Here is a 69,792-nt window from a genome sequence, read left to right on the forward strand (position 1 = left end):
TTCTCCCTCCTCTTTTATGAATATAGGAGTATGGAATATTAGGGTCTTTCTCACCCCATTAAACAAGCGCAAGTTAAAAACTTTATTAGCTCCAACAAAATTTATTGTGTGGGTATAGTGGAAACGAGAGTTCCTGAATCCCGGTTCGCTTCCATCTCCTCGGGGCTTGCTGTGGGATGGAATTGGCTGGCTAACTATGATTCTTCTCATCGTGGGAGAATCTGGATTGGGTGGAATCCCCGCTTAGTGGAGTTTGTTGGGTCTTCCTCCTTCGCCCAAGCGATCCATGGCAAGCTTAAGTCCTTGGATTCTGGGGTTGAATTTAATTTCTCTTTAGTGTATGCTGAACACACGTTTGTTTTGCGGCGGCCTCTCTGGGACGACCTTTCTCGCCTCGGCAATAGCCTTTTGGACTGTCCTTGGCTGGTGGCTGGTGATTTCAATGCCATTCGGGACCCATCGGATAGGGTTGGGGGCTCAGATGCTTGGCTTCCATCTTTTGATGAGTTTGGACAGTGTCTAGATCGAGCGGAACTAGATGACTTGAGATATGTTGGGTATCGATTCACTTGGTCGGCCTCCTTGGGCTCTAACCGCAAAATGAGGAAGATCAACGAGTCTTGGTAAATCCTAAGTGGTGTTTGGAGTTTTCCTTCTCGAAGCTTCCTTTTTGGCTCCAGGTATCTCTAACCACTCCCCAATGGTTATTAGAGTTTTGCCTGCTTCCACTCTTAAAAAGCCATTCAAGTTTTTCAACTATTGGATGAAGCACCCAGATTTCCACAGCATTGTCTCACAGGTGTGGGATAGGCCGGTTACTAGTTTCCCTTTGTTTAGGCTCACTTGTAAGTTGAAGGCTCTTAAGTTTGGCCTCAAGCAGCTTAATAGAGAGGAGTTCTCAGATATCTCGGTTAGGACAGTCAATGCTCGGAATGCTCTATTGTGCACTCAAGACGCTCTTCAGCATGACCTTGGAAATATCCAGCTTGTGGCTTTAGAGAGGGAGCAGCTTTTGACCTTCTCGGACCTTCGACTCCAGGAGGAGTCTTTTTACCGGCAAAAATCTCGGATTAGGTGGCTTAAGGAAGGGGATCAAAACACTAAATTCTTCCACCACACTGTTAATAGAAGAAATCTGACCAATAGAATTCTTTCGGTTGAGGATTCTCAGGGTTCCTTAGTTTCTGACCCGGTTGAGGTGCAGCGGGCTTTTGTTTCTCATTTCCAAGATCTACTTTCACCAAGGGACCCCCCTTCGCGGCCTGAGGTGCAGGAGATCCGTGCGGTGTTGCAGCAAACCCTTGATCCCGACCAGGTCAGTAGTCTTGCTTGTCCGATCTCTGACTTGGAAATTCATGACTCTTTATTCTCTCTTGTGGGGGGAAAGGCTCTTGGTCCTGATAGATTCAATGCTGAATTTTTCAAATGTAATTGGAATGTGGTTGGGTCGTTGGTTACGGAAGCTGTAAGAGATTTCTTTAACTCTGGAAACTTATTGCGTGAGATTAACAACACAATCTTAGTCTTGGTGCCTAAAGTTCCAAATGCTACTTCGGTAAATGATTATAGACCGATTGCTTGTTGTAACACGATTTACAAGTGCATCACGAAGATTATTGCCAATCGCTTAGCGGTTGTGCTGCCCTCCATTATTAGTCTTCCCCAGAATGCTTTTGTGAAGGGCCGGAGAATCAGTGATAATATCTTGTTAGCCCAGGAGTTATTTAGTGGCTTTCATGTTGACCCATATTTGCCGAAATGTGCTATTAAGGTTGATTTTCAAAAGGCTTATGATACTCTTGATTGTGGCTTCTTGGAATTAACTCTTCTTGCATTTGGTTTTCCTAACCACTTGATTGGGCTTATTATGTCCTGTGTCCGATCCCCGAAGTTCTCTATCTCTATCAACGGAGCACTTCATGGTTTCTTTTCTAGTGGTAGGGGGCTTCGCCAAGGCGATCCTATGTCCCCTTATCTCTTTACACTTGCTATGGAGGTGTTTTCCGGAATTCTCCTCCTTAAGTCCAAGCAACCAGGTTTTAAATTCTTTTGGAGATGCAAGCCGACCTCCCTATCGCACCTCTTTTTTGCGGATGATGTGTTCCTTTTTTGTGAAGGCAACATGCTCTCTGTTGCCCTTCTTAAAGAAGGGTTGGACTTATTCTCTTCGTGGAGTGGCCTCTGTCCCAATTTGAGGAAAAGTGAAGTATTCCTAGCTGGTGGGACGGAGGACTTGCGGGCGGAAATCACCCAGACTCTTGGGTTTCAGGAAGGTGTGCTACCTGTCCGTTATCTTGGAGTTCCGATCATTTCATCCCGCCTTGGCAAGGCCGATTGCAATACACTCGTTAATCTTATCACGGCAAGAGTTCAGTCATGGGCTCAACGGTTCCTTTCCTTTGCAGGACGTCTCCAACTTATTAGGTCGGTTCTCCACTCCATCCAAGTTTTTTGGGCTGGTATATTTATGCTCCCTAGAACGGTCCTGGATCGTATTGAGCAAATATTCAGGCAATTCCTATGGAAAGGCCCGGTTCTGGGGAGAGGGGGAGCAAAAGTTGCGTGGGATGAAGTTTGCCTCCCTAAGAAAGAGGGAGGACTTGGAATTCGATCCCTTAGGGTTAGCAACACTGCCTCTATGCTGAAACATATTTGGATTCTATTTACTGATAGGGAATCCCTTTGGTGTAAATGGGTCCATTCTATCTACCTAAAGAGGAAGAACTTCTGGGTTGTGCCGAAGCATACGGTTTGCTCTTGGGCGTGGAGGAAACTCCTTGCTCTGAGGAAGGACTTTCAGCGATTCTTTCTATGGCGTATAGGGGATGGCAAAGCGGTTTCTCTCTGGTTTGATCCTTGGTTACCACAAGGCCCCCTCAACTTGGTCTTCTCTGACATGTACATTTACCGATCGGGTCTGTCTAGGCAAGCTTCGGTTGCTGATTTATACTCCGCTTTAGGCCTGGCGATTAAGCGTATTATTGAAGAGTGGGGTCACACGCTGCCTGTGTTGTCCTAGTCCTCGGATCGGTTTTCGTGGCTTGAGACTACCTCAGGCATTTTTTCTACTGCCTCGGCGTGGGAGGCTATTCGTGCGAAGCGTAATGTGGTTCCTTGGCATTCCTTTGTGTGGAGTAAATCTATTACCCCGAGGCACCAATTCCATTTGTGGCTCATCACAAGGAACCGTCTTCCCACTCAAGTCTTTCTTCTTTCCTTTGGTAGGATTCCTGATGGTACTTGTGCTTTTTGTAACTCTAGACCAGATTCCATTAATCATCTCTTCTTTGGGTGCCCAATTACTGCTGACTTGGCTTCGTTTTGGGCTTCTAAATGCAACCTTATATGGCATGGTACCAAACCATGGCAAGATACTATCTCTTGGGCCCTTAAAGCTCTCTCAGGCGATGACTACTCTCAGGCGATTGCTAGATTTTCCTTCGCTGCGCTTTGCCATCTTATTTGGAAAACTAGGAATGGCATTCTCTTTCGGGGCAAGACTCTCATTGTGCCTATCATGAAGAACCACCTACTTAAAGTTGTGAGTGTTAGGGAAATCCCTTATGATGTTTTGAAGATGACAAAATAAATCAAAGGCTACTAACATGTTTGATGGTTGAGTAATAGACCATGCAGATAATAGAACATGTAGAGGATATTATCAAAGTCGAAGACTGCGACTCGAGACTCAAAGTCTCAAGACCGGGTCGACTCAAGACTCAAAGTCCGAAGACGAGACTCTATCTTTGAAGCCGAACCGGTACGACTCAGTTGTAAAGTCTACATGACTCGGATTGTAAAGTCTAAAGACCCGAGGTTGTAAAGTCTCAAGACTCATATCGTAAAGTCTCAAGACTCGAGACTTTACATCCAGTTCGATGAATCGTAACTCAAGCCCAATCATACAACGGCTAGTGATCTGGTTTGGATTCCACATCAAGATTGATTTGATTGAAGACAAGATCTTTCTATACGAAGAAGCTTTACTTATGGAAACCAAGATTTCGTTTGTATGGGCGATCGGAATCAATTTGGGATTTTACCTTTGTCACTCAACGGCTACCAAATCTTCTAAGATACGAGCTGTCCAATGGGTATATTGGAAGACGATTCTCCGGGATGCTGTCCAACGGTAGTTTGGAAGTGGAGGAGTATTTAAGAAGATCATGGACCGATGAGCAAGTAAGAGACGGAGCGTAGAATTTATAATTCCAAAGTCTAAGCGACTTTAGATCATATACTTGTCTCTTGAGAGCTTAAACGTTTGTAATCGTGAGAGAAATACCAAGAGAGTGACTTAGTGAGATAGTGTGATCTACTACTAAGTGTTTGCACTCGGAGTTGTAATCTCTTGTTGATTGCATAGTGGAATCCAGCCAAGAAGGCTGTTATCGTGGGAGAGTGGACGTAGGCTTGGATTAAGCCGAACCACTATAAATTTCTGTGTTCTTATTCTCTTCCCTAACTCCTTTATTTTGTTCATACTAGCACTCTCAATTGGTATCAGAGCCAAGTGCTCGGTTTATAAAAGTGTTTTTACTTTTGAGCTAAAGATTCTTTATGGCTAGTATGTTGGCACCAGGTCTTATGGAAGGGCAAAGCAACACAAGGCCACCATATTTCGATGGAAGAAAATACAAGCAGAATGGCCAGAAAAGAACAAAAAAGAAGAAGATGATGAGCAAGAAAATTTATGCTTGATGGAACATTCAGAATCTGAGTCTCACTCGAGACAGAGACTCAGAATCGAGTCGATTCGGAACCGGACTCGAATTCGATGAGGAAATCCAGGGGAGAAATCAAATCCAAGAAAAGGAAAAGAATCGTGATCACCTCAAAAAGGCAACAAATTGAGGGGGAGCTTTGATCAATTATGGAAAAATCTTTTTGATTGATCGTGATCTTATTATGGATGGAAGGAAAGGTAATTGTGTCAGAATTTATTCTACAAAATCCGGTTAGTGCATCTCTTATTACCTTTTGTCATTAACAAATCTCATATTGATATTATCATTTTATTATGACAAAAATGGTACGTGAATTTTATGATGCATCCGTGATTTTTATTGGATATTTACTGATATAATCGAAGTGAGCTATATTGCATATCTTTAATATTCGATAAAAGCTGATTTTTCAAATTGTGATTCATGCAAGATATTGTTATCATTCTCTACGTGAATCCATTATCGCTTTTTGATTATGACAAAAAGGGGGAGAAGATATGAATATGCATATGTGCTAATTGGTTGATATTATCTATGGCATAATATTGAGCTGTAATTATTTTCTAAATATTATTATGCTCAATCTATTTGTTATCTTCTGATATCCTTTGATTTAAATTTTTAAATCTGCATATTCAGAGATTGTTTTGTCATCATCAAAAAGGGGGAGATTGTTAGGGAAATCCCTTATGATGTTTTGAAGATGACAAAATAAATCAAAGGCTACTAACATGTTTGATGGTTGAGTAATAGACCATGCAGATAATAGAACATGTAGAGGATATTATCAAAGTCTGAAGACTGCCAGACTCGAGACTCAAAGTCTGAAGACTGTCAGACTCAAGACTCAAAGTCTGAAGACAGACTCTCTATCGAAGCCGAACCGGGTGGGACTCAGATTGTAAAGTCTACAGACTCAGTTGTAAAGTCTAAAGACCCAGGTTGTAAAGTCTCAAGACTCATATCGTAAAGTCTCAAGACTCGGACTTTACATCCAGATTCGATGAATCGTAACTCAAGCCCAATCATACAACGGCTAGTGATCCGGTTTGGATTCCACATCAAGATTGATTTGATTGAAGACAAGATCTTTCTATACGAAGAAGCTTTACTTATGGAAACCAAGATTTCGTTTGTATGGGCGATCGGAATCAATTTGGGATTTTACCTTTGTCACTCAACGGCTACCAAATCTTCTAAGATACAGAGCTGTCCAATGGGTATATTGGAAGACGATTCTCCGGGATGCTGTCCAACGGTAGTTTGGAAGTGGAGGAGTATTTAAGAAGATCATGGACCGATGAGCAAGTAAGAGACGGAGCGTAGAATTTATAATTCCAAAGTCTAAGCGACTTTAGATCATATACTTGTCTCTTGAGAGCTTAAACGTTTGTAATCGTGAGAGAAATACCAAGAGAGTGACTTAGTGAGATAGTGTGATCTACTACTAAGTGTTTGCACTCGGAGTTGTAATCTCTTGTTGATTGCATAGTGGAATCCAGCCAAGAAGGCTGTTATCGTGGGAGAGTGGACGTAGGCTTGGATTAAGCCGAACCACTATAAATTTCTGTGTTCTTATTCTCTTCCCTAACTCCTTTATTTTGTTCATACTAGCACTCTCAGTGAGGGACAAAGCCATCTCCTTTAGCCAAGTGACAGACACTCCGAGAAATAGAAGAACTCAACGAATTTGGGGTATTGACCCGGCTATCTTTGCCGACTAAGTGCTTTGGTCTTTGCTGTTTCATCGCCTACTAGCGTGTCAAGGTCTCATTGCCTTTTCTTTCGGAGGGTTGGTGTTGTTCTTGTCCGTTGGCTCCTTTTGACTGTTTTCGCCTGTCTGGTTGTATTTTCTTGTAGCTTTTCTTTCTTTTTGGCTCTTTCGTGGATGCCGTTTGGCCTCCTGTTGCTACCTTGGTAGCTTTTGGCTTCTTTTTCCTGGCTTCCTTCCACTCAACCTGGCTTATTACCTCGTTGAGTGTAAGTTTTGATGCCGCTTCCGTGTTGTTTGTTTGGTTTAAATCAATATATTCTTACCTTACCAAAAAAAAAAAAAAAAAAAAAAAAAAAAAGTTGCAAGGATACTTGCACAATAAATTTTCGTCGAATTCGGTGTGAGTATTAAAGCAAGCATTGTTATAAAAGCCAAGCCAAATGAGGTCCTAGATTTTAGGTAAAGTCCTTGTCTACCAAATTCAAGACCCATCAGTTGGTATTTACTCCGTCAAGATCTTTTTGGACAACCACCGCTTTTGTGCTGAAGTTCCCATTACCTAAGTAAATTTTCACTTTAACCCACGTCTTTGATAGCTTACTTGACAATGCACTCCGATGGCCATCTTGAGGTCGATAGGTGACTTTAGTCAATTAAAATCTCAGAAAATTCGAGTGATTATTTGAGTTCAAACATTCGAGTTACTATCATGCAAAATTCCACTCGAGTCGATCACCAATTTGGTTTTCAACCGGGGAGGGAGGTACTTCCACTACTCTTCTCGTAGCTTGAACATTTGTTCTACCATTGCCGGTTGGAAGACCCGAATTGGTTTGAATAAAACAGCACGTGATCAAATTAACTAATCATAGTTTATTTCAAGGATCAAATTGAATAATGACTTAAGAATTCGACGACCGTATCGATGATATTGCCAAATATAAGATTTAAAAAAAGAAAAAAAGGAAAGGAAAAGACGTATTTATATCTCTCGAGTGGAACTGACGGCTCCGGGGAAACACAGGTTCCTCAATATCGAAAGCAAACGCGTCCGCCAGATGGCAAGCTAGCTATCCATCGAGCAAGCAAGCTCGCGAATCGAAGAGAGATTGAAGCGGCAAGTCTCCGCGCGACCAAAATTCGATTCGAGAGCTCGGGTCGAGCTTCGCATTCGATTCTGAATCTCGAGGGATCGCGGAGTAGATGACGATGAGGATTTCGGGAAGTGGGCTGGTGCCTTGGTTGCCCAGCAAGGTCGCCGATCCCCTTCTCCATATCCTCCGCAAGTACTCCCTCCCTCCCTCTCTCTTTCTCGAGTGACTGCGCTGCTTCTCTGTACTTGCGTGTGGTTACTCGACGCGATTTCCTTTTCGTCCGTCCGTCTTAGAGACCGAATATTTGGTGTTGTTCTGTTTCGTTCACTGCGTCGAAGCCAGCACGCGAATTGTTGGTTTTAATTTTTAACGTGGGTTGGAATCTATGGGAGTTCCTGTGTCGATTGAAACATGAGATTTAGATCTCCATTGTCGCTGCGACGCTTTGATTGCCGAGTTCGAATGTCTAGGACATGCTGTCCCGATCCTGGGCCCTTTTTTGTGTTGCGTTTGTTGCGTATGAAGACATTCTTCTAAGGGAGAATGATTACCGGAATCGAGGGTGACAAAGGATTGACGTTTCTTCTGAAATTTTGTGCTCTCAGCGGTGCAGAACCAAAGCAGCTAGCATTTTCTGCGGCTCTCGCCATTACCCTCGGCGCGTTTCCAATTAATTTCATGGCTACTCCTTTAGCATTGAGGTAAGCAATTTAGGCGCAGCGCCATGCTTCTTGCCCTGAATAATTGAAAAAGGACAGGACTATATCATCAGTATATCGAGAAGCTGCTGACTTCTGTTGGTAGTCCTCGTTTAGTTTTAGTCGATAATTGGATGTCCAGTGGACTAAAAAGCATAGGGCTCTAAAAAGTGACTTTTTGGCCGACGTGAACATAAGGTACGTAAGAATAAAAGCTTCCAAATATGCTAACCAGCTGAAACTGATAGTGCTTTAGGTGCCACGAAAAGAATTTGTTAGGCCGACACTTGACATTTGAAATCCTTTTTTGCTACGATCTAGAATAATGGGGAATAGGTCTCTGAAGAGTCTATTTCGATTAAGAGGTTGCCATTAGAGATATGCATTTTTAGAAAATAATTTGCATAGGTTTGGCACCCAATTATTGTCATCGTCTCCGCTAACAATGTCGTCACCTGCCTTGCCATTGTCGAGAGAACGATGTTGCCACCATGTCTTGCCGGTGATATCTCTCAGTCTATAATTACTAAAAAGTATTGCTGTATCTAAACACAACATCTTATTGTATTTTGTGTATATCTTTTCAAATTCAACATGCAATGTGCATCCAGGATGCCTCTGTAAATTAGCTTTTAATAAGCGTACAGAAACATTTAAAAAGAAAAGAAGAAGAAGAAGGTTATTTCTAATGAAAAATCAGAGATATGAGCAAGTTTGTGTGAAAATCCTACTTGAGTGAGTAACCAGATCAATTCTCCGCGGCCCTTCTCCATTATCTCTTCGTCAGACGCATCGATATTCCAACTCATTCCGCGAGTTGAGAGCCTTTGGAATTATTATTTGGATTGAATTCTGAGCTTAAGCAATAGACTCTCTTCAGTGGGTTGGGGACGCAAAAGAAGCAGAACATAATTTTCCATCCACCATGCGCACCAACTTTAATTTTTCATTCTGTTACCTTACACTTCATTTGCTCGAGTAGGAAAAAAATGTCATGAGACGGGACATATTATGCAGCGCCTTTCGTTCTCTACATTAAGCTATAAGTACGATTGATAATCAAAGAACCGTCTTGATCGATCACTCTTTATTCTTTTCTAATCTTTCCATAATGAGTTTGGAAAGTAGACACCGGGCATTTTTATTTATTTATTACATCCTACGTTTCACTTCAAATGAATAAGAAACTCTTATGTTATAATCAGTTTAAGACCCATCTCTAAATGTTGTATTCCTTTCGGGTTATTAGGGCTTGAGGCAATGGTAGGAGCTGGGAGCATCAGAAAAACAGATATTAAAAACACATGCAAAACAATTTAAAAACCTTTGATATATGTTTTCCTCTATTTTGGTTTCCTTCAATTTTTTCCTGATGCACCTTTGTTTTGCAGAATACGGGCTCAGTGTATACAAAAATGGAACAAACAGGGTGTCACCTTGCTTTGTTGATTGAATTTGGTTTGTAGGTCTACCAGGAAAAACAATGATGAATATCATGTACTAAAAACTTTCGATACATCTTGTAGAGGCTTTATGTCAAGGTCTATCGACATCGCCTAAATTCTAAGTTGCAATAGATTTTATATGAATGTAGCGTCCCTGCAATTAACAATTCTAATTTTTGAGGTGAATTTTCAAACATCAAATTAGAGAAAAAGCTTCTTTTTTTTCCTTAGAGTCATGACCACAAGAAATGGTTTGCATCAGAGATCAATTACAAAAGCTTGAAGTTTTGGGATTTAAATGGTCATGGGTAGCCAACCGCTTATTGCTGCTTAGTTTTGATGTCCATGAGCTAGTCAGTCCATTAAGCAGAGGCCACCGCAACTTCACTGGTCGACATCACAACCAAAAGAATTCGAATTAATTCTTCTACTTGCAAGGTCGACTATTTACAGAAAGGCAAGATTTTGAATGAAATCCATGGCGTTAGTAAATAACTAGCCAAATCACTAGACATTTTCGGTTATTCTAGTCACATATGGTTTATAAGGTTAATCATGTGGAAAGAATGGGCGAAGGAGGAGCAATAGTTTATGCAGCCTTCTTCTTGAGGGGCGTAGTGACCTTGTTATGTTTCCAAGGTATCCGGCTCAATATGTGACTAGAACGATGATAGCAGCCCAAAGTACTTCAGCCTCCACTGCGGTTATGGCAACCGGGAGGAATGTTAATAGTCACTTTTGAGTTCTGCATATACCTTGAAGCCCGTTGTATTTATGGATTTTTTATTTTTTTATTTTTATATTCTTGACATTGTATTCGATTCTTTGTTGTATTGATGATCTTAAGCATGTGCCTTTTTTCAGAGTCTGGAGTGACTAAGATTGTTTTATATTATACCACACAATCTATAAGGAGATCGATAAAGTCATGCTTAAAATGTCACAAGTTTAGCTCATCGAGTGAAATTGAGTGGCTTTTGGCATGGGAAATGAGACAATGCATAGAGAAGTTGCCGATTGCCGTTTGATGGCTCATTTGATAGAAGTTATGCTTTGAATCTTCAGGGAAAAACTTCATCAGATGCTTTTGTTGATGTTTCGTCAAAATTGAATCGACGATGAAATACCTTTTAATGTATCCAAAAAGATGTTGCACCATAAATGAATCGATGATGAAATACCTTTTGAATATATATAGATCAATGTGTGAATCAACAAAGTTGTGTAAGGTCATTTGTTGATTATGGATAGAAAAGTAGATGGCAAGGTATTTCAAGGAATGTAGACCGAAGGCAATTGCGAATAGCCATTTAGGGCGCGTTTGTTTGTATTTCTGTTCAAAAATGTTCTAAAGAACAGAAATAGAAAAACTATTTCTGTTCCGGAGAATAATTTTTGACCAGAAAAACACGTTTGGTAAACTTGTTCCGAGAATAAAAAAGAACCAAAACACGTTTGATCAATTTGTGTTCTTTTTTGTTTCTTTTAATTTTTAAATATTTTTATTTTATTTTTTTCTTTATTTTTCTTTTTTTCTTCTTTTGGCGCCGCCGGCCTCGCCCACGGCCGGCAACCGGCTAACAAGGGTCGGCGGCCTTGCCCAGCCACGGCGAGGCTCACCGGCCCCCGGCAAGGCCGAGCTTGCGCAGCCACCGGTCGCCCGCGGTGGCCCGACGAGGCCGAGCCTCGCCCGGGGTCGAACGCTCCGACGAGGTTACCGGCCCTCGATGGTGTCGCCGGCCCTCAACGGCCGGTCACCGGTCATGGCCGAGACCGGCGACCGGCCAAAGAAAAAAGAAGAAGAAAAGAAAGAAGAGAGAAATTTTGTTTCTCCAAATTGTTCTAGAAACGAGAAACGAGTTTTTTTTTTTTTTGTTTCTTGTTTCTATTCCAAATTTGTTTCCGGAAATAAAAATAGATTTTGAACAAAAACGCAAACAAACGCATTTCTGTTTTTTTTTTTGTTCCCCGAAACAAAAAAAACAAGAATTCTGTTCATGAACAAAAATAAGAACACAAACAAACACTACCTTAAATTACGGGAAAGTAAATACAAATACAAGTTTGTGAAGAAAATTACGTTATGTTATCGATTGTGGTGATTTACAAAGTTTACGATGTGGTTATTTATAATCCACGATCATGGTTACAGACGGTTATTGAATTTGAAAAATAGATTCCTAATCCTATCATCATAACAAATAACTTTTTTAGTTCTATATGAGGTTACCGAAAGTTACAACAACACTAATCCACACGAAGCTACAAATCCGAAACTATCCACATTGACTTGGCTATGAATAAGGATGTTGTAGGTTTGATGGGTTGCAAATCAGAGTATAGAAACTTTGAAGGGGCTACCTCATCCAATTTTAAGGTGTTGCAACTTAAAAAGTATATATCACCGAGCAGAAGTTACAATGCACTTCACAGCACAGTCAAGCACAACATTGTTACAGTTAAACAACTTCGACACCAAACGGACTCATTGAAGATGGAATCACATGATTGTTGTTCCATGAGTACATATTTACACTTGTGATTTCACTTTCAATCCAAGACCTCACATGGAACAATAATTCACCACACAAGATCAAAAGAAAATTAACCCGAGTCTCAAGATGATCGCACCCCGGATGTGAGCATATCATAAGCACTTCCTCCGTATGCCTCGAACCATTCCTTCAAAAACCTATGACCCAGTGCGCCGCAAATGTGGGCACAGTGCACTCGCAATCACTATGAAGAGCATAGGCTACACCTTCTGACATAACTACAAATGAATACAACTTATGATGATCGGTTTTTGTCTTAATGCTCCTCCTCCTTCTTTTGTAACTTAAATAAAGCATCAAACAAGTTTGAAATGATTTGTGATCATTAAAATCATTCTCTCCATAATTTCTCACGCTCATAGAGGTGGGGGTGGTAATTCAATACCAGACCAAACTTGAATAAGTTAAGAGGTTTATTGAGAAAAATCGTACACAACGCAAGAGTGCTTATTCGAAGGCAATACAAATTGACATACTATCACTAATATTCAATTGAAAAAAAGCTTTTCGCAATCACCGGGAAATAACGGAAATAGCCAATACTAGATTTGATGTTCCGCTGAATAAGGACGTGAAGTCCGTTTTCTCCGTTTTCCGCGGAAATACGACTTATGTTCAAATTCGCTGTGGGAACATGGAAAATAATGTGCGCGGAGCTTGTGAACAAAAGGTAGAACAAATTAGACATGGAAAAGTGGTATGAACATGGAAAATAATGAGAATGTGCCGTCAATTGCGGGGTCTTTTCCTCAAACAGCAGGGATGACTCACTGGGAAAGAGGTATAAATGCATACCAGAAAGAAGTCTTCAAGGTCTACCCACTTCTAGAAAGCATGGAAGGGATTTTGGGCTAGGTTCAAGGTATACCAAAGCTTCGTCAATTGATTGATCCAATATCACAGAAAAAAAAAAGATTCATAATTAGAATTGCTATTAAAGGAAAGGAACAAAAGGAACTAGGGAAAGAATCCTCAACAAGACAATTTTCCCAGTGAAAGCGCAAGGCGGGGCAATTCACAGTTTTGAGTGGGTTGGTGTACTGTATACCCTTTAATAATTTGTTACACACTTAATAGAAAATAAAACAAAATAAAAGGTATATGTCATTAAGTGAATACGAACACATTAACATTTTCACCAAAAAAAAAAAAAATACATTAACATAAATAAAAAATAAATAGAGATAATTCCATGAGATTGTAATTCTTTTAATAGTATACAATATAAATAGTTTAAAACAGAAAAAAATATAGAAAAAATAAATCTTTTAATAACTCAAAAATAATACGAAAATTTTAACGATTATATACTAAAATTCAAAAAAAAAAAAATTAACAAATTTTTTTCCCTCGCTGGAGGTGGTGCACCGTCCCGTGAGGACGGGCCTCGCCCGGCCCATACGGGACACGACGTGGTGGCAGGGCAAAGCTCCGCCTCATGGGAAGGGGACGGGAGTCCATCCCTAGCCATAGACAAGTTCCACCACGCAATGATTCCTCCGGCAGCTGCCACTCATAGTCTTCTTTAATCCACCACTGGCAACAGATGTTAGCTAGCGACGACTTGCCCTTCGTGGAAGAAGGAGAAGGGGAAAACAAAGAGAAATGAAAAGAAAAATTATGACAAAAACTTTTCAACCATTGTACCTAAAGATATTATTATGTTTCTCCTTAAATGAAACAATTTTTCAATGTAATTTTACCTTTCAAATTTAAAGAATCTCTGCCACGATGGCTACATTCCTCTACCAACTGATGAGAGATGATGGGACATGATAAATTTGTGTTGAAATGATTTTGCGCTCGCCAAAATCATTCTCTCCATTAATGGTCTCGCTCATTGAGGTGTTGGAAGCAAACCATTACAAGACCAAACTTGAATAAATTAGAGACTTATCAAGAAAAACCGTACACGATACGAGAGAGTTAATTCAAAGACGGCACAAATTTACACACCTTCATTAATATTCAATTGAAAAAGAAGCTCTTGCAATCATCGGGAAATGACACAAATAATTAACAATAGATGTTCATTTATTTCACGGAAAATTAATTAAATGAAAATTTTCCTAGAAAATATCACTTGTATCACATAAAAATGATATAAAAATTATTTTCACTGTTGAAGAATATATTGAAGGTTGACTAATTATTGCAATTGATACACACAATCATTTTTAGCAAGTCATCTGTTTTTGCATAATAAACAGAACCTAAATTTTGACGATGCTCTAAATAAATCCCATTTCCGCATAAATATGACTCGGTTTCAAATTCGCTGTTGGAACATGGAAAATAACTTGTGTGGAGTCATGGTACTAAACTTCGTAATACTTGCGAACAAAAGGTAGACCAAATCAGACATGGAAAAGAGGCGCAAACATGAGAAATAATGTCTATGTGGGTCAAAAAATGCGGGGTCTTTTCCTGAAACAGCAGGTATGCCAAAGGTAAGTGAGCTGATCGATTCAATATCACCAAAAAAATAAGCAACTAGAATTAGAATTAGAATTGCAATTAAAGAAGAGGAAAAATAGAAAGAATTTGCGTCGTTCGGTGCCCCCATCTTGACCAAGCCAACTTTCCTTGTGAAAGCGTAAGGCGGGGCAATTTACAGGACCGGGGGTTGGTATATCTTACACCCTATCAAATGAGGATTTGATTATTATATCATACACCCTATTATAATTTGTTGCACATTTAATTGTAAAATAAAAAACAAAAACGTATACCCTATTGAGTGATTACAAACATATTAATACAAAAAAGTAGAGTGAAGCCCATGAGATTGTGATTCTTTTAATAATTATAGAATAAAGATAAGTTTAAAACACACAAAAATTATAGAAAAATAATTCTTCAAATAATTCATGACCATTATGAAAAATTTTAATAATTATATGCTAACATTTTTTTAAAAAATTACTGAAACTTTTTTCCTTGCTGGGCGTAGTGCACCGTCCCCGTGAGGATTATGATCATAATCCATTATCCAATCATGCTATGTTACAAAGAAGAAGGGAATGATTTCAATCATCAACTATGCTATGAAACAAAGAAGAAGGGAATGATTTCAACCATCAATTCAAGATGGAATCACACCATTATCGATCCATTTGTATGCATTTCTACTTGTGATTTCATTTTCAATCGAAGGCTCACATAGAACAATAATCCATCACGCTAGAGATCAAAAGAAAACTAAGCTGAGTCTTGGGAGGATTGCACCCCGGACGTGAGCATATCCTAAGCACTTTCTCCCTAATCCATATGCGTTGACCCTCGGATCATTCCTTCAAAAACTTATGACCCAGTCCACCTCAGATGCGGGCACAATGCACTGGAAATCACTATGAACAGCATAGGTTACCACTTCTGGCATAACTACAAATTAGTACAACTTATGAGGATCAGCTTTTGTCTTAATCCTCCTCCTCCTCCTCCTCCTCCCCTTCTTTTCTGACTTACATAAAGCATTAAACATTTTAAAATGACTTTGCGATCATCAAAATCATTCTCTCCGTCACGCTCATAAAGATGGAGGTGGCAATTCATTACAGGACCGAACTTGAATCAGTCAAAGATTTATCGAGAATATCCTACACGACACGAGATTGCTAATTCAAAGACAGTACAAATAAACACACTTTCACTAGTATTCAATCGAAAAAAAAAAAAGCTTTTCGCAATCATCGGGAAATAATAGAAATAGTCAATACTAGATTTGATGTTCCGCCAAATAAGGATGTAAAGTCCCTTCTCCACGGAAATATGACTTGGGTTCAAATTTGCCCTGGGAACACGGAAAATAATGTGCGCGGATTCACGGTACCGGACCTTCATAAGATTTGTCAACAAAAAGGTAGAACAAATAGACATGGAAAAATGGCATGAACATGGGAAATAATGTGTCTGTTGTCAATTGCGGGATCTTTTCCTCAAACGGTGGGGATGACTTGCTGGGAAAGAGGCATGAATGCGTACCAGAAAGAAATCTTTAGGGTCTACCCACTTCTAGAAGAATTGAAGGGACCTTGGGCTAGGTTCAAGGTATGCCAAAGGTTCGTCAATTGATTGATTCAATACCACAAAATATATATATATATATATATATATATATATATGTATATATTTATAAGTAAAATTGCTATTAAAGGAAAAAAAAAAAAACAAAAGGAACCAGGAAAGAATCTTGAACGATACAAATTTCCCGTGAAAGCGCAAGGCGGGGCAATTCACAAGGCTGAACGGGTTGGTATATCATACACCCTATTATAATTTGTTACACACTTAGTAATAAATTTAAAAAAAAAAATATATTTTGTCAAGTGAATACAAACAAATTAACATAAATGAGTAGATTTAAGTTATGAGAGTGTAATTCTTTTAATAGTATAGAATATAGATAGTTTAAAACAGGAAAAAAATATAGAAACAATAAATATTTTAATAATTCATATACAAAAATAGTTCTTCCAATAATTCATCACCATTATGAAAATTTTAATAATTATATACTAATTTTTTTTTTAAATTAATGAAACATTTTTCCTCGCTGGGCCTAGCGCACCGTCCCCGTGAGGATGGACCTCACCCCGCCCCACACGGGGCATGGGATGGTGACAGTCCATCCCTAGCCGGTGGACAAGTTCCCACAGGCAGTGATTCCTTCGGCAGCTGTCGACGAGTTGCCCCTCGTGGAAGAAGGAGAAGGGGAAAACAAAAAGAAATGAACGAAAAAAAAAAAGGAAAAAAACTGGTCAACCATTAAAATATAAGATTCTAGAAAAATATTAATTACAAGTGATCTTTTAAAATTTAATCATCCTATCATATAACCCTCTACAATTTATTCCACGACTAATAGTAAAATAAAAAATATATATGTTGTTAGGTGAATAATACAAACAAAATAATATAAATAAGTAGAGTCAAGATTATGACTATAGTTACATGCATTTACCAACGAATGAAAGATGATGGGATATAATAGTTAAAATTTCACTTACCCAAATGCTATTATGTACCAATGTTTGATGAATTGAAAATAAATAACGACTAATGACATCCCGAACTACTATTCATAATAAAAGTTAGGGTTAATACCCTAAAAAACCCCAAACTGGTACACATGTGATAAATTTATCACAAACTATTTTTTTGATCATAAAATATCCCAAACTAGTATATCTGTGACAAATTTATCCCAACTGACCATAAAAAAATCATAAATTGGTAGGTTTATGACAAATTTACCAAAAAAAAACCTCAAACTAGTAAATTTGTAACAAATATACCATTCGCTAAATTGGATTAATATCACAAAAATATCACAAAAATTGTAAACTGTAACAAACGGACCATAAAACCTCAAATTGGTATACCTATCAACGGTCACGTGTCATTTAACTTAATAATTTGACAGTAAAATTTAACGAAAACTACCATAGGGTAAATTTGTCACAAATGTACTGGTTTAAGGTAAATTTGTCAAAGGTATACCAGTTTGAAGTTTTTGTGGTAAAAAAAAATAGTTTAGGATAAATTTGTCACGGGTGTACCTGTTTGGGGTTTTTAAGGGTATTAGCCCTAAAGTTAAATAAGTAACATGTTTGGCTTTTAAGAGGTTGTTTGGCATAATATTTCCACGGTAGATTAGCTATGAATAAGGCTGCTGTTGGTAGGATTTTGGGATCATCAAAATCATTATCTCCCCAAATTGTCTCACAAACAGAGGTAGGAGTGGCAATTTATAACAAGGATGGACTTGAGCAAGCTAGACATTTATCAAGAAAACTCCTACACGACACACTAGAGCTAATTCAAAGATGACACAAATCAATACATTTTTACTCATATTTAATCGAAAATAGAATTCGCAATCATCTTGAAATGACATAGATAATCAATATTAGATTTGATGTCACGAATTGTCAATCCTAACTAGAACTAGAACGTGAAAAAGTTAATTTTTTATTAGGGATGTTTCGTAAAGTATATACGTCAAGATCCCCTTCCACATAAGTATGACTCGGGTTCAAATTCACCGTGGGAACGTGGAAAATAATGTGTGGAGTCTCCAACGATTAGTAGTTTCGTGGTCTTTTCCTCGAGAAGGAGTTTCCGTGGGAGGTCATTCAATGGTCGCAACTGACTCTCGTCACAGAATTGGTTTCCTTCGTCTCATGCTTCCCAATCCTCTTGTTGTCAGAGTTGGCAGGGCCACCACTCAGCGAATTGACTGTACAGGAGGGATTGACTTGCTGTAAGAGGTATGAATGCAGACCAGAAAGAACTTTCAGGATCTACAAAGGTTCTATAAAAATTTCTCCTCCGTGATGTTGTTCATTATATAGCTCAAGCTGCTCAATCAATAGATATCACTTTACTCATTCCTTCTTGCCCTCCCTTGGCCAATTAATGCTCATGAAATGGGACATTCGTGTCTCAATTGTCCACAACTCCATTGTCCTTGTCTTCTTTTCGCTGCCCTTCTCCTGCTGTGCTTCAATGAAGTCATTTCTGCTACAAACAATACAGATAAGCTTGCATTGCTTGCATTCAAGGCCGAAATAACTAGTGACCCATCCAGGTTGCTTAACTCATGGAATGATAGCATGGACTTATGCCGATGGTATGGGGTTAAGTGTGGTCGTCGACACCATAGAGTCAGGAAATTGGACCTCAATTCCCAAGGACTCTCGGGATCCATCTCACCTCACATTGGGAACCTCAGCTTCTTGAGAATATTGAATCTTGAAAACAATAGATTCAACCTCGAAATCCCTCCACAGATTGGTCAATTGCGTTGGCTCCAAGCCTTGCATTTATCAAATAATTCACTGAGAGGCGTGATTCCCAGGAATATATCAGGTTGCCCGAACCTTGGAATTCTACTACTTGATTACAACCAATTGGTTGGACAAATCCCCATCGAGCTAGGCTCCTTGTCAAATGTTCAAGAGCTCAGCTTTGCTAGGAACCAATTAATTGGCAGCATCCCTTCATCCATGGGCAACTTATCATCTCTATTGTGGATTTATCTTAGCGAAAATGATTTGAGTGGGATTATTCCCCAATTTCTAGATCGATTGACCAAGCTAGAAACAATCGACTTGTCAAGGAACAGGCTTTCAGGTAACTTTCCGCCTTCCATCTTCAACTTGTCTTCGCTGGTTGAAATTGACGTAGGTGATAACCACATCCATGGCAATCTTCCTGAAGATATAGGATTCACTCTCCCAAATCTTCGAACGTTGACCATTGTTCAAAATCACTTTACTGGATCAATTCCTTCCTCGATATCAAATGCCACAAATCTAAGATATCTCCAACTTGCAGCCAATGAGCTCTCTGGAAAAGTCCCTTCACTGGCAAATCTACATAACCTTCTAAAGGTTCTCTTAGACAGAAATTATCTAGGGAGTGGAAGGGTTGATGCAAATGAGTTGAGCTTCCTTTGCTCACTGACAAATGCCGCTAACTTAGAAGTGTTGTCAGTAGTTATCAATAGATTAGGTGGGATACTTCCCGTATGCATCGGTAATTTATCCACTACTCTTACAACCCTACAAGTAGGCATGAATATGATATCGGGTGAGATCCCAAGAGAGATTGGTAATCTTGTGAACCTACAAAGATTGGACATGGGAGACAACCTACTTTTCGGTCTAATCCCATCAGATTTAGGAAACCTTTCAAATCTTGCATCACTGGACTTGTCGAATGACAATCTATCTGGCATAATCCCATCCTCTTTACAAAGTTTGCAAAATTTGTTATTTTTATGGATCGATGGAAATAACTTTGAAGGGCCGATTCCTTCGTACCTAGAAAAGCACAAGAGCTTGACAATTATGGGTTTTTCTAGAAACAATTTTAGTGGTCCTGTTATATTCCCCGTGGCTGGGAGCCTCCTTATTTTGGATTTGTCTTGGAACCATCTAAATGGAGTCCTTCCGATGGAAATCGGGAACTTGAAACATTTGGACACATTGGATGTCTCGGGAAATATTCTGGACGGTGAAATCCCGAGCAGTCTAGGCAATTGTGATGCACTAGCGTTTCTAGGAGTGCGAGATAATCTCTTCCGTGGGTCCATTCCTCAATCAATGAGTTCATTAAGAAACATTGAGGAATTAGATCTTTCCAACAACAGTTTCTCCGGTGACATTCCAAAGTTCCTAGAGGCATTTCAATATTTGGTAAAGTTGAATTTATCTTATAATCATTTGGAAGGCCCGCTACCGACTCAAGGAGTTTTTAGGAATGTGAGCGCAACTTTTGTTGTCGGAAATGAAAAGCTCTGTGGAGGGATGCCTGAATTTGAGCTCCCTGAGTGTGTCTCTCGAAACTCCAAAAGCAAACAACAAGCCCATAAGTTGAAACTCACCATTGCCATCCTTTTTGGCCTTTTAGGAATAACTCTCACTATCACTTTCCTATATCTATGTTGGTTGAAACGGAAAAAAAACAAGCCGATTTCAAGCTCCTTAGATGATTCATTGCCAAACCTATCTTATGGAACTCTTCTAAAAGCGACTGATGGCTTTTCTTCGACTAATCTAATTGGGGTCGGAAGTTTTGGGTCCGTCTACAAGGGGCTACTCCAAAATAATGGAAATGTCATTGCGGTGAAGGTGCTTAATTTAACACGGCATGGTGCACTCAAGAGCTTCAAAGCTGAGTGCGAGGTTTTAAAGTGTATAAAACACAGAAATCTTCTGAAAGTCTTGACGGCATGCTCAGGCATTAATTATAAGGGTGATGAGTTTAAGGCCTTAGTTTACGAGTTCATGGTCAATGGCAGCTTAGAAGAGTGGTTGCACCCAAATCCAACTCCAAATGATGCAAATGGGCATTCCAAGAAATTGAGTCTCATCCAAAGGATAAACATTTCCATTGATGTTACTTTTGCATTAGATTATCTTCACAATCAATGCGAAAGCCCAATTATTCATTGTGATCTAAAACCAACCAATGTCCTTCTAGATGCGGACATGGTTGGACATGTTGGTGACTTTGGGTTGGCGAAGATTGTCCTCGAATCTACCTCCAACGCTAGAGCAAGTTTGAGTTCTGCTGGTTTAAGAGGAACAGGTTGGTTATGTCGCTCCTGGTAAAAACTCTCCCTCCTTTCCCCTTCCCCTCCCCCACCCCTTTTAAAATAATAATAATAATAATAATAATAATAATAATAATAATAATAATAATAATAATAATAATAATAATAATAATAATAATAATAATAATAAATAAATAAATAAATAAATAAAGCTTAGACCCTATCATTATCAGCCTATTGTTATAGAGACAGTGTTATTTGTTTTGTCATCTCTTCAAGATACTATTATATGTGAATTCAAATTCATTTTGACATTTCTAATGCCACAATGTGTGTAAATTGCAGAATATGCCAATGAAAGCCAAGTCTCAAGAGAAGGTGATGTCTATAGTTATGGTGTTCTCTTATTAGAGATGTTCACTGGATTAAGTCCCACTAGCAACATGTTTAGAGATAATCTGAATCTCCATAATTATGTTGCTGAGGCTCTACCCCAACGAGCTGTGGAGATTACTGATCCCGTGCTGCTTCACGAAGGGTACAGCCACAACAGTTCCCAAGATTCGCTTCATGAAAGAAACCGCATATTTCAAGGATGTTTGGAAACAATATATCGTATTGGACTTGCTTGCTCCGTGGAGGATCCTAGAAGACGCATGAGCATCGACAGAGTAGCAACCCAGTTGGACTCGATCAGGAAGAAACTTTTTGCAACTTCTTTACTTGAATAGATGAGACACGAATAGATGATATTGAAAGTAGCAAGTTTCTTCATTTTCAATAATGAATCTCTCCAGTGCTATATGCGAATGAAAAAAGGAATGGACGAACGTTTGACTTTCCTAATTTTCATGTGAATCTAAGAGAGTATCGTCCCGACATTCCTACTCTAAAGGATTAGCCATTAATTCACAATTTTTAGCATTTTTTGTCCGGATGACATTTCTTGACATATTAATGGGTTTAAAAAACCAAAATTATGAGCCAATTAACAATTCTGATACTTGAGGTGAATTTTCAAACATCACATTTGAGCAGAAAACTTGTTCTAGTCCTGACCACAAGCAACGGTTTGCATCAAATGTTGATTGTTAAAGCTTTAAGTTTTGGGATTAGAGTGGTATTGTTGCCAACCGCTTTTATATTGCTGTTATGTCTTCGTTTCCGTCCTTTGAAGTCCATGAGTTAGTCCATTATCCAGAGGCGGCCGAAACGTCACTCGATCACATCACAATTGAAAGCATTCAAATTAATTCTTCTACTTGCGAGGTCGACTATTACAGCGGAAAAGGCATTCTGGCTCACTATAGTCACTATTTTATGCATTAGCATTGATTAGGGGTGTCAAGACCCGAACCGAAAACCGAACCGAACCGCGAACCGAACCGAACCGAACCGAAAAATTTGACTTTTTCGGTTCGGTTCGGTTTTCGGTTCGGTTTTCATCAAAAACCGATAAGTTTTTATCGGTTCGGTTTTTATCGGTTAACCGAACCGAAAACCGAACCACAAAGGCACGAACCGATGAAATCAATCTAATTCGGTTCTCTCCCGACTCCCGTCTCTCAGTCCTCTTGTGTCTCTTCGTTTTTATCGGTTCCCGTCGAGTTCTCTCAATGGCGACGGCGACGGCGATGGCGGCTGCGACGACGACGGCGGTAGGGACGGCGATCGCGACGGCGACGGCGATGGCGATCGATTGAGGGACAAAGCCCCTTTCTTCTGCAAGTCTCTCCTTCGTCCCTCTTCCTTCTGCAACGGCGATGGCGATCGATTGAGGGACAAAGCCCCTTTCTTCTGCAAGTCTCTCCTTCGTCCCTCTTCCTTCGCAACGGCGACGGCAACGAGCATGTCCCGCGCGCACTCGCTCCGGGCGAGGGGCCGCCATCTTCACTTTGCCGGCTATACACCTCCAATTTGCGACTCATCCTCTCGTCCGACGGTTCCAGCTCTTTGATTCGCCTCACCGACTTGGCAATCTCGGTGTTCTTGGAGCGATCGGGCCCTCCGGCAGCGGGACGAGGAACGTTGTCTCGGGACGACCTCGTGCTCGGGAGCTCGAGCTGACGTGCGACGGCGGCTTCGGCGATTTGAAAGCCCATCGCCATCTTCACTTTGCCGGCTACCATCGGAGGGAGATTCGGAGCTTGGGTTTCGGACGACGGTTGTAATTACTTGGGGCATTTGAGGGAGATTAGGAATGTGGGCGGGGGTTCCGCTTTCTATCAGAATCCTAAGGCTAGGCGTGATCTGGTCCCGAAAGATGTCAAGGTGGGTCTCTTGGGTCTCTTGAATTCGTGGTTTTCTCTCTTAATGTTTGCAAATCTTAGTGTTCCACTTTCTACGGCGAGGTTAGGATTACGGGGTATGGAAGAAAGGGGTGAGTTTGCGTTTGAGGTTAGTGTAAATGTGCAGCATTTGAGATGTGAGTGTTGCTACTTGTATTAGACTCGAGTTAATTTGAGGTTGGGATTACGGGGTGTGAAAGAAAGGGGTGAATTTTTGTTTGAGGTTAGTGTAAAGGTGCGGTATTTGAGGTGCGAGTGTTCTGTGGATTAGATTCGGTTTAATCGAGGCCACTTCTAATCCTCTCTCCACCCTCTCCCTCTATCTCTCTCTCTCATGGGTAGTTCGAAACAGAATTATAAGCTAATAGCCACAGAGCATGATTTAATTGATTCTAAATGGAGCACTAGTAGCTAATGGCCTCTCAACTAGTCAACTGTATTGCAAGTTCGCTAAGCTGCGTGCAAGGTTGTATTTCTAATCGAGGAAGAACTTAATGCTAAAATCGACTCTTTCAGCCTAGTGTATTTCAATCTATTAGGGACTTTATTTTAGGAGATCTTATCGGGGTAGCTGCGGTCCCCGCTTTCGTAATTTAGAGATCATGGTGTTGTTTATATCCTTCGAGATCCTTTTACATGTTCAATCTATTAGGTGCTCGTGGTGTTTGAGCAATGCATTCTTTGGGTGAGAGGCAATGTCCACCAAGAGTTTAGATTACTAATTTCCTTGCTCCTTTTGCCGCTCATATTCCCTATAGAAATATGCTGAAATAGCTCGAACAATTTCAAATGTTCTTCGACCATGCCAGCATTAACTACATACAAAACTTTTGTAGTAAACCGACCTAGTGCAAGAAGCTTTTAGTTTAGTTGTTGTCGATGGTGTCGTTCATGAGTATAGTCCGTCTTTGTTTGGTTTCTTTCGTGGTGAATATGAACTGATATGGGTTATATTTTTTTGCAAAGTGGACCTTCCATCTTTCTATTTTGAAGACCAAAAAAATCTACACTGTTCTTGTCAGTGCGGGGTCTTAGCTTTTCTTGTTGTAAGTGCTGTTTTCATTTAAATTGTCTCATTTACGGTAGCGTGCGCATTTTTGGATTGGAAGAGTGATCGGGATATCTAATAGGAAAGATCAAGCTGTCGTTCTTATTGCATTGCTAGTCTTAAACCTTATTTTTATTTTTCGACAAATAATGCGGGCTTCTCGATTCTTTGGATCATCACATTTTATTCTACAGACTTGTCGTAGTCTCTCCTCACCGAGATCTCGAGTGTGGTCAAGTCAGTGACATTCGAAGAGGCATTTACATAGAAATCGTATGTCGTCCGGCGGAAATGCACCTCTTTATACATATTTGTGCTAGCATATGCTTCTTTGTATCTTTGTATGACCCCGGTGGTGGTTGACTTTTGATCACAATAGAACTAATATTGTGGGGAAATTATGCACAACGGATGATGATTCGATTCTCAACGGTATTTCCTCTCTCGGCCCATTCAGCTATTCCCTAGTTATCGGCGTTTACTTATCACATCCCCACGTTGTTCTTGTTCTTTTGATTGCTGTTTTATTACCAAGAATGGGATGTGTGCCTTTCCCGAGATGGGATATGTCCTGCTCCATACAAACTATGCTATGTCATGAACGAGTTTGTGACTGTATAAAAAAATTGTCATGTACTTGCATCCGCTGCTCACTTATTTGAACGTGTGTTATCCAAGACACGGTGCAGATGTAAAAACAAAACATTAGAAAGTCTAAATGGTTCCTAGTAGCTGTACTCTGATTTGTCAGTTTTTTTAGTTTTCTCAATGAATTACATTGTCAGTAGCTGGTTATCCGGTCTGCGTCTAGGCGAAGTGATTCAACTGGTATATAGTTAATCTATTTGGTCCATTTCAAATGGTTATCATTCAAGTTCTTCTTCGGGGATACGGCTTGAAAAATGGACGATACAATTAGTGCGAACAAGATATCAAAGAGTAACAACTAAGTTCTAACCTAGAACCAACAATTTGCGACGTCCCATGACTTTTAAACCCTCATTGCTATATATTGCAATATCTCGGCATCCCGATCGGCATATTATGAAGTTAACGATCTTTGACCGAATGAACAAGATTGGAATGTTCGATGTATATTGCAATATCTCAGCATCGAAATACGAGGAAAGGAGAAGGGACGATTCTTTGGTGATTGGTTTGAGTTAAAATGTTAAGTTCGATCATCTTTTGAGAAACTAGGAAGCACACTTTAAGAAAGCAACAAAAACAGATAGAAAAATGGATGCTGTTAACCATTTCTAGTAGCATTGCGACATTGTATCATTGAAGAACTTCACAATGACAAAGCAGCAATGTACCAACATTATCATTGTAACATTATTCGAAGGGGCTTTTTTTTGGGGTCAAGATTCTTTGGAGCATCGGATAAAGGGATTGATCTAATAATTTTTAAGGAACATATACAGAAGGTAAGCCGTCCGCCCGTCCTAACCAAAATTTCTGAAAGCTGAAAAAAAAAAAAAAAAAAAAAAAAAAAAAAAACCGAAAACCGAAAACCGAAAGCTAAAAACCGAAAAACCGAACCGAACCGAACCGAACCGAACCGGAATTTCGGTTCGGTTCATATTCGGTTCGATTCGGTTTCGGTTCGGTTCGGAAAATTTTTTAAACGGTTCGGTTCGGTTCGGTTTTCAAAAACCGAACCGAACCGAACCGTTTACACCCCTAGCATTGATGTCACAAAAAGCAGCAAGTTGTTTGGTTGGGCAATGGCTTCTACAATTCGACTCGATCTCCGTTTTTCATTAGTTTTCTTTCCTTTTTTTTCCTTCACTTTTTCCTGTTGTTGAAGAAACTTCCTCTTGAGCGATTTGTCCTTCCAGTTCAGTATCATATTACTAGGCTAGTTATAGTTAAAACTTAAAAGAGTATCAGATGTTCTGGCTGCTTTCTTTTCCGGTTCATTCACAAGCACCTAATTCAATCTTCAGCGCACTTCACAAGCTGTGATATTCCCTTTTTAAAGCAGAAAAACAAATGAGTCCCGCATACATAGGAATAAGGGTACTAAGAAAGTTTCTAAACAGAGGGATCTGTTACATAATTATTCATTTAAGTTGAGACGACTTACATGGAAGAACAGTAAAATCCAGAGAAAAGACTAGACGCTATAGACAAACAATCTCCTAGTTCTGGAAGATAACAGAGGTTGGAAGTAGAGTGAAACCAATCCGATTTTATGGGTGCACTCCCCAGTTAGCAGCACATTGTTCAAATATGATATTATTAACACCCATTTCAAGTTTATTTAGGAAAAAAAAATGAAAATCACAGTTTTGAAACGATTTTACCTTCAGTTTCTTGATTTGATTCTGCAGAGACTGCTGGAACTCAGTTTCCCCAACAATATCTGCTAAAAGAGCTTTTTGTTCCCTTTCCAAAGTCTTAACATCCATTGCCCTTAGCTCTTCCTACATCATACCCCGGCAAACAAAGATGCTAAGTCTTAACTACAACCAAGTACAATCAATACAAAGTCCTGGACGTGTACTTCAAGGATCCATTTTAGAACCAAGTTCAAGAGATAAGCCAAAACACATTAATAGAACTTCAAGGTACCTATATCTGTAATGATTTGGTTCATTAAAACCAAATGCAGGCATTCTAAATAGGTATTGCATGAACTACAGGTATTATGATGATTGAGTATAATGCGCACTTGACAATACCTATAGCCTTGATACTCACCTTGACTGGCTTTTCATTTGCTCAATTTGCTGCTTCATCTGCAATAATAGGAGTTGCAATAGCACCATTAGCGTTCATGAAGAAATGATGATGAGCTGCAAATTGAGGATATTAGCTCCAAATGTTTAGCTGCCCCTCGACAACTTTGCTTCCATATTTCATCATTACAATAATGGCTTCCCTCGTCAAAGTGATCACAAATTGGACATCACACTCATGCGAAAAGGTGAAATTAACAGATAAAGATGGTAGCATAAATACCAAATTAAAGCTAAAAACCCCCCTAGAGGTATTAGTTTAAGCGCTTAGGCATGTCATTTGAGCCGAGCTGCTCCATGGCAGTTTCTGCTAGATTATAAAATTGAAATGGAACATGCTTCATTCAGGACCATGAGAGCATTGTAGTGCATATTATCACATATCCAATATAGGCTTTGACAATTAGTGAAAATCATTTTAACCAGACAAGTGAAATCAACGCATTGTGAAATTTAGATGTGGACTACTTAACTGCAGAATTTTCTGCCGCCAGCTTAGCTTTTGTTTTTTTTATCTTGTCAAGTTTTACTGTCGCAGAGTGCACACTGAAGATCAGTTCCTCGCTTGCTCCCTTGTTCTGTCGGTTCAAGCACTAAATTTAAGTAACTACTCTGTTCAATGAACATAATTCTTTTGTTTTTAGTTTTTCATCTGTAAGTACCATGTTTTCAGTAAGCAGGTGACTGGAAAGTTTACCTCTTGCTGCAAAGGTATCAGCATTAGTTATCAAAAGTAAACCGCAATGGAAGTTTTTGTAACACATAACCTCATGGTGCAGAGTACGAGGAGCGAGGCTCCTAATCATATCTGCTTACTGGCGCTTACATGTAGGTGTAGGTGATAAGTTTTCCTAGTGTAGATTCTGCTTTAAGTTGAACATCAGATTACAATGACCAGATGAAGCAACGAATGGCCCAACAACACTAAGGACTAGACTAGTAATATGGCTTTCATGACCGACACAGGTGAGTTACAGACGACCTCTGCTTTACTAAGTACATTGACAATGCTCCAGCAAAAATAAGGAAAGGTTGACAGAGAATCAGCAGTTATTAAAGGGAATTGACGAACTTATCTCAATGAAATATTTGTCAAACTAAACTCATACCAATGGAAAGAAAAACAAAACTGTTCTTGTTTCAAGTGTATGGCCAAATGATGATCTATGCTAGAAATAGGTGTACGTGCTGTTAAAAAGCACAATAGATCATGAGGACATAAATATAAAAACTCTAAAGAAGATCGCATGTCAGCAATATATGCCTCCATTGGCTTATAGTTAAAACTTGAAAAAGTCAAATATCCATACGTCCAGCTGCATAGAAATAGGTGTACGTGCTGTTAAAAAGCACAATAGATCATGAGGACATAAAAATAAAAACTCTAAAGAAGATCGCATGTCAGCAATATATGCCTCCATTGGCTTATAGTTAAAACTTGAAAAAGTTAAATATCCATACGTCCAGCTGCATAGAAATAGGTGTACGTGCTGTTAAAAAGCACAATAGATCATGAGGACATAAAAATAAAAACTCTAAAGAAGATCGCATGTCAGCAATATATGCCTCCATTGGCTTATAGTTAAAACTTGAAAAAGTTAAATATCCATACGTCCAGCTGCAACCTTTTCTTCATCAAATGTTTCCTTGACCTGCCAATATTCCGGTTAGCAAAGCACTGCTATGATCTAAAAAACATATTACTAACCATTTGGCTTCTGACCAACAAAAAAAAAAAAAAAAAAAAAAAAAACATTTGGCCGCAAGGTAATAGCCAAGACAGAAAGGCATTAGAGAATTCAATGTGGTTAACAAACATTTTCTTAGAGGGGAACCATGATATAATTGATGTTCCCCCCATTAAATTCAGCCTTCAGTTCACAAAATAACAGAAGTTCAGCCTTCCAAAGACTGACATTGAGGAACTACAAGAGGTAAAAATGTGACTGAACGAATGCAAACCAAGATGTTTGTATGTGTTTGTGAGCGCGTGTACATAAAAGTAAATATATAAATTGAATCGCAGAAAAGGATGATCCTCCTCGACATGACAAATTTAAAATCTAATGGTAACAGCAAGTCCAAACGTAGAATAAACAAGAAGGAGTACCAAGTCATGCACTTCTGTATCTGGGCTTGGTATGCGACAAATAAGCCATCCCTAAAAGAACAAGATAAAAAGACCGTCAGCTTGGTGGACATTCTGATAAGAGGTCAAAACTCGAGAAATCTTACTTTTTTTTCTTTCCTTTTTTTTTTGGGGTCATAAGAGAAATGTTACTTGTGGCTGCTGGAATTTGACATCTATATCCTCAGCAACCTTGGCATAGTAAGTGCTGAAAAGTCCAAGAAATTTAGTGAAGAGTTGAAGAACGCAGCACCTTTTTGGGTTCAAGGACACAACAAGAACAGGCTACTGACCTTTTCTCAACTAGTTTGGCCGATTAGCTTACCCTTTTTTGGTGAACTAGCTCCAGAGTCTACATAGAACTCCAACAAATATTCACGGTAAGATAAAATTACCCAAGTTTCTTTATTAAGCATAATTGATCATGTGGTTTAGTCATTTAGAAGTTTAGAAAGCCTCACAGTCCAGCATATATATCATCCTCCACCATTTCAGATCCAACTCAATTTCTTTAAATATAAGTAATAAACACAAGGTTGCATATTACAGAAATCTGACACGGTTGACATTAAAAGTGTCAAATTCTAAATTTACATATGCTCTGCCAGATATACTTAGATAAACTTGAAAATCGACACAGAAATGATTGAACATCTACCTATCTTGGAACATTCAGTTGCTTCAACAACAAAGCATTAAAGAAATAGCACTTAAGCAAATGAAATTTGTTTCCACTGAAACTTTGAAAAGGCTCCAGGAAAATATATATATGAATTTCACTCACTGCCTTTACCCTTTTCAGCTCGTATCAGATAATAACCCATGGCTGGCAAATTAAAAGATTTATTTGAAACCTTTTCAACTTCCTTTATATCCACCCTTTTTGCTAGGGATCCAAATCTAAAATTCATGTTGACCTTAGAGTTCTCCTCTAAGTTCCAAGTTATGTACAAACCCTCCAAAGCAGCAACACCACAAGCTTGAAACTATTCTCTGCAGCCTTTGGTGATAAATTACTTCCTGATACAGTGTCTGACTCTTCAGAATTATTTTGAGATGCATGATAGTCTCCATTCCCACAACATATTACAGTGCTTTTATGCACGAACCTGATTATCAGAAAAGCCATTACACAACAACAATCACTGCAAACAATAGAGTTCAATGCATCTCTTCATCTGGTATCTTTCTATCTCTGAGCAAAATAAGGCATGAACCTGAACTCCAAGTCACAGATTTTCTTTAAGATATTGTGACAGTAGCAGCATCAACAGATTATTCACATTAATATAAGCGCAAGACCAATCAACCAAAAGAGAGACATAAGAATCAGCCTGTAATTTGAAAAGAAAAATATTATATGAGGAATGGAAGACGCAGCATACTATTTTTGTCGAATTGGATGCTTAGTTGAGTTTCCAACGTGATAGGATGGAGCAAAAGATTCTTCCAAGCTCTATCCATTACATTTCGGCATAGAATTTATCTCTAGAGTTAATGAGTAAGGCCAGTAGAATAGCATCTTATCATGGGATCACCGTGAAGGACAGATACCACAGTTTAGTATATCAGATATAAGGCTGCAGATCACTTCCTTCTTCACGACCCAACAGGTGATTGTGCTCTTCCTTTCCTCTCCTTTGTAAAGTTCATCTGACCCATCACTATCAATAACACATATATAAATAAGGAGGAGTTCTACCTGTGTCAGTGTGCGACAATCAGATTCCAAGGAAGCAACCTTTCTCTGCTTGTCAAATATCTGAGAGCATATTTCACCTTTCGCAGTCATCATCTGCTCTATTTCTTCTTTAAGTTTCTGATCTTCGGATTTTGCTGGACAAACAACGTATTAAGAAAAAGGAAGTTAAGTACTTCAAGAAAAGGGAAGATTGTTGGCTTTTAACAGTTCTATACAGTAGCTTACACAACAAAATTACCCGATAGCAATCATGATTGAAATACAAGGATCAAAATATTTTAGCCAAACTAACCATAACTTCCACAAATTGATTGCGTTAATACTTTCGAGGGAATATAGAAGAAGAGTAAAGCTTAAATTCAAATAGTTACTGTAATTATCACCCACGAGGTCAAGAAGAATCACGCAGCTCTCAAATCACTACAAAAAGCTGAAGAAAGTATTCTCACTAAAGATTCTTCACACCCTAGAGCAAGGTCCACAAATCCCATCAAATTAAAGGGACAAGGAGATCATCGACTAGTATTGGAAAGATGCTCGCATTGACATTGGGTCTGCTCATGCACAACTAGACCTAGCAAGCATGCGTCTCTTTGATTAAATGTCATTTGGCCACAACTCCACTGATAAAGCATCATCATGATTAAACTTAACATCATCTTCATCCTATATGGAACTTTAAAATGATAATCGACGCTAATTTGACAAAAGAGTGACTTTTAGTGCAATTAGTACTAGCTAGAAACAACTAATATCGAGAGATAAAATAATGTAAGCTCAATTAAAAATGAAGCATTCGCTCATGAAAAGCTTGGCATGAGTATTGTGGCTTGAATTTAAACACCCAACACTAATATAGCCAATGAGTACAGAGAAACCATTACATACTATACTGAACTCTTGCAGAAACTTATCGTGGTTATTAATATGTAGTCCAAAGGTAGATAAGCAAAAAGCGTATAAAGTAAGCACCAGTAAAAACAATCGTCATCTATAACCGATAGTATTATTAAGAAAGATCGCAGTCATTGGTGGATCACTAGGAAACAGATAAGATATCGTAAGTGAAGCTAACCATTCACCTCAAAGACAAACAGACGGGGACAAGCTAATGCATGTTAAGAAAGGGAGCACACAGATATGTAGATGAGGCAATACATACATTCACAGATACATCTATAATGTCCTAATCATGTGGGCCTGCACCTGCTCATATATGTAAGAGACGAAGTAGCAAATAATAGAGAGACACCAAACCAGAAGTGAGGTCGCTTTCCAGAGATTGAATGCAAGTAATCCACATTTGCTCTTCGACCGAGATCTTGGCCGCCTGATCCTCCACATCTTTCAATTCACAATTGCAATTCAGCAACATTTTTACACATAGGTGTACATGTTTTACTTCAAGAGATGACAGGTAGAGATGTCCCGTTCATTTGAGATCGCAGAGTCTTCATGTACTGCAAGTATTCCTCCATCTTCGAACTGTACATAAACATTCACATCACTTGCCACACCATGTACAGAAGCGGAAAGTCATCAAACAAAGGTGCTTTTCCCAAAAAACTTCTGTGCGGCAATACTGCGTTGTGAAACTAAAATCTAGTGAAAGCCAGAGTCTACATTCCCGATTATGAACTAGAATCTCCAACTCCTTCGTCAACAGAGCCCTGAGCTAAGGGAGACCGAGTAAGAAGTGGACATTCATCGGAACCCTCTGCATCACGCGACATTGACGATGAGAAGCCCCAGTGCAGTGATGAAGGCAACCAGTAATCACGCAACAAAATCACAGGAGCGCGTCGTTCAGCTGTAACCGCTAGATGACCGAACGAAGCGCGCTCGAGTTCTCGAAAGAGGCGGAGGTAAGTACAGAGACGCACTAGCGACGGAGTCGCAAGCTCGTGATGGCGGCGCCACGAGCTCGATGTCGCCGACGACCGCGCTGAATCGGCGCCAGCGACGGTGCCGTGAGCTCGCGATCGCGGCAATTCCTAGACGACCGAGAGCTAGAGACGCACCTGATGCTGATGAGGGAGACGACCGAGCGGCTTGGCTTCGGCGAGACGGGCGAGACGGCGACCGGAGAGAGAGAGAAAAGAGGGGTGGAGGCGAGTGGGGAGTGGAGCTGGAGCAGACGATGGGAGGATCGGACGTCAAGAACCTGATTAACATCGGGGGCCAAACGGACCGACGCCGATTTCTAGCCTAACCCGTCCCTCATGCCATTGCCCGCCTAAACGGAAAGCAGAAAAAAAAAAATTTTAATAAAATTAAGAAGGAATAAAATGACGCTGATACCCTTTAGTAAATTCACGTGCCCAACCTTTTTTTTTAACCGGTGGCTCGCAGTGTCCAATACCTTGGTGTCTCCGTGCCAACCATGTGTCTAACTAGTAGGAAGTAAACTTTCGATATTGGCTTTCATTGGTAGTTCGACAACCTAGTGCCCAGCTTGGATACATTCTCTACTTTAACGTGTTGATATCCACACGCCCTATCTCCCAATTAAAAAGAAAGTATTTCTTCCCTTATCCTCGAAATATCCCTAAATTTTACGTTTTAGAGTTCAAACGAAATAATTTTATGACATATTCAAGATCAATCATACTCAAAATATTCACTTAACTTGATCTTTGGGTCCTTTTCCTCAATAGTTAAAAAATGGTGGAAAGAAACGATCGGTATCAACCATCCCGAGTGACTATCAAAATTCTATACCTATGATAACATATTTAGTTTGAATCATGAAAACTACTCATTTTGAACAAGCCTCTTTCACCGTCGCCTTCTTATTGTAATTCTAATTAGAGTAAAGATTTTTCTTTTTCTTTTTTTGGAGGGGGGAATACAATGAAGGAGGCAAAGATCCAAAAAAATAAAGAGACAGAGATTGAGAAATTCTTATGTGTCTTAGAAAGAGGCAACTTCTAAAATTCTTGACAATTGGTCTTCCATAACTAGTAGATTTCATGGTAGAATGCGTCCTTTTCTTTTGCTCTGAGATCAACACATTGATTTGCTTGTTTGAATATGTGTTCCATCCTATATTGAGGAAAGCCTTGAATTTAAGCTTCGTAACAGATTTAGAGTTGACCACCTTTCAAAAAAATAATTGCTTTTATCATTTACAAATGTGAAAGAATGATAATTATTTTCATCATGCACAAATATGTTAAGATGTAAATTATCTTAAAACTTTCAAGATTTTCAAAGAAAACGTTGTCTTCAATGACTTTAGGGACTTATGGTGGATTCCAGTAGAATGCCCATTTAAGCTTCATTTCTTGAGTTTTGAAACCTCTTTTGTGATTCCTTATCACATGCATATTTATGGAAATGGTAATTACAAATTCTTTTGGTCATGACAGAAAATCGACAAGTATATATTCTTTTTTTCAAGCAATATGTTTGGTTTCAAAGAATATTTTGAGAACTATTCCGCTCATCTAAGAAGTGAGGATGAGGTACGTGCTTTTGCTTGAATTTCGGCATTTGAGAAAAATAGGACATATCCATCTCCACGAGGAAATGATGTCCTATAAGATAGTATTTATCCATCTCCGTGAGGAAATGATATATTATAAGATAGAATTTAAACTTCTTGATTAATTATTACAAGTCATTAATTTTTCACAAAATAAACAGGGCCTTAAGATATGAAAGTTGTAAGGACGGTTGCATAATAATTTGCGCATTAGGTTCAATGTGAGCGTGGGAGCAATATTATTATAAAAGCCAAGTTGAATGAGGTCACACGATTTCACGATTTCAGGTGAGACTGTCCATTGGTGGCTAACCTCCATTAAAATATATTTAAAAATTTTAAAAATAACTTTATAAAATGTAGTTTTTACTAAACAACATTTAAGTTCAAAGTTATTTCCCAACGTATTTTAAAATTAAAATTTATCAATCGTTATTTGCATTTCGAAAAACTCATTTAAGCCAAAGCTATTTACATTATCCCAAAAGCATTTCCCCAAATTGAACCAAATGAGGCCCTTGTTCACCAAATCCAAGACCCATTATTTGGTATTACTCCGTTAGGATCTTCCCCATTGTCTAAATTTGTTCACTTTAACCTATTGTCTTTGACAGCTTCCTTCACGTTGCGAGTCTCTTTGATGGCCATCTCGAGGTCGATGGGTGACTTTAGCGGATTAAAATATCAGGATTCAAGTGACTATTTGAGTTCGAACATTCGACTCATTACAAAGCTAAATTCCACTCGAGTAAAAGACCGCCAATTTGGTTTTCAACGGGGGAAGGAGGTAGTTCCACTGCTTCCTCTTCTCGTGTTTGAACGTTTGTTCCATCAACGCCGGTTGGAAGAACCAAATTGGTCTGAACAAAAAAGCACGTGATCAAATTAACTAATCATAATCAATTTTAAGGACCGAATTGAATAATCACCAAGAATTCGGGGAGCACGTTGAGAATATTGCCGAAGATAAGATAGCCGAAGATAAGATAAAGAATAGGCGAAGGAAAGACGTGTTTATACATATGGAGTAGAACTGGATCGAAAGCAAACGCCTTCGCAAGATAGCTAGCTAGCCAGCTATCCATCGAGCGAGCAAGCAAGCAAGCTCGCGATTCGAAGAGAGATTGCAGCGGCGAATCTTCTGCGCAACCGAAATCCGATTCGGGAGCTGGGTTCGAGCTTCACGTTCGATCCTGAATCTCGAGGGATCGGGGAGTGGATGACGATGAGGATCCCGGGAAGTGGGCTGATGCCTTGGTTGCACGGCAAGGTCGTCGAACCCCTTCTCCAGATCCTGCGCAAGTACTCTCTCTTTCTCCCTCTCGAGCTCTCTCGAGTGACCGCGCGGCTTCTCTGCACTTGCCCGTGGTTACTCGACGCGATTTCCTTTTCGTCCGTCCGTCCGTCCCGGAGACCGAATGTTTGGTGTCGTTTCGTTTCGTTCGCTGCGTCGAAGCCGGCACGCGAATTGTTGGTTTTTGACGTGGGGTTTGGATCTATGGGATTTCCCGTGTCGATTGAAACATGAGATTTAGATCTCCACTGTCATCGCGATGCTTCGGTTGCCGAGTTCGAATGTCTAGGACGTGCTGTTCCGATCCTGGGTCCTTTTCGTGTTGCATTTGTTGCGTGTGAAAACGTTCTTCTAAGGAAGAATGGTTACCGTAATCGAGGGTGACAGAGGATTGACGTTTCTTCTGAAATTTTGGACTCTCAGGGGTGCAGAACCAAGGCAGCTGGCATTTTCTGCGGCTCTTGGCATTACCCTCGGCGTGTTTCCCATTTGTGGTATGTTTTTCTTCTCACCTTTAGACAATGGACTAATACTTGCAAAACCAACATGCTGCATTTGGCACCCATTTGAGCTGGCTTGATAGTTTTCAGTCCCACTACCCAGTTCTGGATTTGTGCTTTTGGAGCTTTGAGTTCAAGATTTACCTCCTTACTTATTAATTCATCCTACTAAAAGCTTGGTGGTACTCTAATAAGAGTCTTGACAATTACTTGGTAGAAATATGTCAAGCTGCCATTGCATCATCCCAATTTAGAAGCAGGCCATACAAGTCTGGCACTAATTCTGCAGTTGAAGAAAGAGCAATGAACTCATTGTTTGTTCACTTTCATAGGCGGTTCTCCCAAAAGAGGGACTAGCTGCTTTATGATAGAACATTGTACTGCATCAAGATTTTCAAATGCAAGTTGATGGGCTCATTTTATTTTGAACAGGTGTCACAGTGTTTCTTTGTGGGGTGGCCATTGCCTTGCTTGGATCTCAATGTCATTCCCCAAGTGTGCTGCTGTTTAATTTCTTGGCTACTCCTTTAGAATTGAGGTGAGCAATTTCCCCACCAGTACCTTGCTTCTTGCCCTGGATGGTTGAAATAGGACAAGATTATATCAGTATATCTACAAGCTGCTGACTTCCGTTAATAGCCCTCATTTAGTTTTCACAGATAATCGGATGTCCAGTGGACTAAATGCATGAGGGCTCTAAAAGATGTTCTCATTATTAAATGATTGGATAACCAGGGTCCATGCTTTCGATACTTGGCTGACGTTAACATAAAGTGCAAGGGTCCATATATGCTGTCCAGCAGAAAACTGATTCTGCTTTAGGTGCCGCGAAAAGAATTTGTTAGGCTAACGCTTGAAGTCTGAAACCCTTATCTCCCCAAAGAGCCTCATGACCTTAACTGGTAAATTTAAGATTAAGGCCAAAAGAGAGCCATAGTGTGGTAATGATGCTTTCGTTGTACAGCTTTGGATGCAAGTCAGGAACGGATCTACTTCTGGAGAGTCAGAATGGCATAAAGCAGTAAATCACATCTTTAGTCACAAATAGAGCCTCCTCATAACAAAGCCATTGTCGCTACATTTTTCAGACTAAGAGCTTAGACCATGGCAAAACTGTGACTAGCCAAGTAGTGTAAGCTGAAAAAGAAAGTTGCCCCTACCTAGTAGACCATGTCATTCAATGTCATGGGCATGTGCGTTGTTGATGCTTAAAGTTGCAATTAGATTTAGATCAGTAGGTAGATACAATCCTTGAACTTAGTTTGCCAGATTCGCAATCAACTGTGAAGTCCAAAATCTGAACTTCAAGCATCATTTTTGAGGGGGAACAAGTTGTATGGCCAAGTACATAATTCATTTCCAAAATAATGGGCTCCAGCAGATGAACTACTCTTTGGACTAATCAGAAGCCACTGGTTCCTTAGAGCTTTCTCTCATGGCCATATAAATAATAAGGAACTATTCTCCCAAGAAATCTAACTCTTCCTATCCTGACCTGTGACACAGTTTTGGCACCAAGTTTTATGGATGAAATGAGTTTAATTCTGGTTATTAGAGCAGCTGTGTGGTTCTCCGGACAGACCAATCAACATAATAACACGACCCCTTACAGTAGCTTTATGGTTTGGATGTTTTGGAGTTCAGTTTCGTCCACTAAGGTACTGGATACTAGGAGAATCAAGCTGGGTTATAGGAGCTGGTCCTTAATCATAAAGACTGGACCGATCAAAGACTGAGCAGTATTGGTTTGGATATATGATTTCCTACTGTCTTTTTCATAGTTTAGAAAGAGAGACAAGTCCTGTAGCTTCCTGCTTTGGATTGTGTACCAGGAAATTGAAAAGTAGTTTTAGAGATTAGTTTATGTGCTATAAAAATGGAATCCATAATATTAAAGTTTAATTTAATATCCCTTTGAGGAGTTAACCAGGGAAGGCCTTTTTGCAAAGCCCTTACATTGTCTGTGTTTGATTGAATCTATTAAAGGCTTTGATTTCCATTGTAAGCTTAGTGCTGAACGAGAGATCGCATTCACTGTCATCGCAGTCTTTGTTTTTCAGTAGATTTAGTTTCTAAGCCTATATGCTGTCAGCACGGTACTTATTTGCGAGTTATACTTCCATATTCTGCTTGCCAGCAACTTAGTTTATTTTAATTTGTTTCTTGGAACATCTTTGTTTGGCCTTTGAAGTCTGGTGGTTCCGTTTCTGCGCTTTGGCGAGTTCATATCGGGTGGGCCTCATTTTCCACTAACATCTGATGCCTTGAAGAAGGTGTTAATGGGTCAAGCATCTCGTGACGTCTTACTGAGTATATGTCATGCGGTAAGTGTGGTCACCCTCTCTTTGTTACTGGATTGTCTTTTTTCTTCTCCCTTTTTTATCTACTATGTGGAAAGGCAAATTCACGGCATGTACTCTTTTCTTTTGGCAGAAGAAGTTCCATGTTTTTCCTGAAATTTTTCATTGTTCATGTGTAACTCCAAATTAAGACTAAATTGTACAATAAAAGCACTAACCACAACTAGGCCTAACTAAATGGGGTTGGCTATGTTAATCCTTGTACATGATCGCGCCTAAATTGTAGTCAGTCCTATGTAAGATCTATATGCTCAATACCTTGCCTCATTATCTTCTACTTCTTTTCAAGTTCTTGCGGAGCCCTTCTAGCCTGAATCCCCATCCTGTATCGACATCTCACAGCAGCATAGTGGCTTCATTACGAGCGCCGAAATCATCTCAAGCGAGTTTAGCTCATTTTTATTCTTCATTGGACCCAAATTTCCTCTGATACAATTTTTTTTTTTAATCCTTTCTCTGTTGAGGCTTGGGGTCACCTTTTAGTTGTAGGAAAGTCTTCGTTTTTACCTTCATGTGCCCTTACTGAAGTCATGGCTAGTCATACATTTCTTTTGTAGCTCATGTATTTGCAACCATGCTCTTTTCTTCTCTAGAAATCTTCCAAAGATATTCTTCTCTTATAACCTTTCTCATATGACTTATCCAAATCTATAGAGGCCATATGCACATGCTCTTGTTTATTCTTATACCTTTACACCTGTATTCTGAAGCCTTTCTTGACTCCTGTGGTATTTTATGCAATTTCTCTGAGTTTAAACATTAGGGAAGTTATAAAAGATTGTGCTCTAGATGGTCTTAGTAATTGTTCCACCAAGCAAACTGAGGCTTCCTGGCTTTACCATAGATTAGTATGCCTTGTTTATCATTCTGTTGGGCACAGGCAGTCTTGTCGTATTATTCTTTCTTTATATCTTGGATTTGTGAGAGCTAAAAATCCTTTTGCAGTTATTGGGATGGCTTGTTGCAGCGCCTTTTATTTTCGCCTTCCTCTGTGTATTATCTCTACCATGTTTCAAGCTTTTGGTAAGCAAGTTCAAATCTGCTTCATCAAGCCCTAAAAAGACCGTCCATTCGCCAAAAGATGTCAAGATAAAGGTAAGAGATGTCTGACAGCTGATAACTCTTGCAACCCTTCTGTATATAGGACCATTTTGAGCTTTGTATAATGCTCTGCCAGTCTCTTTTTTTTATCACCATGTGGGTCGGAGAGCAACCTGTGAACGTTATGATCACAGTGAGAAATGGATCGAAGTCTCTGACTGAATTTGTCATCCACTCGAATGTGCAGTGGATTCAATGTAATTTGTTCTTTCATGGTTATATGAAATGCATCCTTCCACATTGGTGTCGGCAAAGCAGCAGCTAAGATCGCTTGGTTTAGTATTTACGCTAATGTAAAAAAACAATAAACTCAAGGAGCACCAGTGTTTCCTTTCAAACATCTATTCGCTGGATGTCAGATTTCTGATTTATTTTCTTGATGATTGTACTTGAAAGCTGATGTCTGGTTTGACTCTGTCCCTTGAGATTGGTTTTTGCTTCTTCGGCAACCTACAAGACATTTTACCGTGGAAGATCATGAGAAATTCGTGGAAAGGGGGAGAGTCAAACTTGCATCGTCTTATCATTGAGACGAGTAATGACGTAAGGCATTTTCCATGTTCCTTATGATCAAGGCTTGTTGCATTTCAATTTAATAGTGATAAATTATAAAGGCACGATGTGACCAAGAAATCACCCATGGAAAGGAAAGGGGAAGTAAGGGGGCTGGGTTTTCCTTTTGTGTCAAGGCATTGATTCCATAATGGTCCGGCTCGATTTTGACTCGCGTCAAAACTTGGTATAAATGGATATATAAGTGCTAAAAACTTTTAAAAGTACGTTTAAGTATCATTTAAAAAAAATTGGGCACTTAGGCCGCGCATGACAACGCTTCGTTCTCGGAAGAGTTTTTTTTTTTTTTTTCAGAAATAGTTCTTTTTTATTTTTTCAGGGAACAATTTATGTGTAAAAGAACCCGTTTGTAACAACACAAAATTTCTACTCTTGGAATAGAAAAAAAATATAAATGTGTTTGGTAGAGCAACAATTTCTTTTTTTGTATTTATTCATTTTTTATTTTTGTCGACGGATCGCCGCCGCCGCCCGCCGCCCGTCCGGTCGCCGCCGCCGCCGCCGTGATCGGCGGTCGGCGACGGTCGACGGTGGCTCCGGGCGGTTGACGTGGTCGTGGCAAGAAAAGGAAATAAAAGAAAATCATTATTTCTAAAAATTGTTCTGAACAAGAAGCAACTTTTTTTGCTTCTCAAAACTGCTCCTGAACAAAAAAATTAGAGAAATTATTCCCCGAGAACAAATGTTTTACAAACAATTGTTTTTTTTTTTTTTCCTAACAAAAGAACAGAAATTTGGAGAAACAGAGCATTACCTTGCGCTACTTTAAGTGCCAACTTCGACGAGCTTACTAGAAATCCAATGTGGCGTTATTTTATTAATAAAATTGATTTATGTGGCTTGTCGGAATATTTACTCTACATCTTGTCCCAAAATGACATCCTTGTCCTAGGAAAATGCAAATATTTTTGAATTAAAGGTGTTTTCCAAAATGCAAACTTTGTTTGATAAATTATAGTTTGAAAGCCCTTTGTAGTACCTTCAAGTAAAATGGTGTTTGAGGGAATTACATTTATAAAGAACTTTGGTGATTAATAAAAAAAAATAAAAAGTTCGCCAACAGCCATAGGGTTGGGCAACCTTCGGCGAGGGTCGCCCAACCCAAATCTAGGTTCGCCGGAGGTCGCAGGACCTCGCGGCGACCCAAATCTAGGTTGCCGAGGTTGCGCGACCTCGCGGCGACCCAAATCTGGATCGCCGGAGGTCGCGCAACTCGATTTGGGTCGCGTCGGTCCGCGAGGTCGCGCGGCCCAGATCTGGTTGCTAGAGGTCGCGTGACCTCGCGGGCGGTCGCCGCAACTCGCGGGCAATCGCCGTGACTCGCTAGGGTCACACGACTAGCCGGTGACGGTCGCCACGACCTCACCGACCTTAGCCGTGACCTCGCCGGCCTCTCGAGCTCGTCTACGCTGCCGAAGAAGAAGATGAACAGTAGTTCATGAATAGTGGATGGACATTTCGAAAATGCTGAAAGCCCAAGGCAGCCTAGGACTTGCCTTGCTTTCAGCTGAATGCAAAGCATTCCTTCAAGGCAAGTTTCATTGGGTGTTCCCAAACACCCAATATTTGGGCAAATGGGCTTTGAACCCCAAAAGGGCTTTGCAAAGTGGTTCTCAAATGAAACCATATTGTGCCCCTAAATTTTATTTTAAATTTAAATATTAATTAAATTAATTTTATGAACTAAATTAAAACAAAAGGAATCAAATTTTGGGCCGAGGAGGCTCTTGTTGCCGCCGCCCCACCATCGTCGGAAAGGCTCGGTAACTCTCGCCCCAGCGGCGGCGACAAGGGCCTCCACTGCCCCAAATTTGATCATTCTTTTTTAGAATTTAGCTTTTTAAAATTAATTTAATTACAATTTTTATTAAAAATCAAATTGGACAAAAATGACGTTGTTTTGATCTTATATAGCCACGTCAACACTACATGAATAATTTTTTGAAAAGAATTGCCACATCAATTAATGATCTCATCAGAAAATGCCACGTTAGTAGTTTAGTCGAAAAAACGTTGTGGAAGTGGAATTGAGTGAGAATTCTCTCATGAATTTAATTTACACTAAAGGTACATTGATAATATAATAATCGATACTTCTAAAAACAAATTTTTTAAAGAAGCATTATCAATCATATTGTTCAATGATCCTAGTTCTTGACTATAATATAGAATTACTGGATTATTGTCTATAATTTGACAGATTGATAGTTGGCATTTCGTAGATATGATATAGATCAATTCAATAGTATTTATTCATATAATTCATCAATACTTTAAGTTATAATTAATCATCAAGATACTCATTAAGATAGTTTTTTAGCTAAACTATTTGATTATGTATTGTAATGTTGCATATTTGCCGAATTATTTAGATTCGCAAAGAAATATCAAATAGCATCGTTATCATAATTACTCTATTATTACAATTAACTAGTAATTAATTAATATTGATTAATATAATAATTTAGTAGAACTCAATTATCAAGTCGGGTGGGACTGGACTCACCAATCCCAAATGTATGCTCTTGAATGAGAATCCCGACAGTAGAAGGAACGGTCGTTCCCTTGGGATGGTGATTCCAACTTGTAAAATACCCCCTCCCCCACCCAAGCAACTGTACAAGGAATCATGGCCATTCCATCAAACCAAGCCCAATGTTGTGCCGTCGATCGAAACGAATCGATCATAATAGATCATAACTCTGGCTCGAGAATTGACTTGGATGGCAGGAAAATTCTCAAGTTCAAGTTTAAATAAACCCGAAATTATGGGGCCTAGCTACAAAAATTGACAGGATTTAGGATCAAGTTGCATTTTCCTAATACCTTTGAGGGGCCGGAACTAAGAACTTTTATGATGAGATGGACCTAAAATTTTGCCAAACATATCATAGCTACCGCCGTTCAAGTTTGTTAACTAACTCGATTTCTCTTCACATGATTTTCTCCTAAGCTCTCATCATATTCCCAGGTTCAGAGAGAATGAAAATGATCCCCCCTTTCAATTTTCGTTTGCCCTTTCTTTCGGTTTTTCACTCCTTTGAGCAATTAATAATTGTGAATATTATCAATTGCTCGATATATATTATGTCAATCGGTTCTTTGCAAGAATTGCCCGATTAGTCCACAAAAGAAGTCGGTAGGAGAGAAAGGCCCCCCCGTGCCTGAACTTTTATTGCAGACTCTCGATCTACGTTAATTCACTTTACATGAATTGTTCAATCGTGTAATGGGGCGAATTTAGATCAAGACCCACCGAATTGACACCTCTCCCCGTCTCCTCTTAAATCCAAAATGCTTCAATGCCCTCGAATCTTCTTTCACAATTGAAACTTCTGATGACTCTGAAGGGCGTGGGGTGATTTTAAAATCCAACGCGGCTCTTCGGGATATCTGCAGAGATGGGAATCGAGATAAGACTAAATATCAAAAGGCATGAAAACAATCTCGGACGTGCTGACAATTTGACGATGCCAGGTGCCGCTATTTAATCGGTTAAGATGAAGCTTAGCGCACACAGATTTTCTAGCTCTGAGAGCGATTGCCTCATTGTCTCGTCTGGACAAAATTCCAAAGCGTCTTCTTGGGACGTGTTGTCTCCTATCGTCAAAGAACACGCCGTCCAAGTTTGCTTTGCGTGGCCGGGGAAAAGGCATCCGTAAGATTGTCCATGCGGGCGTAGCGTAGGGGGTGCCCTCTTAGGCTTTTATTTGTAAATAATAAAAAAAAAAAAAACGGAGGAGATTTCAACGCAGGTGAGGTGTCTGAGTAAATACAGTCAGTGGTTTTAGCAATTACAGAACGGATATATGAGGGTATGTTTAGTCTTCAGAAGGGTGAGGGACCATGGTTTTATCCTTTTGAGTACCTAAGAGTCACGGAGAATATGATCATTCCACATGAATTATGTCAATCGCCTCCAGCTGGTCTACATAAAAAGTTGAGAGAAGAAAGAGCCCTCGGGCATGAACTTTTAATTTGTGTTGATTCACTCTACATGAACCGCTCGATCATATAAAGCGGACCAATTTAGATCAGAAGTATTTGATGGATTCTGCTCTTGTAGACTTGGCACTCTTGCGTGCCCCGACTGCATTGCCTCGCCAACCTCACCATCAATCAAGCAAGTAGTTTAGATGAATACAATATAAATAAGTGTAAACATTCAGTTGAATTTGACACCTCCGCCAAATAATTTTTGCCTAGTACTATACTCGTGATAAATCAGAGATATCTCCTTCTCTCTCTCTCTCTCTCTCTCTCTCTCTCTCATTCTGACTCTGGCCAGTAAGCGACCCTGGCTCACCCTGCATCCGAGTTTCTCTCTCCACCGTGCTGACAGGGACGCGCCCCCACATCCGGGATCCTCTCCGGCGACTCGCATTGTCGTCTCCTGGAACTTCCTAGCACATTTCATCCATTCGGGCTCCACCATTTTTCCCTTTCCTTTCCAAATTTTTCTCTCTCTTTTCCTTTTTCAAAGGAGTTCCCGTCGCTGTCCTCGGCGCGACCCGACCGTTTGGAAAATCATTTTTTGGTGCTGGGTTTGGGGGGGGTGGTGGTGCGGGAGATCTTGTTCTCTCCCCTAATGACAGCCGTGTCGGCGGCGGAAGATGTCGTCGTCTGAGACCGACGGCGGCGGTGGCGGCGGCGGCGGCGGCGGCTGGAGCTCCGGCCCCCCCTCGCCCGTCTCCAGCTTGACCGAGCTGAAGCTGTACCAGGCCTTCATCTTCTCCGTCCCCATCGTCTTCACGTTCGTCCTCCTCTTCTCCTTCTACATGTTCTACCTCCGCCGCCGGCGGGCCGATTGGGTCTCCCTCCGCATGCGCGCTCCTTTGCCCATCGATGATGGGCGCGGCGATGTCCCCAGAGTAAGAGAGGCCGATGGGTCCCCTTTTTTTTCTCCCAAGTTTGGATCTTGTTTGGTTACTTGTTGCTGACTGATTGATTTATCGTTGGCAGACTGAAGCGGGCCTGACGAAGGAACTGAGAGAGATGCTTCCCGTCATTGTGTATAAAGAGAGCTTCTCGGTCAATGACTCCCAGTGAGTAACGTGATGCGCCGGCCTTTTGTTTCGGGTTTGCAGGACCTGTTTTGGCGTGGCTTAGCGTAATGTTGCCTTGCTTGTTGCTTTGTCTCCGGGTGTTTAAATCAGTTTCTTCGTCTCTTTTGTGTTGTGGAAATGAAACTCCTCGAGGCGATGGGCGTGGCGCGTGACGAGTAGAGGTCAATTTATCTTAGGTTATTCTACTGGGCATAGATGCTGTACATTCGAACCTTTCTTATCATTCTTGTTGGGGTAATTTCGACATTCTCAGCATTGTAACTCACTGGAAATTTAGAAGGCGAATACATAGCCAAGTTTGAGAGTAAATTGCTCCAGAAAAGATTGTTGCCTGGCGGAGATTGTGTTGGATTGTTCTGCTGGTCATCTTAATCATTGGGCACTTCTTCATCATCTTAGCTTTTTCCCAACAGGTGTTCAACAGACAACAACGAATAAGAAGAAAAATATGCACATTTGACTGTATATTAGTGGTGGACACAAGCTTTCAGGACTTTAGAAAGGGTGATTTTGGGTTTCAGTCTTGTTATTTAGCTTTAGCAAAGGGGGGAGCTTGATTCTGGTGGAACAGAACTACGGGGAAACCTATTAGACAAAAGTTAAGTGGGGACCTTTAGGCAGGAAGTGAAGTGAAAAAGTATCATATCCACCCAGAGTTCGAAGAAGAGAAACTTTCTTGGTAGTGGTTTTCTTTTTTGGGACATGGCGGAATCAGTGAAAGATCCTACTTGTAAACTTGAAGGGTAACGCATTTACCTGCATTGACATAATAACTGTGGATGAAATGGCTCATGTCAGTTTTTTTTTTCCTTTTTTTTTTTTTTTTTTTTTTTCATTAGAGGTAGGTATAACTTTGAAGTAAGTTGGTCCTGCAGGGTCATGTATGTAAATGTTATATAGGAAATGTGTTCAGTATTCTTTGGCTTCTTAAGAAGGGGATAAATCAGAGAGAATCAAAGAGAACTAGTTTTCCGTGGGAGGGGCGCTTTGCTGTTACAGGCACTGCTTATGATTTTTTTTTTTTTTTCCATTCATTTGTTCTATTTAAAGTTTTTTCTTAATCGACCGGCACATATATTGGTCTATTATGAGAGCTGTCTGGTTTAGCAATGCATGAACAGTGGTTTTGGGGCCCTGGAAGCGTGCTATAGTCACACTGAATCTCATTTTGGTGGTTTGGTCATTTACAATTTGTGTTGGGCTCGGTGTGATAAATATGTGAGAGAGAAATTAAGTTTGCAGCTTTTCGGAGGTGCTGGTGCATTCTTATTTCCAGACTACTTGGCAATGCTGCTCAGCTTTATGGCAGGCAATTGCCTGTTGATGGTGATAGTGTCCATTAATGGGGGTGTGCTAGAAAATGTTCCTTGAGGAAATCCGAAGAGATAGAATTAGGGATGTTAGCTAGAATTTCTAGTTAGTTTGATGCACATTTTATAACATTAAAACGGTGACCTGATCTTTTAATTCTCTATCTTTCATAATTTGAAAATTCTGTGGCTGCAGATGTTCGGTGTGTCTCGGGGACTACGAGTCCGAGGATAGGCTTCAACAAGTACCGGCATGTGGTCATACTTTTCACATGGGTTGCATTGATCATTGGCTTGCTACCCACACGACCTGCCCCCTTTGCCGCACCTCTCTCCTTGCTCCTACAAATAGATCCATTGAGGTCCAAGCAGAAGCAGGACGTGGATCTTCTGTCCAAGAGGTTCTGCAGGCTTCTGAAGAAACAGAAACCAGGCAATCTCAGCAGGAAAATGGTTTTCTCAATGAACAAACAGGCTTTCGAACTGTTGTTCTTGAAACAGAACAGCATCCTCGAGTGGCTTGAGGATGGTGGACCATTCCTATGGGGTCAGCGCTTCATCTCCCGCTCATTTCATTCAACACTTAATTTTATTCATGAAGCCGATTCGAAAAATCAGTTTTTTAGATGCATCGGGGCAGATATTCACTGTAGATTAACCGAAAATCCCTGATTTGAGCAATAAAATAGTGTGCCTTGGTCAATCTAGAATATCTACTGACTAGGGGAGTCAATTAGATTGAGTCCTGTCTCTTTGCTTCTGTTCTGTCTCTGAAGTACCTCATGAAGCATTTGTAATGGGCTTGTACCGGGATTAGAACACTGCACTTGTTGTATTTCTGATAATTTATGATACAAATCCTTTGTTCACCACTGGCATTAGCAGCTCCTTCTTATCGATTCGTCGGAGCTTTTATATTCCTCGTGGTAGCTGTTGATTTTCTCTCAAATTTTCTGTAAGCGATATTGTCGCCATCTATTCAATTAGTTAGCTAATTGTCTGAGATTTTGCACCGACGGCAATTGACTGGTCTGGCAAGCGAAGCTTTAGGTTTCCTATAGAGAGCATTTGTTCTGATAGAGAACCGCCATGTTTCTACTGAATATTCTCTTGGAGTAGTGATCATTTCATTTCTATTTTCATCAGCAAAACACGTAGGAATCCTTTTGTAAGAGCAGAGGCTTGCCTACAGTATCAAACAAGTTGATTATCGGCCAAGAATTGGGCCACTTAAGGAGTTCTAAGGCAGTTGGCTCTACATCGGCCGTCTCGCCAGTAACAAGCTACGGTTATTTATATGTTGATTGGAAAAGTTGAGAACTCAATTAATTTTAACTAGAAATAATTTAGAACATATTGAAGTTTCATTTTTTTTCACGGAAAATTAATGATTTGGAAAATCTCTTTTTAAAATAATCACGTATTTAAGTTTCATTTTTTAGTCAATAATAAATATTCTCATTATCAACAATAATTTATGTCTAAACATTTTTGTTGACAATAAAAATATTTTTCATTAATTCATTTTTGTAAGTGATATGAACAATCATTTTTAGGAAAATATTTTTCAAATAATTCATTTTTTATGAAATAAACGCATCTAGATCAAGTCTTTATGCTACTCGTAAGGACAACTCGTATGATTTCTGATAGGACTAGTCTATCATCGTTACACAATAGTAGAGGAGAAGTGGGTACTGATGAATGGTGATGATGTTGACGGTGGAACTCCTATTGATCGGAGACGACATTAGTAGCGATTGTGCCAGTGGTGGGTCGATGGCGGGTTTTATTAAGGTAACGACATACAATCTTCTTCTATCTCGCATAGAATGTGACTTCCAATTGAAGTGCCCAAACATGTAAAAAGTCTATTTCGGTCAATTATAGTTGCTAAATATTCTCCAAGTAGAGCTATCATCAATAATGGTCAATCAACTTTAATCATCTTTTCTCTTTAGACCTAACATGCCCTTGTCGTAGAGATACGAGTTTGAACAACAACACCCCCCCTCCCCAAAAAAAAAATAATAATAATAAAAGAATTTAATAAAGAAAAATCAGAGTATTGATTATTCGAAAATTCTTTCCTTTTTTCAGAAATTAACGTACATGTTCTCCAATCTACACCATTTCGTGGGGAAAACGTCTCTTACATGGCAGTAGTTTCCTTCTCTTAATTATACGTATTAATATTACGGGCCGGGGGGAGGTGATCATCCACCGTATTTTTTGCATTTTGAAAAATTCATCGGTGAATTATTTACAGTTCCCTTCGATTGAAAAATCAAAGGGGGGTTAGGACAGAGTCGATTCTTTATCACGAGATTTCTTGCGGCTGCCTACATCTCGATGGATGATGACCTGTGCAGGCGGTGCTCGAGCGCAAGATATAAGGAGTAAGTTAACACGGATGGCAATGCGCGTATGCCCACCTGATCGCTAGTGGAGTACAAAAGGGATGATGGGTCAACTCAGCTCTAGCTCAGCTCTAGCTCAGCTCGAACTGGCACGAGGGTGATTGGAGTTTCGGTCGCATTTTGACCCGTCCCACCTCCAAATCTGCCGTCCCCGAATGAATCTCGCCCTCCCACGCCGTCTTTTTTGGTAGTTGGGGAAGCTCTTTCAGATCGTTTGCGGCCTTGAACGCGTCAAATTTCTTGCGGGGCATGGCCGGTGACGTTGTCGGAGAAACTTTCGAGTTTCCGTGTCTGTTGGTCGTCGAGGAATTTCGAGGAAAAAACGGACGAGACTAATGTCTTATCCTTGATTCTGTCCTCTTCTTCTTCTTGTATCCATCCACTTTCTCGTAAGTATCCTCGTTTTTCCGTTGTTATCCTTTCTCGATCGCTGTCTCTTGATCTCTCTCTTTCTTTCTTTTTTCCCCTTTTTTTTTACTTCCGTTGTAGTTCTTGTTAATGTTTTTTGGGGGGTTATTTCACTAGATTTCCTTTATTCTAGGAGACGCTGGTTGCACCCTCTTCAATGCATGGAATCAGATTTTCAATGTTTGTCAGTGGTCGATTACGCTGGCTGAAGGAAGTGACCATATTCGTTCATCGGTTGTTTTGATTGACCCTGTTATTGAAGAGGGTTTTTGAGGATCGCGTCTAAGATCTGAGTTCTCGCAAGCTGAGAGGGGTGCTTCGATTCTGAATCTATATTGGGTAGCATCGACCGGACAAGCTTTTGTGGCATCATGGGTACTATCCCGGATACAGTTCACTATTGTTCGGTGTCAAGGGGAAACAGAGTACTTTATGCCTACAATGGGGGCAACCCCGAGCTAGATAACTTGGGCGCCTTGTGCTTGGAAAGCACTCCTGCTTTCCATAGATGGTACTTTGAGACTGTGGGTAAGAGGACCTTTGGGTTTCTGATCGAAGATGGTTACGTCTATTTTGCGATTCTTGATGAGGGTCTCAGGGACCGGGGCATCCTACAGTTTCTAGAGCGCGTGAGGGACGAGTTCAAGAAGATTACTAGAAAGGGCTCGAGGGGAAGTTTGTCTAGTATTAACTCGGTCATAGTTCAGGAAAAGCTAGTACCTGTAGTACAGCACTTGATAACTTCGCTGGAGCAAGTTCCTCAGGGTGGTGATGACTGGCCAATTGAAATTGCTGCATTGGATCAGGCAGGCTTGTCCCCGTCCCCAAGTAACATGAATGGGGTAAATGAAATTCGTAGCTCCACTAAAGCCCCTTTGCTGGGCAAGATCGGTGTGCAAGAGAAGAAGAAGAACAAGGATCATGTTCTTGTGTTGCGGGATATTGAATTGGAGGAGCACCGGCGGTCATCCGACAGAGGAGTCAAAGTTGATTCTGCTGGCCTGGACTCTACCAGCCTTAGCAGATCAGGTTCTGCTGTCTTAACGCAGAAGGATTATGGTTCCATGCGGAATAGATCAGGTTCACAAAACATTAGAAAGAGGTGGTGGCGCCTAGTTCGCATTGTTCTTGCCATTGATGCTGCTGTCTGTGCAGTCCTCTTTACCATTTGGTTAATGATTTGTCTCCGAACTGAATGCATGCGCTGAGGAATTTTCTTCCCCGTGATGCTGCAATTTTTCTCATTCAATGAGGGCTTCCAGTTTCACAGATCAAAGCAGCTGGCTTCTTGGTCATTTTGAGGTCATGAAGCGGACTTTTTCTGAGGAAGGCTCTGAATGGGATGTTCTTGATATTGTCGACCGCCCCATAACCCTATTGGAGGTAAAGTGATTTACGTTGTATCTATGATACAGTGAAAGTCATTGGGTTTAGGTTCCACCATGCAAAGGGAAAGAACGTTAAGATGATGAGAGACAATAGGGATCTTGGTTGGAGTGTCTATACCACACTTGCATTGGTTACAGCTGTAATTATTTTACATGTTGAAAATGCGAGTCTCCCTTTTTCATTATAAGTTATATTTGTAGTTGCACCTCTGTAGTGTCGAAAACACGTTGTAAATGTTGCAGTTTTTTACCTACATGATTGATCCGTTTGTAGTACATGTCGTTGTTAAAATCTAATTGCACTTTTTTTATGATTCTTGTTTTTCACTTGGGGATTACTTAAAAATGGCGGATTTTAATATTAACATAAAAAATAGTATCTTTACAGTGGTAGTCATAATTGATGGTTCTGATACGATAAACTATATTTAAGTTGGCCTGCAAAAGATTAAATCATAGTTTGTTTAGGGTGGTTTAGTCTTTTAGTTGGAGCCTTTGGCTTTTTAGTGACTCTAGTGTTTGGCTTTAGTAATGACTTCTACAGAGATTTGTTGGGAAGGTTCGACTTCTGAAGCTGTTATTACACCAGAAGCGTAGATAGAAGTATAGACACAACTATATAGAAAATTACTCTTATTTGAAGAGTAATTTTTGAAGGAGATAGATTTCATTTAATATTAACTGTGTGTCAATTGTCACTTACTCTGCCTTATCAATGGATCCACATGGCGTATTGCAACGTGATGCCTCCTGGAAAAGGTATGATTGATGGGAGAGTGGAATTCTGTAGTGGAAGTTAAAAGCCTAAGCCACGAATCCCTGAGGAGAGGGCAAGGGAGCAGCTTCTGGCATAACTTGTTTTTAGCCTTTATAGAATTGTGTTTTGATTCCAAATAATGACTTAGAATCTGTAGGAAGCTCTTAGCAGAACACAGTCTTTGTTTTCACATTAATCAGAATCTACTTCCTGACTTTTCTGTACAGGCCAAGAAGAATGAACTTTGGTATTGTGTACTCTGAGGCACACATTATAGCATCGTTCATGATGTTCTAGATGGTGTAATTGTCGACATGGATAATTGTCTTTTACATCACTTGCTAGGATTATCTTGACAAGGCATCTGAGTTGGATCTTATGTTTTGAAGCCTAGGCTCTATTAGAAGATGGAGATATGAGATGCATATAAATATTGGATGAATGGAATAGGTAGACACCGATTATATTTATATAGCAGGGAATACCCAGATATACATTTGATGTTTGACATGAGTTTCATGTCAAATGTGACAATACAGACATGTAGCGTGTTTATGAGCCCAAACAAAATGCAAGTAATGGTCTAGTAGTTTAGGTATAGAGAGGAGAAATAGCTTTTATGTAGAGAAGAGATCATATTGACCCCTGTGTTAGTTTTTGCTTATCGCGGAGGCAAGACATTGGCTAGCGTTGGAAAAAACAAGGCATCTACATGAATTCTTGTGGTGGATACTTTGGACACTAGATTCTGGTTTAGTAAACAGCATTTTACAAATGTGGAAGTTGCCATAGACTTTGTTGAAAGATCAGATATTATTGCCACTGAAGCCTCCATGATGTCTATTATTAGTAAATTTCGTTTCTAATCTATTAGGGCCAAAAAACAGCAATTAGCGACTTGCTGGTTTCGTCAGGTTCTGCGTTCTGATGCTGATATCCGTAGTATGTTAAAAGACAAATAGGTTGAAAGTTAGACTTAACGTGATCAATGAAAAAATTATTTAAACTTGACGTCAGCAATGATGAAGTTGCTCAATGCTCCTTTGGAGCTTCATCTTTTTGGGTCAAGCTCCATTCTCAAGATGCTAGTCATACACATAATGCTTCTTCTCTCTGTCTCTGTCCCTGTCTCTGTCTCTCTCTGTCTCTCTCTCTCTCTCGGGTAACATATAATGCTTATAAAGTGTGTAAGTGATCAGTGGACCGTACTTTATCAGTGTGTCTTTATTGATGGCGTCAATTGCCTTGTCAGTAAGATACTCCATTCGCTTTGCAGCGACTCTACATGCAAGGCTGACGTGAAGTGGCGAGGGTGGTAATTTTTTAGTTTGATTCAAAGTTAAGGTTATTCACTTATTCCATATGTTTCTCCTCTGTGTTCGCAATCGACATGTTCACCTTCAGTTCTGACTTTGATGGAAAACTTTCGCAGAGTGCTTCCTTCACCTCTGCCTCTTTTTAATTTGAAGTAGTTTATTTTCAGTCCAAACGTTCTTGCTAGTTCTTTACTTTGAAAGGGATGAACTCTAGGTTTCAAACAGCCAAGGCCATCAGTTGGCCAGTCTGCGAAACTCTTCCGTGAATCAAGCATAATGTATCTGAGGACTATAAAGTTCCAATAGGATTTGACTTGATTTGACTTTGAGCCTTGTTAGGCCGTTAGAGTTGTTTCTTTTGGTCTGAGATGATCTTAATGGTTTGTCTTTCATTGGTCGGTATCTTAATGGCTTGTCAAGAAGTAACACTCACAGGTGAAACTGCATAAATCAAATTGGAATATCACTTGAGAATGCTTGATAACTTGGGCTACTGAAGTTGCAAGCACCAACACCCTCTTGATGAAATGCGTAATGTGGATGAAGAATTTGAATGTGGGGGACATTAGCAGAGCAAATATTTGCTTTAAAAAAGGGTACCTACACCGTTACTTTGACAGCACTTGAATAGATGGGGTCAATATTCATGCTATAAGCATCTGTTTTTGAACAAATAGGACGTTGTTTATCATTCTTCTCTTCGTTTTTCCCTGACCCATCAAGCAACCTACAGGTTTACCTACCATTCGATGGTTGTCCATTGACCGTGTATGACAACGTTCACGCTAGGACTAGAACGTCACGTGTGACCGGTAATCATTGTGATTCGCCTCCGTTTTGGACTGCTCACGCTGAACGGGACATTCAACTTCGGTTTAATGTCAATACGCCTAGAACTAAGCGGGGATCCATTGGAAAAATCCAAAGAAAGGCAATTATCAGATGGACGAAGAAACAACATAATACGCACAGAAGTCTCGATTTAAGGCAATAAACTTAGGAAAGGAGTAGCTGATTCATCCTCATCCAACCTTGAATGATGAATGAACCACTTATATCCAACATAGCATGCTAGCTAAACATTACAATCCAAGCAGTCTTGTAAATACATCGACGACATTATCAAGGTCCACAGAATTAATAAACGAAAGTTTTCACGGAGACGAGTGGGTTTTTTTTTTTTTTTTTTTTTTTTTTTTTTTGGGGGAGGGGGGGTGTGTGTTGGGGGGAGGGCGGTGTGAGGGAGAGAGAGAGAGAGAGAGAGAGAGCTGATGCGATGGAGAAGATCAATGGAAGAGAGACAGGAAGAGAGTGGGAGGGTGGAAAAGCGGGAGCTTCAATGAGAAAGGATGATGATGACGGCTTAAAGTCCTAACCATGGTTGAAACTTGAAAGGGTGTCAGCGGAGGAGAACCCAAGGGAAACAAAATATATCCCAATCTGGGTTGCATGCAAAATGCTTTGAGCTCCATCTTCCATTAATGGAGACCTCAAAGTTATGGTCAGTTATTACAAGCCTAGATGCAAAAGGGGAGAAAGTCCTATTCTAATCCTTCTACTTGTCTCTACATTGTTGGGGCTTGACCTCCCATGGTTCAACCCCCATTCATGCTACAGAAGAAAAAAGGGTATTGAGCAAAAAATAACAAAACATGACTATGTTCCCTTACCCTAAGGGATGATGGTTGATTAGTAGATAGTTTATGTGAGAATTCACCATTGATGATGAAGTATTTAACAAATGCCCGGCTAACTCCTAGTGCTAATTACAGATGTTTAAGACAGTACTACATGTTAACACAAACAAAATTTGGGGCCCACCTGGCCCGAAATTTCTTTTTCTAAAACTAACCCTTCATTTTGAGAGGTGATTAGTTTTCGAGTAATTTGGACGGATTAGCCAGTTTCCTAGCCTAGCCTAGACTAGTCAAACTTCCAAAAGTGAGGATGGGCTTGCCATTTGTTTTCTTTTGGTTGGTGAGAAATTTACAGATTTTTAGCAAACCTTTTTTGAAGGGTTTCTTCATTTTTCTTTTTTCTCTTCTTAGCCTCTTTCCCAAGGGCTAAAATAATCTTCTCAGTAGTCAAAGGCTCCCCCAGGAGCCAAGACTTTGAAAAAAGAAAAGAGCTTTTTTTCTTTCTCCTCCCAACTCTGGGCTATTTCCATAACATAGCTTGAGCTGGTCATGATGAATCCTTGTTTGGAAAAAAAATGCAAGGAGATGATGATGATGCTGATGCATGAAACACACTCCAATTCTCTCGGAGGTGTGATTTTTTGACCCCTACAGAGGGCTTGGCATGAATGAGATGGCCCGAGAATGCCGAAGGCATGGGCTCATGAGTGTTAGAGAGAGATAAAGAGAGAGAGACACAGAACCATGGTTAGGCTTTTAAGGTCTTTGAGGCTTCAGAGAAGGGCTGAGCAAAAACGTAAAGAAGGCTTGGGACCAAAAAGACGATGAGTCCAGTCTAGCGATGTGGTATCGGGGCATGCAACGCCATCGTCACGCCTGTGGCACAGCAAAACAAACTGTCATAGATATTAGTACCTTTTGTCGACTTAATGAAATGAACTATGAAACTTGAATAGTTATTTTAAGTGTCGTCAAGAGAGATTGTTTCTTTCAGTAGCAACTAGCAAGTAAATTTTTCTCTTTTTTTTTTTTTTTTTTGACATAGCGAGGTCAAAAAGTTCGAATCTTGAACTTGAGGGCGGAATATTGATTTTACTTGCCGTTATATGAAAAGAAGTTCGGTTATGAATGTGGTACTAACCTGAGTGAAGAGCAGGAGTGGGTGCGAGAGACATGGGGGCCGCATAGTGCTGCGCCGGGTAGCCCGAGGTCGAGTTGATGGCCGAGTAGTGGAAGAGGTGATGCGGGTATTGGACTCCGTAATTCTGGCCCGAACTGTAGCTCGAACCTCCGCTGCTCCCTTCGCCGGCGAGATGTAGATATGGGTAAAATGCCGTCGCCGCGCCATTCATGAGCCCGCTAGGGCCGGTCCCGTACATTGGGTACTGTGCAGCAGCTCCTCCATACACGCTATAGTAGTTCTGAACATGTCGCACAAACTCCGATATGTCACTACTTCATTCTTGCACATGCTCGAGACTATAGTTTAGTACCTCTCAAAATCACTCTCCATGCACTGTAAAGTCTCGTGGGCACGTGACATGCAGCTCTTCTCTTTTGCGACCTAGCTTTTTGTTTTTGTTTTTTTTGTTTTTTGTTTTTATAGTATAGTAGCATGTGCGTGAGGCTAAGGGACAAAAAAGATGCATCGAACATACCGAAAAAATTGGATCAAACAACCCTTCGTTTCAAATATCGCTGAGTTTGACCGAATTTCTATGGGATTCGCGTCTATAGCAGTTGAAGAACCACATGTAGAGTCAGAAAAGGACGCGCTGGTCATATGGTAAAACTATAGGTCGAAAACATACTCGAAGAGTCAGTCAAAAAGAGAAGACAAGATCATGTGATGCGCTCCATTTATTTCACCACTAAAAAATTACTATATTATTCCTACAAACCTTATAGCGAGCTTGTTTAATTAGGTCATATATCATTTATCTTTCACACCGGAGGTTCAGAGAAGATAAAATGAGACCGACAAAAGGAACAGTCCAAACCGTGGCAAACTTTTTTTTATTTTATTTTATTTTATTTTATCATTTAATGGTTTATTATCCCGAACAGTAGGGGCAACATTTCGCGGAAAAAGAACCAAAGGGCTATGCGTCATGTTATTCTTCGGAAATTAACTATTGACCATAGTGACTAACTAAAGGTGAGGGAAGTTTTAACAAAGTGATTTGTCTCCCGAAAAGATGGTAAGGCCGGTTCAAAAGTTAAAAAAGAGGAAGAATCCTATGGAGTTTAGCTTTCAAAAACAGGTAATAAAAGAGAAAAAGGGGAGGGAGCGTACGAACCGCGGGGTAAGTGTAATCTGGTGAATAGGAGGAGTACCTGAAAACCAAAGCAAAACAGTTAGAGAGATATTAGAGCTTCGTCGTGCACGCATGAACGAGTATGCATGTTCTGCGGTTGCATGGGCTCGCCATTACAATCCTAATACACTGCATGGCAATGCCAGGGACGTGAGAATACGTATGTACAGAAAGGAACCCTAGATAAGATGAGGGACAGCGAAGAAGAGATTGATGTCGGGTCCAGAACATGGGTGTTTCTTTGATGAATGTAGATATGGGGTCAAACATGAACTGTCACTATGAGCATGTGCATGTCCAAAGCAGACACTGTTGTGAGACCCCGTACGAAAAGCCAACCTAAAAGTGGAACAACTGTAACACGCTTAGAGAGAGAGAGAGAGATGAGCGGTTACACACAAACACAATGATGGAATGGAATAAATATGTGGGTGGCTCGCATTCTTCTATGTTTGACTGGGGGAAGAGAGAGAGAGAGAAAGAGAGAGAGAGAGAGAGAGAGAGAGAGAGAAAGAGAGAGAACACGATGAAGGATTCCGTGACGTGGACCCTTCATCTCGCAAGAAGCTTCTTTCGATATCTCGATCCATCTCAACCGTTATAACGACGATCGAGATTGATTGAAACCATCAATGGAGCAACTTACAAGGTCCAGGATCTTGATCCAGAGACCTGCAGCTCCTAGTTGCTAGCTGGGCGAACTAATGAGTGAGTAGGGTTTTTGCGCATGAGAGTACGTATGAGTTGGCAATGCACGTGGAGGGTTCTCCCACAGAGAGAGATAAAGAGAGAGTACCCAGCATAAAGGCTAAATGGGAAGCCTTGTTGGAGCGCATAATGGGGGAAGGTTGCTGCAGAAGCAAAAGCTGTGCCCACGCCTCCATGAAACCCTCCTGTCTGGAATCCGCTCATCCCCCTCATATTCCTCCCTCCTCCACCTGCTCATCATTCACCATCATCATCACCACCATCACCACCATCACCAACCCGACCATTTTACTCGCATTAGTTAAATTAAAGTGATCAACAATTACCATTCGCTTTCCATAGCTAACAATAACATATGACAGCTTAGGAAATATGAACTTAAACCGAAATACAGTTTAGATGACCAGAAGACATCGCAATCAGATAAAGAGAGAGAAGTAAAACATCAAGCGATGCATAAAATGTGAATGTGGCTCCTTAGAAGTAGATGTTAAAGAACTTTGGGATGCATGGCATATACCGGGTGAGTAAAACGACTCATTTCCTCTCCTCTCTCTATTCTCTTTTTGTTATTTACTTAGAGAATTTCCCATGACAAATGGTTTTGTCTTTGTCGGCTCTTACTTTTCTCTCGCCAAAACAGCTAAAAGCAACCCAAAAGAAAGCAAAAGAAAAACCCTTAATGCATCTTCCATATATATGGATCAAAATGTAAAAGCTTTGGAAAATCTACAAATAAACCCAAAAGAAAGAGGGAAAAATTGTGATCACTAGCGCATGGACTAGAAGCAACCACAAAACCCTAAATAAGAGAAAAGGGGGTGTCACCAGTGAAAACCCTCATTAAACTTTGGCCAGATCTGAATAAAAAAAACCCATCGACATCGGAAGATAAAGAAACAGTTATCACGTTTGTAGATATACCCGTTTTGGGGGTGGAAGGTTTGGATCTTTGGAGGCCAAGGCAGGCAAGATTGCAGTTAGCTCTCCTCCCATCTATCACCGGAGACGCATCCACGCACGCTCGCATCGCTGCTTCTGGCTCTCGAAACGTCACCTGCAAAAACCAAGAATTCTATTACAAAAATGGAAAATAAAAGAAGACCAAGAAATAAACAGAAGATCCCCTCAAAACATCCATGTTTATAAACCCCGTGACTCAAAGGACTCGTGAAAACCATCCATTTCGATACCCCATGAAGGGTCAAAGACAGGATCTTTCCATCGGTTTCAACTGTTTCAAGATCTACACCGACTAGTGAAGAGAGAGAGAGGAGATGAAGAAGAAGGAGGAGGTGGAGGAAGAACGTACGAAGCCGTATCCTTTGGACCTGCCAGTGGCCTTATCAGTGATGACGACGGCCTCCAGAATCTCCCCGAACTGTTCAAAGTACTTCTTCATGGTGTCCTTCTGCGTCTCCCAAGCCAGCCCTCCCACGAACACCTTGGTGTAGGTGGTGTCCCCGAACTGCCCTGCCAAGTTAGCCGGAGTCATCTTCTTCCTCTTCCTTCCTCCGCAAGGATCTCTAACGTCCGCGCTTCCGAAAACTCGGTTCCTCCGGCTGCGCTCAACACCACTACTGCCGACGGTTCAGATCTATAATGGAGGGACACGACAGATCTTGAGGGATCTTCTCTTTGGATATGGAGGGTGGTGGTCCGATCTTGGCGGTGTCGATACAGTACAGACCAGACAATTAGGTCAGATATCAGAACAAGAAGATGAGAGAGAGAGAGAGAGAGAGGGGACAGGGAGAGGGAGAGGGAGAGGGAGAAATGAGAGGGAAGAGAAAGCAAAAGCTGAAGAGGAGAAAAAAATAAGAAAAACTAGAGAGAAAAAGAAAAAGGGAAGACGCCATGTCATTTATGAATTATATACAACGCAGCAGCCCCCACGCCCTTTTACATCCTGGACATCACGTCCTCTTCCTCTCACGTCCCTCGTCGCGCGTGGCCGCCACGCGCCCCCACCGCCGCCCGCCGTCAACGTGGGGGTGGTCCGCGGCCGGTCCCGCTGCCTCACGCGCCATGACGCGCGTGGGGGTGGTCCTCGGTAGAATTATTATGTCCGTCACTCGCTCGCCAACTTTGTATTATTTCTAGGGGGGTGGCGGGCGGAATTTACCGGTTCGCCCTCGCCCCTCGGCGCGAAATTACGAGGCGGCGCCGCGCGAAACGGGGTTTCCCGTCAGTGGCAGAAACGGGACGGGGGCGATTTTCTTTGTTTTTTTAATTTTCTATTTTATTATGATTATTTTTTTGTATGGGGGAGGGAGGGAAACCGGGCGGGAAAGTCAAAGGTCAACTCTCGACCGGTAGTAGTGCTGATGCCTGGATTCTTCTGAGCCACTGACACCGTCGTCGAAACCACACTGTTTGCATTTTCATTTGATAGACAATCATATCGGCTTCACATCATCAAAATTTATATATCTTATCCAAGCTCGGAAAAAAAATATTCTTTTTACATGGTTGGCGTGCGAAATAAAATAAAAAAATAGAAATCATTACGCAAACCAAGCGGATGTATTTTTTTTTTTTTTAGAGTCAAGTGGATCTCTAGAAGACATCGTCGAGTCGATTCATCATCTTATCCGGGCGGGTTCAATGACGTCTCCACCAGCGGACGAGCACGTACGGACGATCCTACGTCAGGTCAAACAAGCAAAATCCGATTTGGCTGCTTTGAAGGGACGAAGCTGGATTGGCATGGACGTGGGTTTTGTTGGGGAGTTCGAGATGGTGGCGGCCGAGGTCGTGGCAGGAAATTCAAAAACGGCGACTTTGTCGGCGAAGACGGTGGGGATTCGCTGGTTGACCGCGTCGGGGCGGGCGCCTGGACATTCTCTGCAAGCAGCCATTATGAACCCCAAGCTCGACTCCCGCTTTTATTCATTTATTTAACCTGTAGCGTTTTTCATGGGTTCTCGTGCGAGCTTGTCTCGCTCTCTCTTTTTTTCTCTCGGGAAAACGTGAAAGTGAATATACCGCTGTACCGTCATGGGTACTGAGAATCCCTTCTCGTTTGACCGCGGCATATTCGATCCGGCCGTGACGGTCCGGGTTTTCCCGAGAATCGTCGAAGCCCAGTCCGCCCAACGAGTCGAGGGCCTCGGCGATTTGAGAAACATTTCATGGGCAGGCCCGATCCTAGGAGAGGATCCTTGGGTCCGAGAATCCTCCGTGACGAGGGGACGTTCTTTCCAAGTGGACGGGAAGAGCACGTCGATTTCGTCTACGGCGGCGAAGGCCTGGGTGGAACTGATTCTCGTGCCGATGACCGTACGCGGGGCAGCGTATAAAGCAGCACGGACGTAGCTTTTTGACGCAGTACGCAGTCGACGACGTTAAGGGTAAAAGGATGGGCGTGTTAGCGCTGTAATAAATGGTTCGTGCGAGGGGGAGGGGGGCGATGCACGTGGTGGAGATGAAGTGAGCAAGTGGGGGGTGGGACCGTGCACGCTCGAAACTGTGTGCAGATGATAGAGGGAGTCCTCGTTGTCTATGCGGTCGCAACAAGTATAATTCAGCAGGAGAGAGAGAGAGAATGGACGTATCCATGTCGCTTTCTGGTCAAAAAAAGGAAACCAGTTGGAGACAGCTTGCCCCCCCTTCCCCATCTCGCCAGAGAAAGAAAAAAAGAGCACCCCTTCTTCCCCTTGTTCTCCCCTTTGATCTCCTCCTAGAACTCCCCTTCTCTCTCTCTCTCTCTCTCTCTCTCCATTCCATCCTCCGTTCGATTCCTCGACTTCCCTCCAATCATTGACGCTTCATCGACGGCTGCTGTTCGCGGTTGGATGCCACATGTTCGTTTAATCACTTGTATCTGCCCAACTAATGAGTTGCTCAAACCATGAGCGTGTCCGTGGTTTTCGTTCGAGAGTTGGGCTCAAACCACCGGATTTGCATATACTCTCAGGTCATCACCAAAAGCATAGACGTTGGGTAATACCGACACTCATGAATAGTTGAGCATTCAAAGAGCCCTGACAATTTAAGGATGCGCGATTCCAAATTTCATACAGAAAACTTGAAATCGATCAATTAGAACAAGTTCTTTATTTTTGGAATTTATAATCTACCCTAATTCTATAATCTATTAATCACAACTTATATTTACACACACACAAAATATGAAACATAAACAAGGTAAAAGTTCCAATCATAAAAAAAAGGATTATACATTCACCATTGGAATAGACCAACAAAAACATAAACACTTGTTCTTTGATTTCAAGTTTCAAGTTTGTTTTAAGTTATTTACCTGTTAAAACAGGTTAACGAATTTTTGGAACCTAAAGTTGAAATCTACCCTATATATTTTGAAATCTAGAACAAAAAAAAAAAAAAAAAAAAAGCTCCCACCAATCTGATTTTCCAATATTCTATCATAGGACCTTGTTTCCCCCTACCCTACTAGACACACCTCGTCGATATACAAATAGATGCGGATGATTACTGTCTTGAGAATACATTACTTTTTGGTAATCAAATCGAGCAGCCAAACAAAATCATCAATAACAGAGACGACGAGACTGAACTTAAGGTGGGGTATATTATCTGGTAGGGGCTACCAGGCACGTGCCCGTCTGCAGCCTTTGCACTGTCCCCCTTTAAACAAAAAAGAAAAGAGAAGGCCTATCCATCTTCCTTCCACATCCCGAAATTACCCTTCCAGCACGACCTTTTTGCCGGATTGCCCCTCCGTCGTCGTCTTTCCATTTTGGATCCGGCTGCTGATCTTTCGGGGGCGGGTGGGCCAAAGCCCACTGTTTTCTCCATCTCGCTGGCAATAGATGATTTTTTTTTTTTTTCCTGACCAACGAGGATGTAGTAATGCTCCCAACCATGTCATTTCGTTTGTCAAATCTTCATGGGCGGGCCCCCAAAAAAATAGAAAATTTCCCGATCCCTCGTCTGGCTTATGATCTTCATCTCTACAAGTAAAATACTCGTACTTTTACGCAAAGTACAGTACAGTCCATTACACTTGGGGAAAAGTACTTCGATCATGGACTTATTTCATGTCCTTGTCAAAGCCAGCTAATGATGTAACAGGCCAGAAATCATTGATGTGCTGAATATATGATTTGGTCCATCACATATTCACATATACAAGTATAATATTCCTATAATTTTTGTGAGATTATTTCTGGATTAATTCGCAAAATTACACGACACCAATTCTGCCCGAACAATACTGAAATGCCTAGGTGAGTTAGGAAAAGTCGAACATGCCGAATATATAATGTCATCGGCAGCACAGTTCAAAGTGCCATACGAATGGCACTCAAGTCACACAAGAACTAAATAGGATCCTAGACAAAACAAGCCATTACCAAGAAAGATAAATTCCAGTCAAGATAGATACAGCTCCATAACTCAACCTGTTACGTCTTCTGCAGAACAGCAACTCCAGAACAGCAACTCGAAAAGATTTAACTTGTGCTCGGTAGGATGTCCAATACCAAGTAATGCAACTATTAACACTTCTGTTGCTTAGAAAAAACCACGACCACACTGCTGCACATTTCGCTAAAGAATTCCTAGTATGTGTGAACGCATAAAAAAAGAGAAAGCTATACACCGGAAGAAATCGCAATCAGGAGCTTTAGTGAGACTTCAATGACATTACTTTGATTTTTTTTTTGACAGACAATTCTCTGTGTTTTTACAACCCTCATCCCACAGGAACAACGTTAACATGAGATCGGTGCATTAAAGTTAACCCACCCTCTAACTTAGGGAAACTGGTCAGATGCATATAGAAATGATGCTTTAACCACAATATGAAGTGAAATGCTCTTTTCCTTCAAACATCACTGAATCTATATAAAAAGTCCAGCCCATCTAACTGACAAAAAAATAACTGATGAACCTCCTCTCCTGCATCCATAGCAACCAAAAGAGCAAGAAAGTCATGCTTACCACGGAACCAAGCTCATCACAGCATATCTTCATGATACAAATGTAGCCCAAGGCCAAAGCGTGCACAAGCTCGACGAAAAGCCATAGCTTCTGCCTTTTGCACTGGATCTCCATAGCCAGCACCGTCCACCGAAGCAGTACCAATTGACTCCCTGTACGTCTGTCATTATAAAGGAAAAGGAGAGAAAAAGAAAGAAAATAAAAGTCAGCTTCTTCCTCTCTCACATGCCATCTGCATCCACATTCTTGATAGAGTCCATCAAATCGAGGCATCAACATAGATAGGAATCTGTCAACTGCTTTCTAGAAAATATTTAGTAAGACATTTAAAAAGTTCATTTCATCGGCCGAACTTTGCCACCACGATACATGAATGACAGAATGTGGTAATTGTGCACCATATCGCATTACTTAATCACAGTGGCATGGGATGGCCATCCATAAAATATCTCAAGAACGAATATTGCAACTTTTAATATGAAAAATAGAATATTTTATTGAAGATTGAGTTAAAAAAAGTCCTTCCCAGCAGATTCTGCTTACAAGTTCAAACAGACTAAAAGGTTCTATTCAACTAACATGTATGTATGCGAAAAGTAGACATATAAGCACTTTAAAAGTACAAAAAGTGGGATAATTGAATTAGGTAAAATTCTTAGACCCAACATTCACGACCACTAGCTTTATCAAGATACTCCCTGCAGATAACTGTTTAAGCAACAACAAAATCGGCAGCAAGAACTGTCTGTGGGGAGGATATGATGCTTAGCCCTTTGCTTAATGTTAACTTCTAACAAAAGTGTACGTAGAGTTCTTTATTTCCAACAACACCAGATTATGACAGCTAATCACAGTAATGCTATCACACTTCCGGAGCTGATCTCAAATCAATAAGTGCAAACTAAAAAATTGCTAAAATTTTTCATCAAGTTGCACTCAAATATACGTTGCTATATCATAGATCAACAGATTTGCATGAAGTGAATAGTTCAAATTCTCACATATTGAATTTCAGGACATAACAGAACATCCAACTGTAAAACATGAAAGGTGTGATGAGTTCAAACAAAGACAGTTTAAGAGAGCAAACACCCTCATATAGTACGTTTACTTCACACCCTGAGCCAAGATTAGTCCGGTGTATTGAAAGGATCAGAAGATAAAGTTTCATCACAATTAATGTAACATAAATCAAATTCCACTGAGTTTGCTCTTTGATCAAGGACTAAACTGGATAGGCACTTGCAAGTGGTGCCAATAATTCCTCTCCAGTTTCAGGAGAGATCTGTAATTTTATCCAAAGAAAGTTCTGTTTCATTATCTGCACCATACTCTTTATCATCATTACATGCACCAGGCATTGACCCTTTTCTTCCAAGTGAATCAAACCCCAACCTTTGTCCCTCATAAATAGAATTAGGCATTCTCGAAGCATCCTATTTGGAGCTATCTGATACGAAGAAACTTTTATGTATCCACGCAATTTACTTCAGTAGTTGTGAGCCAATTAATCATACAATGGTTTCTAACATTTCCAGCATGAATGGCATGAGACTTTACCTAGAATTGGCAATTATATATCAACATTTACAAGTCCAGCAACTATTCTATTTGAGAAGCCAGTTTCTTACCACATCTAACTTGAATAGTTCAAGTTCATCCACAAAGAAATGCGAAATTAATCAGATCAAACAACCAGTTTTCTCCCCCTCACTGGGTAATTATATAACCACAAAGCCACAAATTGGTGGAAAGTGCCAGTATTACAGATTTACTATACTCTGAAGACATAAGTTACTTTGATCCAACTACCCCATCTCAAACCTTCTTCACATAGATCGAAATTCCTTCACTCATGTTGGAACATTGTTCGCAGTGATACTTTGGTCATATTTTTTGGAGTTTCTCTGTCGAGGGAAGCTTTGAGGAGTTTAGCTTTTACCCACTAAAAACTTGCTGCAAATCCAAGATACTATTGGACAGTATATAATATCATGTCAGCGGGATGAAACAAGGGGTAAAAATTATGCACTAAAAAGATTTAGAAGTCAAGAGCGCTTGTTGCTTGTTGCAAATGTGGAAATGGGAGGATATGGATATGGAATACCACTTTAGTAAAGGAAGAAGAATGACTGAACCCATGATGAGAAATGAACGTAACAACCAATAAAGCGGTACATAGGCCTATTTTGCTGAACAATGGCAAGATGGAGAAGTAACTGTCACAACACAAGCGAAATGAAAGAAATTGGTCTTTTGAGCAACTGCAAAATGCCAATTAAATTTAAGAGACAATTAAGCAAAAGTGCGACGAGAGTGGCTACATTGCATAGGTTAGAATCGATCATGAAAAGAAATTTGGGCAGAAGCATTGGCATTCAAGAAAGACAGAAATAGAACTAAAAGTTAAAAAAAAAAGAACTTGAAGGAGCCCAGTGGAGGATAATATGAGAAGCAAGTAACCTGGTTAAGGTGGTTTGCCCACTTGTACTGATGACCAGGAGAAATTTCAAGTCAGGAAATTTGATTTTTTGAAAGGAGAGAACACCAAAAAGAAAAGGGTACCGAAGACAAAATATAAATACACAAAACCGTAAAGTACCTTGATTTGATAGAACTTCCAAGGATAATGGCACTTAAAATGGTACAACAGCATAAGAGTATCTATGTATGACTGACACTACTCAATGAGCAAAGGCTCTATTATTATTGTTGTTACTATTGAGAAATGTCCCAAAAATTTCCATTGAATGTGGACTACTATAGATTGTACTTGCTGAGATGAGATTAACTCAGCCATAATATAAATATTTGAACTGAAAAGAAGTGTTCAAATAGCGATATACAAGCTACAAGTGATGGGTGGTGGAACAGATTCTGCTAAGGAAGAAGAAAGATTTAGCTGAAAATTATCAGTCTAGGACATGACGTGAGAATCCAAAGATACTCAATTTTGAAAGTAATGTTGTATCTGTGCAGCACTAGCGCTAGCTTCTAGAAATATATATGCACAAGGCATGGGTAGAGAAACTAAACGGAGTGAAGTCACACAAGAGAGCACATCTACGCACCTCGGTTACATTTCCCTAAGGTTATAAACAATCTTAGAATGTGGTAGATCTGATCGCTCTGGTAAATCAATGAGATATGTGGTAAATCCAACACAAAAGATCAAGTAGACACATTTTAGGCAAGTGCACTATAGAAACATGACAAACAACGGATAAAAACTACTTGCAAAGGTCATTGCTTTATTGCCATATATGTGAAATGTTTCAGGAAGTGGCAAAACTACCTCTGCATCGGTCCCGTAGAGCGTCACACGGTAAACAACAGACACGGTCTTGCCATCAGCTGAATAACTGATGCTCCAAACCTCACCAGACCACCCCGCAACATGAACGTTCCAGATAAAAAGTAGGAAAGTTTAAAACTTTGATCTGCAACGCTCGCCTAAAAAAGAGAGGGAGATTGAAATGACAGGTCTTCCACTTACCCGGTGCATGTAAGTTCATGATTCTATTGACTATGTGCCTGCAAAGAAACGCAAAGGACAAAGAGACCACTAAGAATCCCGAAATCAAATCGATTCAGTTGCCAAGGCGACAAATGTCAGAGACTCGAACCATACCATTCAAAACCGGTTGGGAAAAAAAAGGAGCTTTTCCGGCTGCAAACTCAGAAATCACAAGGAAAACAAGAACCCAATTCTCATATCGGCAAAGAGAGAGAGAGAGACCAAGGGATGTATTTGATGCAGGACCCATATTCGATGCGGTCTTTGACGAGTGAATCACCGACTCGCTTGTTGAGTTCTTTGAGTATCTCGGAGAGGGGCCTGCTGATGCCGGAGGTGGGTACGGCGTCGTCGAACTTTTTGGCTTTCTCGGTCTCAGCCTCTCTGCCTCGGGTAGAAGAAGGCGAAGACTTGAACTCGAATGAATGTGCGAACACAAGCTCCAAGTTGCCGGGGGAGGAGGAGGGGTTTCGAGGGAGAAGAGGAAGGAAGTGAGCTTCTGAGGGATCTCATCACAAAACCGGCCATATTCAGTCGCATATACAGAAAGAGAGAGAGAGCTCTTTCCGAGGTTTACGCCATGGCTGAATCACTAGGTGGGCGTTGACTCTTTAAAACTGTCCGAAAATGAAATAAGGACAAGACTGTATTAGGTGCGCTCATGCTACGTAGGATGATATAACAAATTTTATACCAACCGACGTGTGGCAAATCCGGGCCCATCTATTAGTTGAACCGTGAAAATTTCTATTCTCCACTCTCTCCATTAACTCCTCCCTCACCTTTAGAATTATTTAATAACGCTTCTATTTCGAGAAATAATATTTTTTAATAATATTCCTTTTTTATTTCTATTATTTTGAATAATTTCCGAAGAAAAAATGTATTTAATAATTATATAAAAATTTATTCTCGAAATGGAAAAATAATAAGAATATATTCGATAAGATTCACAAAATTTTTATTTCTTTTGATTTTTAAAGATTTTTCTTTTTTCTTTTCTCAGAGAGAGAGCTCTTTCCGAGGTTTACGCCATGGCTGAATCACTTGGAGGGCGTTGACTCTTTAAAACTGTCTAAAAATGAAATGAGGACAAAACTGTGGTAGGTGCATTTTAATGCTACATAGAATGATATAATAAATTATACACGATATGTGGCAAATCTGGACCCACCTGTTAGGCTGTTAGTTGAATCATGAAAATTTCTGCTCCCCACTCTCTCCGTTACGGAGAACTCTCATCGCTTACTTGGCAATTCGTTTGTAATACTTTTATTTCATGAAATAATTTCTTTTTAAAACTAATCTTTTTCCTATTATTATTTCCGAATAATTTTTGAAAAAAAAAAAACTTATTTTTTAATTATATAAAATTTTTATTCTCGAAATAGAAAAAGAATATGAATATATTTAATACAATCAACAAAATTTCTATTTCTTTGAATTTTTTAAGATTTTTTCTTCTTTTTTTCTTTTCTTATTCTTCCTTGTCGGCCACTTGGTGACCTTCGCCCGCCAACCAACAACCTATTGCCGCTTGTTGCCCGCCGGTCGATTGGTGACAATCGATGGCTAGCAATGGATCGACGGGCAACAAGCGACAATCGACTATCGATCGACAAGTGGAGGAGAGCAGTGACGATGGGCAACTGATGGTGAAGGGTGGTGAAAGTGGTCGATCCACAAGCGGCGAGTGACAACAGTCTACCAGTGGTCGACGGGCAGCAGTCGGCGGTCAACCAGCATGTGGCTGCAACGGTTGGTAATTAGCCAGCAAGTGATAGTCAATCGGCGACGATGGCTAAACAATAAGGGGTAGTAGTGAGGGCAAGGGGTAGTAAGGAAGAAGAAAAAGAAAAATTATTCTAGAAATTGTTCTAAGAAATAAGAAATAAAATATTTTTTTTACTTCTTATTTCTATTTCAAATTTATTTTCCAGCTACTTTTCTATTCCAAGAAATAGAAAAATTAATTGACATTACCAAACGGATTTCTATTCTTTTTTTATTTCAAAAAACAAAAGAACATAAATTGAGAGAAACATAAATATTACCAAATAGTGCCTTAGGGCATGTTTGGTAATGATTTTATTTCGGAGAACAATTTTTTATGAGAAATTTTTTTTTTTTCTGATTTTGTTCTCAGGAACAATTTTTGAATAAAAGAATGCGTTTGGTAACTTCCCAAAATTTCTATTCCCGGGATAGAAATACGTTTGGTAAAACTCTTAGATTTTTTTATTTCTTTTAATTTTTTAATTCTTTTATTTTTTTTTCCTTTTTCCTTTTCTTTTTTTTTTTTATTCTCTTTGGCTGGTCGCCAGGCCACCGGCAAGGCTCGACCTCGCCTTGGCTGAGTAAGGTTAACCTCGTAGAAGAAGAAGAAGAAGAAGCAGAAGAAGTAGAAGAAGAAGAAGGAGGAGGAGGAGAAGGAGGAGAAGGAGAAGGAAGAAGAAGAAGAAGAAGCAGAAGAAGGAGGAGAAGCAAGAGGAGA

General features: G+C 40.3%; 5 protein-coding genes and 1 long non-coding RNA gene across 8 annotated transcripts; 4 read left to right on the top strand and 2 right to left on the bottom strand.

The window, feature by feature from the left end:
• Nucleotides 1-18,850: 18,850 nt before the first annotated feature.
• On the top strand, nucleotides 18,851-22,028 carry LOC120294533 (probable LRR receptor-like serine/threonine-protein kinase At3g47570). Its single transcript, XM_039314683.1, has 2 exons — nucleotides 18,851-21,332; nucleotides 21,643-22,028. The coding sequence occupies exons 1-2, from the start codon at nucleotides 18,851-18,853 to the stop codon at nucleotides 22,026-22,028; spliced, it is 2,868 nt and encodes a 955-aa protein (XP_039170617.1).
• Nucleotides 22,029-26,699: 4,671 nt separating this feature from the next.
• Nucleotides 26,700-33,388, bottom strand: LOC120294721. Of its 2 annotated transcripts, none has more exons than XR_005551964.1 (5): nucleotides 33,232-33,388; nucleotides 32,468-32,695; nucleotides 29,802-31,344; nucleotides 29,491-29,716; nucleotides 26,700-29,032 (listed from the first exon to the last, which is right to left on the bottom strand). It is a non-coding gene; the product is annotated as an uncharacterized LOC120294721 (long non-coding RNA). The 2 variants fall into 2 exon arrangements; XR_005551963.1 differs by having other exon boundaries at nucleotides 26,700-27,065; nucleotides 27,343-29,716.
• Nucleotides 33,389-35,705: 2,317 nt separating this feature from the next.
• On the top strand, nucleotides 35,706-40,206 carry LOC104450737. Its single transcript, XM_010065421.3, has 5 exons — nucleotides 35,706-35,999; nucleotides 36,415-36,485; nucleotides 36,924-37,029; nucleotides 38,683-38,815; nucleotides 39,797-40,206. Exons 1-5 carry the CDS (start codon nucleotides 35,917-35,919, stop codon nucleotides 39,959-39,961), a joined length of 558 nt encoding a protein of 185 aa, XP_010063723.1. The 5' UTR covers nucleotides 35,706-35,916; the 3' UTR covers nucleotides 39,962-40,206.
• Nucleotides 40,207-44,803: 4,597 nt separating this feature from the next.
• Nucleotides 44,804-47,773, top strand: LOC104450738 (RING-H2 finger protein ATL7). Its single transcript, XM_010065422.3, has 3 exons — nucleotides 44,804-45,396; nucleotides 45,488-45,570; nucleotides 47,098-47,773. The coding sequence occupies exons 1-3, from the start codon at nucleotides 45,139-45,141 to the stop codon at nucleotides 47,423-47,425; spliced, it is 669 nt and encodes a 222-aa protein (XP_010063724.1). The 5' UTR covers nucleotides 44,804-45,138; the 3' UTR covers nucleotides 47,426-47,773.
• A 1,425-nt stretch (nucleotides 47,774-49,198) lies between these two features.
• On the top strand, nucleotides 49,199-51,444 carry LOC104450740 (phytolongin Phyl1.1). Its single transcript, XM_010065423.3, has 2 exons — nucleotides 49,199-49,710; nucleotides 49,863-51,444. The coding sequence occupies exon 2, from the start codon at nucleotides 50,101-50,103 to the stop codon at nucleotides 50,935-50,937; it is 837 nt and encodes a 278-aa protein (XP_010063725.1). The 5' UTR covers nucleotides 49,199-49,710; nucleotides 49,863-50,100; the 3' UTR covers nucleotides 50,938-51,444.
• A 2,698-nt stretch (nucleotides 51,445-54,142) lies between these two features.
• On the bottom strand, nucleotides 54,143-59,663 carry LOC104450741 (RNA-binding protein 24). Of its 2 annotated transcripts, none has more exons than XM_039315968.1 (6): nucleotides 59,166-59,663; nucleotides 58,778-58,910; nucleotides 57,942-58,083; nucleotides 57,128-57,164; nucleotides 55,969-56,248; nucleotides 54,143-55,703 (listed from the first exon to the last, which is right to left on the bottom strand). In XM_039315968.1, the coding sequence occupies exons 1-6, from the start codon at nucleotides 59,346-59,348 to the stop codon at nucleotides 55,663-55,665; spliced, it is 816 nt and encodes a 271-aa protein (XP_039171902.1). In that variant the 5' UTR covers nucleotides 59,349-59,663; the 3' UTR covers nucleotides 54,143-55,662. The 2 variants fall into 2 exon arrangements, with proteins under 2 accessions (XP_039171902.1, XP_039171903.1); XM_039315969.1 differs by having other exon boundaries at nucleotides 54,143-55,723; nucleotides 59,166-59,661.
• Nucleotides 59,664-69,792: the final 10,129 nt, after the last annotated feature.

Source organism: Eucalyptus grandis, chromosome 6 (assembly GCF_016545825.1).
Source record: "Eucalyptus grandis isolate ANBG69807.140 chromosome 6, ASM1654582v1, whole genome shotgun sequence".
In the NCBI taxonomy this organism is placed as follows: Eukaryota; Viridiplantae; Streptophyta; class Magnoliopsida; order Myrtales; family Myrtaceae; genus Eucalyptus; species Eucalyptus grandis.

Bases quoted from the DNA above. Each gene is read 5' to 3' on its own strand.
- LOC104450738 (XM_010065422.3), top strand. From the start codon at position 45,139: ATGTCGTCGTCTGAGACCGACGGCGGCGGTGGCGGCGGCGGCGGCGGC. The intron at 45,397-45,487 runs GTAAGAGAGGCC...TATCGTTGGCAG, and splicing joins GGCGCGGCGATGTCCCCAGA to ACTGAAGCGGGCCTGACGAA. The intron at 45,571-47,097 runs GTGAGTAACGTG...CTGTGGCTGCAG, and splicing joins TTCTCGGTCAATGACTCCCA to ATGTTCGGTGTGTCTCGGGG.
- LOC120294533 (XM_039314683.1), top strand. From the start codon at position 18,851: ATGGACTTATGCCGATGGTATGGGGTTAAGTGTGGTCGTCGACACCAT. The intron at 21,333-21,642 runs GTTGGTTATGTC...TGTAAATTGCAG, and splicing joins TGCTGGTTTAAGAGGAACAG to AATATGCCAATGAAAGCCAA.
- LOC104450737 (XM_010065421.3), top strand. From the start codon at position 35,917: ATGACGATGAGGATCCCGGGAAGTGGGCTGATGCCTTGGTTGCACGGC. The intron at 36,000-36,414 runs GTACTCTCTCTT...TTGGACTCTCAG, and splicing joins CTTCTCCAGATCCTGCGCAA to GGGTGCAGAACCAAGGCAGC. The intron at 36,486-36,923 runs GTATGTTTTTCT...TATTTTGAACAG, and splicing joins CGGCGTGTTTCCCATTTGTG to GTGTCACAGTGTTTCTTTGT.
- LOC104450741 (XM_039315968.1), bottom strand. From the start codon at position 59,348: ATGACTCCGGCTAACTTGGCAGGGCAGTTCGGGGACACCACCTACACC. The intron at 56,249-57,127 runs GTTCGTACGCTC...CGACATGTTCAG, and splicing joins CAGATTACACTTACCCCGCG to AACTACTATAGCGTGTATGG. The intron at 55,704-55,968 runs GTTAGTACCACA...GCTGTGCCACAG, and splicing joins CACTCCTGCTCTTCACTCAG to GCGTGACGATGGCGTTGCAT.
- LOC104450740 (XM_010065423.3), top strand. From the start codon at position 50,101: ATGGGTACTATCCCGGATACAGTTCACTATTGTTCGGTGTCAAGGGGA.